Raw genomic sequence first — 72,089 nt, forward strand, 5'->3', positions numbered from 1 at the left:
CAAGGGGAGATTTACGAATTTGGTCACCTCTCCCTCCCTTCATGAGCAGAACGTGACAGCTTTTGAAATTAGAGAGCACTTACTCTAAAACATGTCTTCTGGCTTAGCCTCCTATGACATTACCAGTATGGTAAGCATTTTAATTTGGGACTTTGATAGAAGGAATGACACAAAAGAGTAAAACTGTTTTTGTCATCCTGCCAGCAGGGTATGAAGAAAATACTTTGTCTGAAATCAAATAAGGGAGGATTTGGAAGTGCAAGTAACAAGGCCGGAGATGTGTTATATGTCAAGCTAGTAGGTCATTGACAGAACTTGACATTTCGCTTCCATTTATTTCATTGAAAAAACCCAAAGTTTAATATATCATTACACAAACAAAGCACTACTGCCAATATTGGTATTGATACTAAAGATCTTGTTTTGACATCTAGAATGGTCTTGCTATCAGTGTGATTAACCACCAGCAGTTAGTCAATTTGGTAGTGTTAGCAGTAATTTAACAAAGTTTACCAACTTATCTTTTAACTTGCCTGCATGCCCAATGCAACTCATTAACAAAAATATAGCAAATAATGATATGTTTTCATGCAGTATTTCTTATTCCTTATTATTCTTATTCCTTGACTCTACTTTAAAGCAAATATAACTGTCAATAGATACGCATTTGTGAGAAAGCTGCAGGAAGTCAGGTAGAAAATGACTAAAGGAAGACTTATGACACCAGAAACATTAAAATGTATAATTTCAGAACAACTACTTGATTAAGTTCTGCATTCTACCAGCCACGGTTATGGCTGTAACTTATCATTATGTTTAAGTGTTAAAATGCTGTGTAAAATTCCCTTTGGCTGTAAAATTTTATACTTTTTGCTGCAGAAGTCATTTTAAGTTTTGGGAAGTATATACACCAAATGTAGATGTACATACAATGTAGGTCAGTAGGCAATCTTCAAAGTGATTAGGGTACTCCAAACAAAGGTTTGTAACATTCTAAATTTTTTGTTTGGAAACAGGTAGAAAAAATATGAGATTTAAGTTTCTGTTGAAGGAAAAGGTCCTCCAAGTTCATAGCAAGTTTCTGGGTTGGGGTTATCATAAACTCTCCTTATGGCAGTCATCCATTCTCAATTCTGGGCATTTTTTCTTTATTTTCTCCAGACATTTTTTCTTTTCTTTTTTAAAAACACATATTGGTCCAAAGCAATGATGAACCTTCAGTACTAAACCCATCAAAACTGCAGCATATTTTAATCAAATACACACATCTGGCAACCCCAACTGTTATTTACGGCCTGTTTTGATAAAAGCATAATTAATTCAAATGGGTGATTAAAAAATGTAATTTACAGTCTAGCATCTTGATTTTAAAGCTTTATTTTACTAACAGCCACCAAGACAGTAATCAAATTATTGGTGAGGCAAAGCTAATAATTCCACAGAATTTTTATAATGTCTTCATGCATTAGAGCGAAGTTCTTGCCTATCCCTGTCCTTTATCTGTGTAAAGGGGGATATTTATTCTAACCATACATTTTCTTTTCATTGCATGATTCACTGAATCACAGAAGAAATATGAAGTTGATCAACAAGCAAGCATAATTATAAACTATTAAGTTACTTTCCTATTGCCTTCCATTTTGACTGCAGCCTCTTTTTAAGTCTGCTTCTGAATCTGAAGAACAAATTTCTGCTCTGCATGGTGTTTTCTTCCCTTCCTTTAAGTCCCTTAGTATGCCAGACCTCTCTTTTTCAGTCATATAATTACAATGATTAGACTTTTTTTCTTTCCATTCTGACTCTCAGGAACATAGAACTGTATGTAACCTTTCAGCATTGCTTTTATGAAAACAAAGGCAGTTAATATGTTTTGTAAGGAAAACTACAAATGCAAGAACTTTGTATACCTTAGGCATCAGTTCAAGTTTTCTTTCTAATAGTGTTCAGAATTATATTGACATATTTGGAATCACACACTGCAGAAAACATAGTGGACATCTGAAATGCTCAGTTTCGTTACTAAGGTATGTTGCCATGGATTGTTTACAAACATCCAGATGTTCTTGTGTTTACCATGAGCTTGATTTGAAAGTCCGAGGCCACACATGTACTTTGTTCCTGTTTCTCCCTGTTTTCTATAATACATACACTAATAACAGGCCATAAATTAGCTATAAATAAATAAATGATGCTGCACACAGGTTTAAGTCTAGTTCATGCCATACCTATGCATATTTATGCACAGTGGTCTGGCAGAAAATAAACAAAAACAGAACCAAGACAGAACCAACTAGATTTGGTTAAGAGTTGGCACAGACCAAGCTACTACAAAATGCAACAAGTTGTATGTGTGTTCTACTTGAGACTTCAGCAGAGTGGTTTACCTAGGATTTTTTAAGATATTGGGATAAATGTAGAAAAATGATGGGTCACTTGCAGGATAGAGGAAGAACAGAGAAAAAGAGCATATGTATATGAGAGGTGTATACATACAGGTATATGGAGAGAAGGTTAACTTAAATGGTAGATTTTCCTTTTTCTACACAGCGGAGCTAGTAGGCTCTAAGTACCCTTTTTCCTGGTCCCCCACTCATACTCTCCATACTTATTTACACAGTCATTAAACACCTGAAATATGTAACACTCTGACGGTCAGAAATTTTTAGGAACTTGATTTTCTCTGTGTTTCATAACTGTAGTATGTCATACTTAATCCACCGATAGACTACTGTGTGGCAGATGTGTCTTTTGTAGTGAGTGAAAGCAAGAAATGATCTTCATATTTACATTTTCCATTGGTTTCATTAAAATACTTTAAAATCAGAAAACAGAGTGGACAAGGATTTTCCACTGATTCTCACAGTAAGTTAGTCCAGTAGTAGACATCCTTAAGATTCATTTCATTGCAGTTGACAATAAAGTAACACACAGAAATTAGTGCTGAAATATGATAATAATAAGCAACAGCTCAGTGGTTTCTAAGATCTTCTGGATTGTGAAATATTATTGGTCCAGTCAGTGGATGTTTGTCCCATTAAAGTAGAGTTTCCTTACTCTTTCCTCAATCATTGAAATTCTGTGAAATTTGGTAGTTTTGCCTCAAATTACTGGCTAAGCACAAATCCCCAGGTACTCTGATTTCTGTCACAGTTTATTCTTGTTATCTTCTTTACTATTTCAGACAATTTAATCCTCCTTACCAGCAGCAGCAAGGAATGTAAGGCTTCTAGATGCCTCTAAAATAATATTACTTTCATCCTCTATGCTACTCTCCATATTCAAGACAATTTTATTAAATAACTCCCCAGCACAAGCTCTACAATACATCACGGAACAGATGTTTTGAGTGTCAGTACAACAGTTATTGGGGTATTCTATTTATTTTAATGGGACCCTGGATCCCTGTAAATGCAAGGAACATTCACAAATTTACATAAGATTTTATAATGCATTTCAATGAGAAACCAGCTGAGATTCAGCTCTTCCACACTCACATAATAAAGAAATGTTTAAGCCCAGAATCTAGAGACACAACAGAGTGATTCAGCCATATAAGAAGAGATAAGAGACTTAACTTCTCAAGAGAGCCACACAATTTGATGTGGTTTTAAAACAAACTTTTACTATTAAGAATTCTTGTCAGAAATCATTTACCTCGTTCCCTTCAGAAGGGAAAGATAAAAACAGCTGACCATTCCTATTTTCCTGGAATGGTCCCTATGCTCTCATTTTTGTATTTTCTTTCCCTCCTTTAGCCTCAAAATTGTAACCCATATATACTGAGTTAACAAGATTAAGGGACAGATTTTTAGCAGAAGAGATAAGTGCAATGGTTAAAATACTCAGAGGTATGATGGTAGAAGAAAATACCACTCAGCATGCATTGCACACAGAGATCCTAAGGCCTTACTGAGACAAACTCCATAAAGCTGACAGTGAAATAAATATTTAAGAATACAGTACTTAGATCCAAAGAGAGGCAATGTGAAAAATTCCTACCATGATTCTAACAAGCTGTACTGGTCCTAAAACACCATTTCCTCTTACAGTAACTACTGTTGCCATCAGTGATTTCTGGACTTGTACACACTGTGGTATGTACAAACAGCACTTCCCTCATCTTTGCCTTCATTCAGTAGGAAAAATCTAAACTTCAGATATATCATGTCTACTTTGAAAGAAGTTTACTTACCATTAAAGATGCAGTCCTGCTTCATTCATCTTCTTGTTCCTTCTTCTCAATTCTAACATGTAACTGCTCATGCAGACCTCGACCGGAGTTGATTTTTCTGAAAATAAAAGATATCTTTTATTTGAATCATGATATGGCTGCATTAATTAATTAATTCCAGCAGAAGAAAAGCGCCTGAGAATGAGAAGAATGAGGAAGGAAATTGTTAGATTGTCTCTTTCAGTTGTGGCACAGATTTAAGTCAGACTAAAGCGGCTGTGTAACTATGGAATTGTACAGAAGGTGAAAAGTGGCCATCAGAATGGGTCTTGGGCCTCCACAGGATGGCTCTAACAAGAGGAGCTCACTTGAGTAATTGTTTTCAGTTACTTTTGGTAAAAAAAAATAAATTAAAAAATCAAAAATAATAATAATAAAAAAATCCATGTGGGAGGGACAGAACATTCATTTCACACATTTATCAGCTGTTGATCAGCACCTACATTATTGAAACCCCCTAGTCCTCCTGGTCCTCCAAGTCACAGAAAAACCAAATAGGCTCTTTCCTTCTTCCCTCCTACTTTTTTCTGTTCTCCTCTCCTGCATATCATAGAGACTCTCCTACAATGATCTAACAGGAAGAAACTCAGAGGTAATACTGTCTATATCACATGAGTACTGAAGACAACAAAATGTATTCTCCTGTGTTGCACCTCCATCTTATTTGAGATCAGGAACATTATTAAAATACGTAACATATGAGAATGAATTTTAAACGCACAAAATGTTTCTTGGCACCTTTGCAAAACAAATACCCATTCGCAAGTTTGAAATGAAAGCTTTTTTTTTTTAATTAATTTTATTTCTTTTAACCTAAAGTGCTAATAACACCCAGAGCAGAGCATGAAGAGTAGCACCTCAGAAAATATACATAAGCTGTGAAAAAGAAGAAGGTGTGTGTGTGTGTGGCGGGGGGGGATAGAGAAACTCTGGTGTGGTTCCTTCACCAGCTTTGCAAAATCTTGCATTTGATACATGAAGAGCTCTGTCTGAAATCATTAATAACAGAAACAATCACCAAGTGAAAGAGCAGCCTTGCAAGCAACCATCCATAAAAAGAAAGCAAGTTAATTAAACAAATCACAGTCTATCTCTAGACTGCCTCTCTCGCTTTAAAGTTTTCAGTGCAGAAAAGAAATGAAAAAAAAAAAATAAAAAAAAATCTCATCAAATGGTATAATCATAACAGCCTCAAAATAACCCACACATATTTCCTGATAAATCACTCCTGAAATGCTAAGTGTCTGGAAAAGCTTGGAGGGAAATTGCATTTTTGTAACAATTCCTGCTTCTTGGAAGGGCTTTGGAGGAGGTTGGATCTTATTTCCCTTCACTAAAATATTTATCGCTACCACTTAAATTGTCACTTTTCAAATGTAAAAATTTAATTAATCCCTAGATTCATTTCAGCTGATGTTGCAGGGCTATTTTACTACATCTCAGAAGGCACTTAATTGGAATTGAAGGCTCAGGATTACAAACACAACATTTATCCCTTGCCAAAACCGACAAAGCTTTCTGGATAGGACCAGGAAGCCACAGCTGAACTGGAGAATTGGCTGTGTGAATGTAGCTAAAGGCAGTACTGACCCTATGCACATTACTGCCCTGATGGAAAAGGTAGCAGCGAGTTAATGGAACTGGATGTGCATTAATTTTTCTAAGATTATACACTAGGATGAGATTCTTTCATCAGTTTCTATGGGTCACAGCAGCTGGTAGGAACCTTAACAGTGTCATTCCATTATAAGGCTATTATCGATCCAAAATCTAATTTGAAGATCAATTTGGATTGGAATCAGAACCCAATATGACAATGATTTCAGAGCAGATAAGAGGTAATTTACTCCTCTGGGTGCCAGAAATCAATTTTTGGTTTTCTGAGCTGAACCAGCTGCCAAAAAGAAAAAATAAAAAAAAAAAGAAAAAGAAAAAAGCTGAGGATAATGTGCAAATAAAGGATTATAGTAATCCAATCTGGAGGTGATAAAAGTATAAACTTTGCTGCAAATACATATGAGGTAAACAAACATTTAATCCCACTTAAATATCTCAGATAATGGCAAAAAGGCTTCATGTTATTTTTGATGCAATTGGCTAATACAAAACACAGCTTTGAATTCAAAGCAGCTCCTTGCATTTCTCACATAATTCTTACTGGCAGTCTGCACTTGCAAAGCTTATGTTGGGTCTGAAGGCTGTACTATTTGTACTGGACACACTGGAATGTCTACAATCAAAATCTTAATATTCAGATCTACCTTGGCTGGTAGAAGAGAAAATCCCACTGGCTATGTGTACATTGTGGGGTTCTGTAGCTTATGTTTTTATTCTTGTCCCCACATATTCTGCTTCTTCACAAAGGAAGGAAGGAAGCTCAGAGAACTACTGCGTTCTCTGTTTCTTCCCCATGTCCATCTAAATACACCTTCACCAGGAGCCAGGAGCTCCAGGCATGGGCTGCAGCCCACACCTGCACCAAGGACATGGACTGTGAATCCAGTCCCAAGTTACATCACATACTGAAGCAAAAATATTTTGCACAAATGCAGGTGCTGTGCAGTATCTTCTGCTCACCTCAGCTAAAGGAGATGTAGAGCAATGTATATTAAGACAGGTCCTGCCATGGGTAAGGCTGGACAAACAACAGGCAAAAGGCTGCATGAAGAACTGAAGGGACTTTTGCTCAGTGTGGCTGGCAGTGCTGAGAATTTTCAGCTCTCTACAGGGCTGGCCCTTAAGCCCTTTTCACTTCTATTAAGTGCAGACGTACTGCCGAGATGTGAGACTTAGTTAGCTACATTGAAACTGGAAAGGGCTTTTTCTTTCTTTCTTTCTTTCTTTTTTATTTTATTTTATTTTAATTTTTTCTTTTTTTTCCCTCCAGACAACCACAGTGGAATCAGTTTTATTCAGATTTGGCTGTAATTGGAGCTAGGCTCTCACTGAATCTAATTTCAGCTGGAACTAATTATGGGGGGGAAAAGGTCATAAATGTAAGGCGGCTGCATAACTATGTTGGAAGAATATTGACATCATATAGCATTAACTCTGCTCCTGTAAAGGCCATAAATACTCAGACTAAAAACAGCCATTAAGAGACAGAACAAAATGTACCTATTCTTTTTATTAGAGGGGGAAAATGAGGGAGAAAGAAATATGTAAAGACAGATTTAAAATTGTACTGTAAGGAAATGCTTACAGTATAATCTTAGCAGTGCTAGAAACAAACAGCATTTCTGCATCTGAATTGAGACCTATTCCAAACCTAGTAGAAAAAGTGACCTGCAGTAAGAAAACTGGTCCTATGAAACTGCTAAGACTGATAACCAAGGTAAAACAAGCAGCAGTAATTTCACTTAATCGTACTGCATGAAACTGTTCAACGCACAAAGCCACATCAGCCACAGGGAAGCCTTTAACCACTGATCCACTAAGGCAGCTGGTGAAGGCTTTCACTTTATTTCTACTCACAACCCCCTTCACAGGAGAAGGGAAGTTTAATCTAAGCTCAGCCTTCACCAAAACTGCTTGGATTTGCTTCCAACCAGAGCCTTTCAGTTTCAAATCTGAAGAAAATAACAGTTTTTGGTTTGAACTCAGAGCAACTCCATGTCTACAAGTCTTAGACAGTGGATCAGAAACCAAAGGAGAGATATCTATAGCCTTTGCCATCCTACATATTCAGAGGGATGCTCTACCTGCTCCCCTTTGCCCTCTGTTTGTGACTGATGAGCCTGCTCCCAAACCCACACCGTGTTCCTGTGCCCTCTTCTCAGTGCACCTCCTGCCATGGCAGGCTCTGCACAGCCCTGCACAGCAACACCACTGCGACTTCATTGAGGGATAAAGCTAATGTAAATGAAAAAGAAAGCTAGAAAAAGTCTGTGCCAGTGGAGTACAGTAGCCTGTAAAGCAGTTCAATAGGAACAAAAGGGAGACATTTTTAAAAACGTTTGAGTTGGACAACATTATAAGGAGTAAGGAATAAAAGTCCCACATGAAGTCCCTCATCCACCCAGCCCACGCAGAGCAGCAGCAGCCTCAGGAAGATCCCAGTGAGGAAACACAGAGGCAAACCCAGCCAGAGCTCCTTGTAATGAATCTTGCTAAACATTTCACTGAATTTTCTGACAGATTTGATTAAATGAAGAACTTAGGCATTTTCCTTATACATGTGTTTTCTTGTAATCAACACAACGTGAGTAAAAGCAGAATGACATTACAAATCAGAGCAAATTAGATATGCAGCCTAAATTTTGACCATAATGTGTTTCAATTAGTCAATGAATTGTTATTTATGAGTAGCTGCACACTTTCTCATCTTTTTGAAGTTAAGTGTTGCTTTGGTGTTTAGATTTCTAAAAGCTCTGTACCTAAACCACTTACATGCTTTGCTTTAGCCCTGAGGCTGAACTTAGCAATGAAGCCAAATTAACAAACAAAAACCTGCTAGACATGCGGTGATGAGCTGCATTGCAACAAACATTTGCAGATCCTGTGGGAAGCAAGTGAAAGTCATTTCTGAAACATCAACTAAAATGACAGTAACAAGTTTTTTCTTTAGCAACTTGGGAAATGTGTGACATCATCAGCATTGTCTGTACCACAACTTTTTAGTCAGTGAGTCTTCCCATGGAAGCTGTATGTCAGAAGATCAAACATACTGGAAGCACAGGCTCACACTCAGGCTACGCTTGATGTCAACTCATTCTCCCCTTACGTCAGTGGGAAGCATATTTGTACTGATGCTGCAGGAGGTGTGCAAGGATAAAGCAAATATTCTGCCCTTGACACAGTGCTTTCCAAATGGTGTTTCCTGTTGCATCTATATCAATAGAAACACATCCTTGGTTTTTTATAATATATACTTCTGAGTAGATATCTATTGCCACTAACTGATGTTAGTCACTTATGTTTTCTCTCCACTGTGGCCTAAAGTGAGAGAACACCTTCTGCTTTAAACCGAACATATGTTTAATAAAGAGGAAAGGAACAATTAGTTCCTCAGAAATACTCATCACAGACTGAGGAAAATTTTAGAAAAAGTGGGAAGTCAAAATGAAACGCTTCATCATGGAGAAGAAGAAAATATTTTTTCCTTAATTCTCTCTCAAGACATTATTCTACTTGCTGGAACATTAGTTCTTCAAATTGATTTTAATTACAAGGCCTAAAATTAAATATGCACCACTGTTAGTATGCTCTCAGGCTGAATACAAGGGGATATTCACTTTCATTCTAGTCAAGGCACTATTCCAAGGTGATTTATACCCTCATTATAGGCTGTTGCCTTTTCTATGTAAATTTGCAATCAAATATTCTAAACAGGTGATGACAAATAATTCAGGTAACTGCTGCTAGCAGACAAAATCACAGCCATAGTACCTCAGAAGACTTGCATCTGAATTTCACGCACACATACAAACATGCACACGAACAATCTACACAGGTACTTTTCCATGTTGTTAGATCTCTTAACAACTTCTGAATGCATGAACCTAACCTACATGAAATTGGTGACCAATTTTTTTACTATGCTTAATTTAGCAAACTTCCCTCTCATTATATAAGCTATTAGGACAAAGAAGCATTAATTAACTTACTGAATTTTTGATCAGACGTTGCAATGATAATTCATCATTTTAATAGGCTGTTCCAGACTGGCTTTTTATAAACGTTTCACAGAGTGAAACAACAAATTAATATAACAAATATAATGTGTTCGCATGTCTCAAATATTATGCATCGCTGTGCTGTTGAAACACCCTTTCAAAGCAACAGTGTAACAGACAAGCATCTTTCCTATACACTAAGTCCTTTGTTGATACACTATTGATTAATTAATTCCCACAGGTAGTGTTTCTTTGTAATTTAGATTTATTTTTTTTTTAGCCATATCCCAATGGGACACACATATCTGCCATGCCTGAGCAGAGGCAGAGTATTAATGTCCTTGATCCACACCATACTCTTGCCTCATATGCTTGCTGAAGAAATGTTAGAGATTTAGAGACCCCCCACGCCTCCAGTTTCCCAGTCCCTTTGAGAGCTCCCCTCTCCTCTCCCCTGAGGTCTCCTGCCTCCTTTCAGTGTGTACATGATCTGAAATTCAGGAACTTCAAGTCCCAGAGAGATCACGCAACATCTTTTTCCTTCTGGCTCTTTGCAAAATAGGTTTATGACTTTCTCTCTTTTTAGAGAGACTACCTGGCCCCTCACAGATAGTTTATACCACTGTTGTTCTCACCATTACTTTCTTTTGATACAAACTACATTTCTTTGACATTGCCTCATTCAACAAACATATGGCAGTACATTTATTTACAATAACTAGGAACAAACACAAATCAAACCAAAACTAAGCCATGCTATTTTGAACTAAGTCATACTCTTTCTTTCCCCGGTGGCTACAAAGCAAGACAACACGATTAAGAGATCTTAGCAATGGATCACTCTGACATACACAGGTGTTACAACGAGCAGTGCTATATAAATGGTATATGGAAGAGAAAACTCCAGAGAATCAGGGGAAACTAACTTGTTCTCTCACAGCTAACTGTATTTTTCTACACCAAACTCATCTCAGAGCCGGATAGAATTCAGGAACATTAGGATGCCAAACCACAGTATGCTTGAATTCAGTATATCTAAGTATTATAAGGTCTCACAGAAACAAGAAAAGAAAGAGATTGCCTTTTCCAGATTCAACACTTCTCACTCTTCACTCTCTGCCTCTGCATGTGATTGCTAGTCTTTTAAAATTCCAGCCTTAATGAAATAGGTAAGCTGCAGAAAAGATTAAGCTGGAAAATACAGCAGGAATACAGAATGAGGACAGGTGATTGATCTTTGAGTGGATATCCAACAGTGCAATGAAATTCTCAGGCTGGTTCTTCTTTATTTCAAAATGGTTTTGATTCAGAGGGATTTTATAGCAGCTAAATCATGCAGTTGGCACAGATTGTGCAAGCTTTTCAGCATGTTATACTCTGAAAGATGTCACATTTGGCAGAGGCTGTAAAGCTCCGTGAATTTATTGTTGTTTCCCATTGAACACCAAAATCCAGAGCATCAAAAGATGATACAGCACGCGCTACAACACTGTTGTGTTGAGTCACCTGCAATCCTGTCTAGCACAGACCACTGAAGGGATGCTCTGAAAGGCCAAATGTAAGCCGCCTGTCTATGAGAGAAGAAGAGATTCTAACTGCGCGTAGATGGGTGAGTAACAGTTGCAAACAGTCTGTGGCTCTGCAGACATACTGTGTGTGGGCAATTCCACTTCCTTGCAAATCCACCTCATTCTTTTAAATGAATGCATTTCAAAACATCACCCAGATGTAACTTTACTTAAGGGAGTAGTATCTCTAGAGTCAGGAGGACTTCTCGTGCATGCCAAATTACAGACATGCTTAAGTATTCCCAGAATCAGAACCATAAACTGGGTGTTTAATTGCTTAATCTACGTGTCATGGTCAATTGCATTTCTTATAGTAAACAAGAGACTGCTGTATCAGCAAATTTTGCTGGTGTGAGCATAGAACTAATCAGTTCTGTACCAGAAGCATGCAAAGATATGAGAAATAAGACCAAAATAATTTGGATTCTTTTGTGTTTTCCTGTTTTGAGCTGTCAATAAACAGAACTTAAATTTCATTATATCTTAGTAATCTCTAATAAACTCCGAGTGAAAGTCAGTCCATTTTCAGGCGAAGTGGAGCAGAAAAAAACTGACTAAGAAAAGATGAGAGTGGTTTCTTTAACATCTATTTTACTTTTCTGCTCAGCTTGAGCTAATTGCAACCATTACAGAGCACGCTTGCAAAATATATGATAAATTAAAACAAATCAATACAAAGACACTTCCTCAGTGATGAAGACACACACACATATACAATCAACAGGAAAAACTATTTGAAAAGTTATTAGGAATCCTCAGAAATGGATATAAGGTGCAGCTTCCCTCTCATTATCTCCTACAAATCTACGAACTCAGAAAGAAATTGCTATATTTGAAGATTCTGGAAGTCTCTTCTTCTAGTAAGCTTCTTTGTGAGAAGCTTGTGCTTTTTTTCCCAACGCTGAAAATATATTGGAATGCGATACCCCAGTAACTACATGGCCACCACCTGAGTAGTTCATACTATAAGAAACAAAAGGATGTTCTGACCATCAGTTTGACCTTGCAAAGAGTCTGTTCTCACTTTGGGATATACACGTATAGCATTAATAGAGTTCAGGGTGTGCAACTTCTCTGTGCATTAGGAACATTAGGACGGTTTGACTATGTACATCACAAACAAGAGAACTATATCCAACATCCAAGTTTCTCATTATAGGAGAAATGATATTAGATTGTTATTCATAACAAGAGAATGTCACACTTCTCCGTATGCTCTAGTTCAGCACTTTTCTAATTTCCCAGACCTCAATTTACATTTGTCAGAGTTTGAAGTTAGATGATATTGGTCTGCTCAGGAAATGAGTTAAAGGGGAGAGAGGTCATTCACCTTTTGGGCAGCACCATACTTTGATGATGCATAAATAAAGCAAGCACAGCACAAGTGTGTCAGCAAAAAAATAAAAAAATTAAAAAAAAAAAAAAAAAAAAAAAAAGCACATCCTAAAGCCCTGTGATGCAAAGGATGATGATGTTTGTTAGAAACAGAAGGTTAAATATATAGAAACTGTAAGGCTGAAGTGACGACGTGAAGAGACTCTGGCTAATGTCTTAGCAGAAACTCACCTTGTCATTCACTGTGACTTTAGAGACAGAGAGGTTTCAATGGATGCTGATCAGTGAATTCAGAGAAGTCCCCTATGTTAAACTCCAATAAAGGGGCACTTGTCTTCCCTGTGCTTATACATTCATACATCCTGAAGATCATGTATATGTTATCAACTGTTGCTTCAGGTAGGGAAAATTTAGCAAATATTTTGTATTGAGCATTAAAAATCATATTGTTAAAAGTGAATGGCTTAGCTAAAGGTCACTGGATACATCACTACATTTGCCCAAACATTAACTCAAAAATGTTTCAGAACATTTTCCGGATGTCTGACACAGATTCATTCACATTTTTTGCTCTTGTTTAGAATTAGTTGAAATGATGTGCTATCTTGCCAAAGCACCTCTATGTGAGAACAGAGTTTAATACATTCTTATGTATTGCCACCTTTCTATTCAGACATTTTGTCAATTACCTGTGCACATACTGAGAATTAACATCAGTTTGTCTGTGCAGACAAGACAAGCTACCAACAAGATGCTGAACAGCACATGGCAGACAAACATCAGCACCCAGTTTTAGATGTTCACACACATGCTTTAAGTCTAACAAGTCAAAAAGATGTTTACTTGCACATAACATACTCTCTATTGTATGGCAATAAGCACATAGTGAAAGAAAGCAAAATCTTAAACCAGATACAAAAGTCAGAAGAACAGCGAAGTTTTGAGCTAGAACAATGAATTCATTAAACCAAGACAAACAAACAAATTCCTAAACTGTTAAAACAAGGCATTTGAATAGTAACAACTGTTAAAATGAGCTCTGAAATCTCCATGCGATATAAGATTTTTATTGGCAAACAATTAAATCTCTCTTTAAGTGCACTTCCTCTGTAGAACCTAATTTATAATCTTATCAGGCATGTCTCTCAGAAGAATTTGCCAGTAGTCTAAGTCTTTATCTGCACAAGGCAGAATACTAACAATTGTCTTGTATGTTTGTTTCCAATGTCAAAGACTGAAATTCCAGTTTAAGGTACCGATTGCCTTCAGAATTTGATATTTTTAATGTGCTGTCACTTTTGTTCACATATTGTGCCAGAAAAAGAAAATAAAGGAATAATAAAAGTGTGTTGATGGTAAGAAAGAAGGAAACAGGTGATGTGCACAGGAATCAGTTTGTTATAGCTCATTTGCTCTTTCATCATTTTTTTCTGTTAACCTCCAGGGCCCTATTTTGTTTCAGCCCTGCTCATTAGGATTTAAGTTTTACAATAAGCATTAAAACAAAGGAAGTTAGAAGCAAGGTGGAATTAATAGAGTGCATTTTATGTATATTGCATCCAATTATGAATTTTTGAAACCTGTGGAAGGTATGTCTGCCTACACACAACTCAGGGTATGTGTATATTTTCCACTGGTTAGTTCTCAAATCTATCTATGGTTTCTCTATAAATCTGTAATAACTTAATCTTTCTTCACTATAGATTCCTACCACAGAGCACATTTCTATCTAGAAAGATAGATAATGACTTTAAGCAATCATTTTAACTCTAGAAACTGCTAACCTACACTCAGTTTAGCAGAGCTCACAAGCAAACAAAAAGAAATTATTTAGCAACCAAATCATACATCTCTACAATGTTATTTCCTTCCATTTCTCTCAGTCCAAGTTCCAAAATTCTTTAAGAAACAGAGCCACTGCAGTTACCCACATTATTAGCCTACGGAGTATTTGTTTCAACAAAAAAATTTTATTTCAATGCCACATAAAATCCACCTCCCCCAGTTCTTTCAATGCCAAAAGGACACAGTTCTATTGCAACTGTACCCTCCCTTTTTATTTGGCTTAGAACACCTGATGGCTAATTCCCAGCTGAGATAATTAGTCCTTGGTTATCACCAGTTATATTTTCACCTGTTCAACTTGCAAATGTCTACAAATGTGAGTTTTCCAATTAGAGTCATAAGATCCCTATACCATACAGTTAGGGGGCATTTTTTTTTTCTACAAGGCAAATCACTTTTCACTTACACACTCTGCATATTGAGTCTCATTTGGTAATAGTGCTTTAAAAATTACAGTGTTTTTCACAGAATAGACTTGTCATTGCCCTACCTCCCATCAAGCCCAGATGGCTGCTACTATAAAGGAGAGAAAAAACAGAAAAGGGAATTAAATGAAACCCTCTCCTTAATAAGTATCCAAGTCAATTTAAATAGTTCAATTTCATTTTTACATCAGAGTCATGCCCTAGCATTAAGGCATGAAGAACATTCTCAGTCTGTTAATAAGCCCCATGACATGTTGAACTGATATTTCAGTAAGTAGAATAACTGCAGTTTATTTTTAACTTCAGTGGCATGAAGCTGTAGGTAAACTGCATTAGAGATAGCAGCCCAGTGTATTAGGTTTGAGCTTACTTTCAGCTGAACTTAACGAGGCACCTTGTGTCTAAAGCCATTACAAAATGATACTTTAAATTTGGAGGAGGTACTTCTGGAAGCACTGTTTTAAATCCTCAAAGCACATGGCAGGCATCACCAAATACCTGACTAGTTGTTTTGATCGGTTCTTGGTAATGACCATGCTGGAGTTATGGCCTTTCAAGGGAGATGATTGAGACAACTTGTAATTCCAAATTGAAAATCTTCTCCATTTTTTGTTCACTCAGTATATCAGAGAAGCTCTGAAAACATCACTTAAGCCTCCTCTCTCTGTTACAGTTCTTCTGCAAATATGAGAGGAGTTCCTAGGCATGGAAATGAAAACTGCTGGCCTTCAAACATGGAAGGGACTGGGGAGCCAAGCTCCTCCACTTAAATGCTAAGAATGGGCCAGTGCAAGCATCAAATCCCAAATGGATAAGGCACAAAAGAACTTAAATGCAGAGGTATGTTCAGCTTTTTATTGAAGAAACCTTTTCCCCAATTCACTGGTTCTGACTGGCTCCTTGCACTTTTTTGTTCACACATCCCCCACACTGATGTCTGTGAGGTTTTTTGTACACTGATAGTTAGCTTAGTTTGGTGACAAACACTGGTACTTCTAAACAGAACTGTTTTCAAGATCACTATGTAGCCATATACAGCTGTATGAGTGAGGGCTGCCATGGATCTAGTAGCATTCACAGTGCTACACACAAGACAGACAGGTGCTGTAAGGTAGAAACACTGCCCTCTGAGCCTGAAACTAAATAACCTACAAAACAGTTGAAAACAAGAGAACAAATGGTTTCATTGTGAATAATAGGAAACAAATAGTTTCTTGCTGGTCTGTATTAATTACAAACCCCGATTTGGCTAAAACAGATGTTAACAAACTCAGCTGCATTTTTCTCTTGTTCCCACTTAGACAGCTTGGGGCAGACTGCAGAGCTCAGACTCTCAGATGCATTTGGGCATTAAATTCCCTTTAAAACTGAGTTTTTAGATTCCAAACTGTTTTAGAGAACTTGGGTTTAAATGGGGATACAGCGCCTGCTTATTGCTTTGTGTCTGGGGCCTATGAATCAGATAGACTCACACACAGTGGAATAGGATTATTACTTCATGGCATGGGCTTGCAGTCGCAGTCACGATCTAGCCCTTTGAGATCTAGGCAGCAAGAAATTCATGAAGATTTAAAGTAGTTAAAGGAGTTTATTTTCCAGGTGGGAAATCCAGGTGTCAGAAGGAAAGTAACTATAAATTTTCAACCCAGCTTTCCACATAAAATGTAAAGCCATTTGGAGCACACAGAAAGCTTGGTATGAACTATGGCTGATAGCTGGTGCAAGGTATGGTCAGTGGTTTTAAATGATTGATGGAGCTATCTCTGCACTGAAGTAGTAAGGTTGGAATGGCAGAAAAAAATTGAGATCTCTTATAATGGTACTTTGTACCGTTTTTTCTTCCTTTGATGGTCAAACAGAGTTCAGATGTATGAACAATTGTAACTTTGTCCTAGTAACTGGTGTTACATATGGCAGCCCTCCACACATCCACATTTCAAATCCAATAAACACAAAAATACAGCACATCAAGATAATTTTTAAAATTTCTCCTAAAAACAAAGTATCTTTTTAGAAAGGAAAGAAGATAATGTGTATTCAAATTGTTCTAGGTCTTTTAGTTTATGAGGGAAAAATGTGTATGTGGATAAATATCTGGTGTTGTGCTTTATTCCTATCATAATATTCAAAATTCATCAGTGAGAGATCTTCACTCAATAAATAACTGCCTTGCACTTGCAACAGCTCAGGGCTTCCCCCACAACATCCTATTAAATAGTTTGACGCAGCTAGGAAACTAAGGAGCACATTAAAATAACAGCGTGGTGCAGATATTTGGGGGTAACACTGGACACTCACTCCTTTTCCCTTTCAAATATCAGAAGAACCACATGAGTTTCTGTAAAGTTGAATAATATGAAGATGGTAACAGAGATGATTCAAAAGGTTATTTGTAAAGGGAAACTCATCAGTGTGGATACCTTTGCTGGGAAAAGCTGAGGCAATCTCCACCAGGGGATAATCTCCAAGAAATACTGCCTCAGTGGTGGTCTGCCCTTAAATGAGGTCTAGAGGAGGTGGAGTTGAGCTCCACCCCTTCAGGGAGCACAGCTAAATTACCCTCACCTGTGCTCCCACAGCTGACCCAACACTTGCCTCAGCTGATTAATCAGAGGTTCAGGCTGTGATTACCAATTTCCCATACAGTTTCCAACTAAGTATCAGATATTTTAAAATAACTGTTGAAATCAATGACACTGCTCAGGGACTATTCTACATGAAAAAGACAGATGTACAAATGCTGAAGGAAAAGACTACTGAATACCCTCAAAGAGAGACTATGAGACAGTATTTATACTCAGCTCTGAGATCAGTGTAGCATCTGACTGGCATTTCTCTTGCTGAGAAAAGATCAATGAAGAGAAGATCAGCTGAAGAAAGATCGATGGTGACTAGACAAACCATTAATTCATAAGAAAAGAGATTTTGCTTGGAGAAATAGCACATTACATTGAGGCTCTAGCTCAGACTTGATCATTCCTAAATCTTATGTCCTGACCTGAATTCTCACTGCAGCACACTGCAAGCATTGCCTGAGCTGAGTGAGGCCAAGCTCCACATTACACAGAGGTCCAGACAGGCATAGCAGCAGTGAACTAAAACAAGAAATAATAAGCTGCCACCACATTTAATCACACCACATTTGAAGAGGCAGGCCTCTATTTCTATAAGTGGAAATGTCCTGCATGCCTTTGTATCAAAATTGAGCTATTCCTAATTTTTATTTACAAATAATTTAGATTTTGGTATTCCCTCTATTTTGATGTCTGCAGGTTTTCCTACAAAGATAATATCTGAATGTTACCCACTTTGTCTTTAAATAGCACAAGCAACTTGCTCTTATTCTTCATTCTTTTTGTAGGGAGAGTCATCTTACATTACCCTGGACTGTTGTCCTGTTAGAGAAAGGGTCTGTTTGATTCTTTCTGTTATCTTCCACATGGGGTAATGAAACTGTAGATAGTCACTATTCTAATATTGCCTAGAATATAAAAGCTCTCTTCCAGTGACAAACTCTGCAAAACCCAGGAGGAAGAAAAATATGAAGTCATCCCAAAATGCATATACATACATATATAGAGACGCTCATAAAAAGCATTTCACAGTAATATAAAAATGTGGTGCTCAGTGAAAACTGCTGGGTGCTGAGGAAGATGCTTTGATATTTTTGAGACATAAAAGCTGTTAAAGAGCAGTTCACCTGTGGATATTGCCAAGGAGAGGCAACACTACTGTACTGATCTTACTTTAAAAGCTGTTCTGTGATAAGTGTAAACAACACAACAACTTCAATCAGAGGGTCCTGCTGTTTCAACACTAGAAAACAGTTTGAGATGAGAGCATAAGCTTCACATGCAGCAAAGCTCTGGTTCTCCAGAATACAAAGGAGCTTTCATTTTAAAGCATGAGGGCTGCTCTGAAAGTAATGCCTCCTATTTTATTGTGTTGGCCTATGACATCAGAGGCAAATGCTGGTGCTATGGCAGTAGAGGCTTAACATTCTCATCAATATTTCATACCATTTTGTTGCCATGTGACAGATGGCAGCAGAGGGGCAGTCTGACAAAATGGTGTCTGACATGGAAGCGCCCATGAAACAAAGGTGTGAAATTGTACTCCTTGTGTAGAAAATTTGCCCCACTGATATTAATCGATACTTGCTGAACATTTATAGAGACCAAACAATGGACAAGAGCACAGTTGTGCAGTGGGTAGTGTGTTTCAGCAGTGGTGGCAGCATGTGAAAGACAAGCCACAGTCTGTAAGTCCATGCAGATCTTTATCAGCAAGGCATGCAAGTAAATGGCTGTGACTATGCTGAAGAATGGCATTTTGTAGCTGAGAATTTGCTCCACTCTACCAAACAGTGTTATTGTGCTCCTTGTATCTGTTGTAGTTTCCACAGAAACAAATAGGAGGCATTAATTTCTACATGTTTGTTGGCATGTAGTACTATTTTCTTTTTAAAGTTCCCCGTGAGTTCCCAGGTGCTGACATGCTGTATTGACAGAGGGATGCTAATGGAGCAAGGAGAGAGTAACTATGTGCAATTCGGAGGGTAACTCCAAAAAGGCAGTTGAATCTACACGGCAATGAAAAAGAAAAATAGGTTTTCAAAATAAAACCAAACAACAATAACAAAACCCACATCCAAGTAGCAATGGATGAGAAAATTAGTGGTAAGTAGTAGAAGAGCAGAAAGGGAATTCTAGAACAATCCCTGAATAAGAACATCAGATCAAGTTGTGGTAACACTGAGTTCTGCCTGATGGATTTCATTAAAAAAGACCACCATGGCATGCAAGACATGGTCTACTCTTCCTGGCTAACTCACTATCTCTCCGTGTGCTAGGAAGTAGATAGAAAAGCCTAGACTAATGTTTCTCTAAAGAAGGCATGCTACTAATTTTGATTAAGCAATTTTTGGACACATACCTGGAGCTAATACACACTGCCTTAATGGACTGCCACATACATCCTACAAAACTATCAATTAAATCAAGCCTTATTCAGTGCTGTGGTTAAAAGGAAAATAACCTGGTTTATAAATCTAATCTCCTATCATAGGCAGTAACTGATCAATTTTTTGAATGTTTGCTCTGCTTTTCAAATGAAAACAATAAAGTAGAATTTTATTTTGAGAAAGTATTTTAAGAGTGTTTATAGAATATTTAGTCCTCCCTCACTGCTCCTTTCTTTTGTGAGGATTCATGAGAAAAGCAAAGGGAAATGTTTCAGTATTGTAGAAAGACAAACCAGAAAGCATGTCTCATAATCTGAGGAGTGTTTTCCTTCATTCTCTTTCTATTGTTGACTATTTCCTTGGGAAGGAAACTTATTATGGCAGGAACTTCCTCAACAAAGAAAATATTTTTAAAGATTTATTTTTCTGTGCTGTATATTTTAACACATATTACACAAATACCTCCCTAAGTGAACAATGACGAATTACACAAAAACAATTTGAAGTATTTTTGGATGAAAAGCCAAGAACCACATTTTTCAGAAAACACCATCCCAACCAAGCAAAAGAAACCCACCAACATAAAAATAAAGCCCTATTCACACTCTGAGGCCCAGTATTACAGCTGCACACACAGCTCACCTGCACTTCACTTTCAGGAGGAATTCACAGGGTTCATGGCTGGGTTCTAAACAGGCAGTGAACTTCCTAAGTTTTTGTTACCTGATAAGTGCAGCAGTGTCTCAGATATCCCAGACATACATGGGGAATAACTGAAAAGGGGAACAGGATGGTGGCTATAAGGTAATATGATTACTTCAGCTAACAATGAGTGCTACTAACAGTTTCGGATTTCTTTAATATGTTATCTTTGCAATTTTGGGGCACTGTTCTTTGGTACCCATTATGGGAATGGGTCTTGGCTGGTGAATTTGAAGGCGGAGAATACAGAGCTTCACATCACATGAACTGAGAGAGCCCTTTTTTCTTTTGTTCAGATTTCAGCACAAGTTAGTGGGTGAAATCCAAACCTCTTTCAAGTCGGTGGGAGTTTTGTCATGGATTCAAAGAGGCAGAGTTTCTTTGTGAGGATAAGCTGGAGTTCCATTTTGACAAACTCCACACGACCAAAATGCATTGCTCATTTACAGCTGCCTTGATCATAAATATGTCTCATTTTACTTCATTCTGAGTCACTCCCCTGAAGTTTTATCTTATGCATTTATTGTTGATTTGGAAATATCTAGCTAATGATAGTAGTCTGACATCAGATATTTGTTATTTTTAGTAGAACATTAGGAAAATAAGACTTAAATGAAGTTCATGTGATTTCTGAAAGTTATCCAATCAACTTTCCTACCGTTTTGCCTTTATTGCACAAATTGTTTCCATGCTCACTTGTCAGAGGTTTATCAGCTAACCAGCACAACCCTTTAATTTGGCTGTAGTCTGCATTTACACCAAGTTAGCTAGAGCAGGGAAAACCACACTCTTGTCATTTTGGGGGGAATTTGAGCTCTTCTGACAGTTAGACTCAAAAGCTGAATTTATGTAGGAAACTTCACAGTGCATTTTAATATGGCATTCAGTTTAATTAGCACTTGGGCAATTCCTTTTGTTCTTGGTAAACAAAAGTAAGACTTGACAAGAAAGAGAAGAGAGTGTATTTGTTGCTTTCATATGTCACTCAAACTAGCCCATCACCATTCCCAAACTAATACTTCTTTACATGAACTTCTGCTAAATAGCGTTAGATTTTTAAGTCTAAAACTGGCAGGTTTTCCCAGGGTTGCATCTGATATCAAAATCAAGGTTTATTAACATTACAAAGAGCATTGCTGTCCTGTAGTGCCCCTTTTATCATTCTAAGCAGCTGCCTAGAGGCAATGCATTTAACCTTGGGAAATGTGAGAGGAATTGTGGGAAGTCAGAAATCTTTGACAGCTAAAGCCTTTTACCTCATGCAGAATCTGCTCTACAGCTTTAGCTCCCATACTGAAAAAAGATGAGCCCCTTATTTTCATTTGATGTTTATCTATTCTATTCATTGCACTTAAAATCGAAAGATAGGGCAGCATTTACTTACAAACAGTGATCTTCCATTTATGCTTAGAGCAGACCAGTGATGAAAATATTCCTTTTCTCTACTGAGACTACTATTAGAAAGATAGGGAGATGGAAGGACTCAAACCATTTAGTAGTGTGCTAAATTTTTAAAAACAGTTCTTGCAGGTTATCCCATTCCTATCTCTTTTATGTTTTATGATAAATTTCACATTACATTTTTCTATTTCATCACCTGTTGCCACCATTACAACGGTGAAGGAACTGCCACTGGTTCAGCTGCAGGTCTGTATTTGTCAGGGTTTAAGGCTTTGCCGTAAAAAGAGAGTTCATTTTGATGTTTGATATCAATTCACACTTTATAGAGCATTTTCTTTCAGAAGGTACCACAGTATTTCTTATGTTATACATGAATACAACCTCTGAAATACAGCTAGTATGGTATAGAACAATAGAGTAGTTTGCATAGAAATCAGCCATCTGATTTTAAATAAATGTCTGCAGCTTTAAAGTCTGCTATGGCACCTCTCAAACAAATAAAAAAAACTAATTTTCATTTTTCCCAAAATCTTTGAAGAAAATTAATACTATAAACTATGCATGTCTGGGCCAAACTCAGGGGTGTTAACGGAGATAGGGAATGATGCCGCGACTTATAGGAGTATCAGGCTTCTCTGCTCTTGTTGGGTACATCTGAGTGGCACAGTATAGTGCTGTTCTTACTTTTCAGCAGAATGTATTAGCCTAGACAGACATAAGCTCTAGCATAACGACACCACTTTTGGAGCCATTTGTAGGCTGCCCCTCTGTCTGAAGTTAGACATCTTAGTAACAAAGCAAAAGTCAGCTGACAGATCAAAATTGGTGTGTTAGCCCTCTAAGCCCAGGTGACATGGTCTGTGCTCTCTCTGTTCATAGCCATCTCCACTTAATGAGATTTTGCTCTTATTCAGGTGAATTGCTCAGCTGCTCTGACCGTAAGCAGCTTATTGTTTTACTTCAGCTGTATGAAACTGTTTCATCCAGCCAATTCCACTTTGACACATGTTGTTAGACAGGCAGCATGCCTAGATTCTGACATATCACAGTGTAATTCCAACTGTATAAATATTCTTTTTATTGAAGTATTTCACAGGACAGCTAGTCCATTTCAAAAGCACAAGTAAAATATTATCTTCATAAAAGAAGCAAGTGTGGAACCAATTTGTAAGTTCACATAGAAAACTGGATTTCCTAATCAATGCTCAGCCAAGAAATCAACCTGTGACTCATCTGTAGGTCTCTTCGATAATACTGCTTGTGCCTGCAGTACGAGGATTAACCTACGCTCCTTTCGTGAAACAAACTACTACAAACCATGAAAGCTGCCCTACCTAAAAGCAGCACAAGAGCACATCTTCTCTTGCAACAGTATCATGCATACACCTTTAACCATCATCTATATATTCCCATTTCACTTGAAGTCTACTTGAATGGATGATCAGTGCTGCCTCCCCAACTTATCTCTCCACCTAAGAAGGCAGTGTATCCCATCCACTCAAAAAACTGAGACCATGGTTCGAAACAAAAATTTATTGATGACAAGCTTAGCATTTCTATAGTCTATTAACTGGCAAGGTAACATCTGCAGTAAAACCGAAGTCTCAAGAGGTCCAACATATTAAACACAACTTGAATATTTTTGCAAGCAGCACGTTACTTTCTAGGACCCTGCTAAATCATTTCATGCTCTCTGTGTTCTCAACTAGCTAAGCTATGTTTTTTTCATTACCCCTCTTAAAATCAGGTCTGCTTCATGTTTATACATCAAAAGTGATGTATGTATGCATAAACACTCAACATCCATAATAACTTCTTATCACCGTTGTAAAAGTATATCCCTGATTTATATACCATTGGTGCATTATGATAAATATTTTACCATTTTATATGCATACTCATATAGCATATAAACAAAATATATTTAAGTAAAGCTGGGGCTATGAAATCAAACATTAGAAAGTTGTTACTCTGCTTTTCCTTCAATTGCTCTTTCAACCTTGCTCTAGCTCTTCTCATGTCATAATATAGCTTTTTACTTGCATCATTTTAAAGTACTTATTCCTCATTTACACAAAGGATCTGGAGCACCATTTCAGAATAGATAAGCTTCTTCTATAGTAGACCTGCAAGCAAGAGTTATTGCTGATAGGGGATGGCTGCAGTTTGAATAAGGAGGGAGAGGGTTACATTAATTATCCTGAAGAACATTAATGTTCCTGGTCTTACCTACTGCAATGGCCTCAGCACCCTGCTTTGATACTGAAAAGCACTGCTTTCTCATGCAATTTGAAGCCTTTTGTTCTCAACAGTCATTGTTAGGAGAAAGGCAAGTGATGTAGTTGCCCATGCCAGCCACTTTCACATTAGCATTATCTGACTGTGGGAGCTTCAATTAGGGATGTCCTTTAACTTCTGTAGGATTTAATTTTGTAAGTCTGATGTCTTTCTGCTTAGCTTAGCTCTCATCACCTACTCAAAAATGCTTCTCACATTGCCATCTCAATTGGTGGCACTTGTCTGCTTGGTCAGACACCTAGATGTACTGTTCAATGAAGAACTGAGCTTGAGGGCTGACATTTGACACATCATCAAGATATCTTATTACCACTTCAGGGATGTGACCAGATTAAAATGTGTGCTCTCACATGCAGATGCCAAGACTCTTGTTCATGCTGTCATTATGTCCAGACTTGAGTAGTGCAATTCACTTTTCTCCTTCCTAATGAACAAAGCTTACTATCTAACATCGTTCTAAACCTGTTATTTTTCTGGAGATGTATGGCTATAACCTATTGTATGCCTTGTAAATTTCAGAAATATCAGTTACTTGAGATTTAAATACTCTGAAATAATTTAGCATGTAACATTATAGTTGACACCAACTTGTTTTACCATTCTTTCTTTTATTTCCTCTGTAAGAAAATTACTATATCCCCCCTTAGTCACTCTCTTTCACCAAGCAATGCATATTTAGTATTCAAAATCTGTATTTGTTAATCCACTCACAGCTTCTATTACCCATCCTCAAAGTCTCTCAAGTTTGTTAGCAGGCTCCTAGCATGAGGCAACCGGAATTAAAGCTATTATTTTAAATAGAAGGTTTCTTAGTTTGCGGACAGAGGGTCAGTTTCCAAAACCTGTTTTGTTTCAGCTGGATTCACATTGCATTCCATAAAAGAGGACCTGCAACTATTATAGCCTACAACTATTTACAAGGAAATTACAAAGACAATGGACACAAACCTGCTACCAGTGTTAGATGGTAAAAACAAGGGATAACAGCCGCAAATTGCAATGCAGGAGGATACAACTGGAGATTAATAGAAATTTTCTCACTAAGGGTACTGCAGCTTTGGAACAAGTTATCCAAAAAGTTATCCAGAAAATTATCATCTGTTGAGGCTTTACCATTTGCCCAGAAAATCCTGCAGCTGTCCTGTCCTAGTGATAGCAGCAGCCCCACGCCAAGCAGGAGGCTGGAACAAATAACCTCTACTAGCAAACATTTTTCTGATCTTATGCGTCTGTATTTTGGTTGACATCTAACTTAGACATACAGAGTAGTACCTCTAATGTTTCTTTTCATAGCTTTATATGAAAGATAGCTTAATATCACAGCAAAGGATTTCTTTTGAATTGCTGCAGCAGTTCTGTCTGTGGCCAGATGTGCTCATTTCACACAGAGCTAAGCCCAACCATCATCTCCTGCTGCTTATCTTCTTCATCTATCACCTCTGTTCTTTACTCTTCTGGAAAACAGTGCCCTTCAGACTGGATGATTAACATTAAATGCATTAACTGTTTCCATAACTGTGCAGAAAATAACCAAGCTAAAAACCTTGCTGATTGAGGAGGTAAATTTACTGCCAGCCTCAAAAAAAAAAAAAAAAAAAAAAAAAAAAAAAAAAAAAAAAAAAAAAAAAAAAAAAAAGTAGGAAACTTAAAAACAAGACAGGTCCTGTTTGGGTGATTTTGTTCCATGCAGAATAGGAGCTGCAAGCCTCACTATAGTTCTCCATCAAGTCTGAAATTTTATTCCTTTCATCAGTACTAGCTGCCTCAAGGAGTCTACTGAAGTAAGGCATGAGTCCAAAAGGAAGTTCTGTCTGGAAGATTCCACTGCTCATGCACCACCCCAGGATATGTTTTCACTTGTACAGAAGAGGCTGTAGCACAGTCACAGTATAGTAGAGGTAATAAGACTATTGACGTAAATATCATCATTTTTTTGGTGATGGCACCAACAGAGAAATAAGTTAATATGCTCCATCGACAGAATGAAAATCATGTGCATCCTATTTAGAATAAAAGGAAGATGACACAGAAAGGCAAGAAGTCTTTGTTCACATTCACTACAAATATGGCATCTTCAGTAGCTCAGTCAAAGCTTATTGAAAATACCTAGCCCAAGATGGAGAAGTAGGGGAGCAAAGGGCTTGCAATGGGAATGCTTATCCATGAATACACGACGTAATCTGGACCTTGCCATGACAAGAAAAGCAGCATTAAAACAGAAGGAGCAGGTGGCATCTATGCATCATTAGACAAATAAACATCTGTTCTGGCAATAAACTTCTTGGGGGTAAACTTCTAGATCTTCTAAAAACAGTGTTCTCTGCGGAACTGAAAATCCAGCACGCTTTCTGGATCTGTTTCCTCCTACCAGATGCAGTACAGATTTTTGAAGCAGGGAAATAGAAACATTACAGGGGACATGAGATTGGATTACTTTGTAACTTTTTGGCATATGTGCAAGGTGTCTATGAGGAATAGATACTGAACTTCTCAAAGCAGAAAGAAATCCATGGCATTTAAACCTCTTTCCAGCTCAGACAAACTCAGTTATAATAGATGAGTGCTCCCTTCATGAGAATTTCCCATTGGATTGAGTAGCATTGCCAAGTCTTCTGGTCCCCTGCCAATGAGAATATAGTCAGGGTTTCCATTTTTTTTCTCTTCTAGGAGCTGTAGTACAGCCAATTCAGTCTCTTGTACCGCAGGGGTTACAACACTGGTAGTACACGTACAATTCTTGTAGGTCTCTCAGGAGATGGTAAAGTTTCAGAGATAAATTTCTGGAACTAGGCAGGAATCCAGACTTGAAGAGACAGTAAGAAATTAAAACACTCCAGGGAAGCATATTGCAGGAGAATCCTAAGAGTAAAGACCCAAACAGCCAGGGTATAAAATGAAGCATGTTGTCTTAGTATCCTGTCATACTGACATATGCCACCAAGACATTTCAGAATGAGATTTTAGTGTGTATGGGGGAAGGGGGGCGGGTATGACTATCAACAAAGCAAGGATAGTAGCAGTTAAAATCCTCTCCTTTTGGGCACAGTAGAGGACTCCAAGTTAATGTTGGCTAACTGCAAATATAGTTGGCTCAATGTAGATTGAATATATAAAGAAAACTGAGCTTTTTCTAATACATGATATCAGTAAATGCAGTTAGCATTTGCAAGATTTTCATTCCTCCTTATGGGCCAAAACACATTCCGCTTCATTCTTTCTTATGGCACAGGTTAGATGGCAAGATCCACTTCAGAACAGCAATTTCTGTTTTCCCCTTGCTTTAACTCCAGTGTCTTGAGTCTACGCTTCTGCTGTTTTGTCATGTCCCTGTACCCTTCACTTTGTTCCCTCCACAGCTTGTCTTTTCCACAGCCAATTTTCCCTGCTCACAAATCATAGCCAGGTGTCACTGCATCATGATCACACTGGTGTAACTCACTGTTCCTTTCATTTTACCTGGGGTACTACATTTCACGCTCTTCTCCCTTTCAGATCCAGAAATGTAATTATAATAAAGATCTAGCCTTCTACTACTACAGTATACGGTGTTTAGGAACATAAGGCCATCCCTATGCTCTGCCAGTTCTCCTTAGAATCTATGATACGTGCTAGTTCTTTTAGTATCTCATTATATGTGTCATCAGTATCTTGCCTGGCCTAAAGCCACATGGCAGCCTGACAAGATTGTGCTGCAGTTTGGCAGTTTCTGTACAGGGCACAGCTGTCAGCATCTCTTATCCTCCATTTCAGAAAATCAGCTGGTACTGGCAAGAGATCATAAGCTAGGACTAAGCAGTAACTGTGCATCCTTTTTAGCAAAGCAGAAATGGAAAAATCATTGCATATATCATTTTCTGCCCCGGTCTTTTTGGCAGCCCTTTCTTACTGATGGCAAATCAGATAGTTACTACTTTTGTGTTTCAGCACTTCAAATAATATAGAATGGGTTTTCCCATCCTCCTTTTATTACTTGTTGCAAATGCACAGTGCTGAAGGGAATATAAAAGGAAGGCTGGTCATTACATGCACAAACATATGCTCTGCCTGTTAAGAACATATACTCCAGCTGCTTCTGTAGGTTACTGTCAGGAACACAAGGTATTAGTTTGCTGAAAGAGAAATCGAAGGCTGCAACACCAACTAATGTCCCATGTTATTATTTTATGTCAGAAACAGTTGGGATCATACAATATGAAATATAATAACAAAGACAGAAGACACAAAGGAAAAAAAAAGGAAGAAACAGCAAAGAAAAGAAAAAAAAACAGCAGGAAAGCAAAATAGAAGAAAAAAAGGAAGAAAAGATTTATAGAGAATGCTGACTAATACATCTTAGCTCTTTCCAGATCACCATGCTGATATTAGAGTTTTGTTTTTTTTTTTTTAAGTCCATTGTTTTATACACCTTGTATAATGAGAAGCAAACTGGCAGCAAGGGTAAAGAGGAGATACAAGAGTCATGTCATGCAAGAGAAGGAGATAAAAAATCAGGATAAATAAAGACTGGGGGAAAGGAAGAAACATGGAAGTTGTAAGGCTGGGGTGACAAAGACTGCTATCACACTTTCCTAGAGAAACAGGCACAGTGAAAAGAGTCCAAGATGGTAAGTTAGTACAGGACCACCTGGACAACGGTGTTAATGAGTGTATCTAGAGGTAATAAAGAAGCCTCTGGCAGGTTGAGAATGCAGAAAGGATATGAATCTGTGAAGTCACAGAGGAAGCATGCTGTACTTGGAGATGCAATGTTGGTATGCTTCAGACCCTTAGACAATAGCGTTATTCACACAAGTAATTGCTTATCAGTACAAGTGAGGGAATTGCAACCTGGTTTGTTACTGTGAGACACACATCACACATCCAAGTGTCTCTTACCCTATAAGTGAGCACATGCCTTCCCCCAAGGAAAACCTTTTATGATGAATATTCCTAGAATGTTTACTGACATACATTTTGAGACCTACATCCAAAGCTAAGTATATGTAGTTGGTACATAGCAAACACAAGCAAAGTGCATGTACAGACATTAAAATTGAAAATAAGGGCTCAGACACCAAAGCAAACAAGAGCTGTGCAATCACACCTATACAGACCTGCACATAACATGTGTTAGAACTTTTCATGCAGACAACTAAAAAGCACAGATTACCTATTCCTGTGGGTAGGAATTTTTTCAATTAAGTGCTGACAAATTTATATCCACTTACACATGCCAAATGTAGCAAATTAATGATGATTGCAGATGCACAAATACACAGGGTTTTTCAGCTCTCGTTTTGTGGAAATCAGTGCCAAGAAGTCAGAGCAACAAAGAAGTCAGAGCAAAACCACCACTGTTTACATAGCAGTTGTGTGATCTCCTCAAGGAAAAGGACAAACACCTGAAATCTTCCTGTGCCTCAGTGATAGCCATGCAACATAGGGAAAACCCAAAAGCAAATTTTTAAGAACTCCTATGAACCAACAATATCTTCTGGGAGCTATGGGGCTGCAAGTGGAAGGAGAAAGATCATATATTCAATCTACATCTCAAAAAGCCTATGTTTGCCCAGGTCCCTTTCAAAAAAGATTTATTTTTATCACTCTGATGTCTCACTGGCAATGAGAGAAAAAACTTGAAAATGGTCATAAATATAGTTGGATTTGGAAAAGAACGTTAAAATTTGAGACCATAACTGAGTTTTGTTGTTTTTTTTTAAACTCTTGAGCTGCCTTGAAACCTTAATCCTGCAAGTCACTTAAGCATGTGCTTAATAGTAATCACCAGCTGAAAAAAGTGGGACTGCTAGCATACTTAAAATTAGTCTGCACACTTAAGTATCTTGCCTAAACTGAGACCTGTAACCTGTCAGGAGATGAGTTCCTTGTAGCCTCCAAGTATTCATGCTTCAGAACTATTACAAACAATACTTGCAAGTTCACTCACTGAGAAATATATAAGTAATATATTTTTTAGCTGCAATGAAAACAGAGCTGGAGCTTCACTGTCTGTTGCTTGTCAATATTACTATTGCTTGCCTTAGCATCCAATTGTGTCTTTTTTTTTTTTTTTATTAAGTATATCTGTCTCTTACAATAAAGTTGGGCTCACAGCTTATTGTTTCACAATAGTAAAATATTCACTTCCGTTTTGATGGGAAAGAGTATTCATAAATACGGGAAGCTATTTCTTCAATTAATGGCAAAACCTAGGGATTATTCACTGCTACTGTTATGATATCAGATTGCATGAGGAGCAGATCATCTATCATTTCTATCACTCCTATGAACACTATCTGTCCTGACAGGCAGAACTGTCATGGCTCAATCCTGCCACTGCTCTTACTTGACACCTTTGTAAAACCATCAAGGGATACTCCAGAACTGCCAGAATGTCACTGACATTCCACTTGTTTTTCATTTTCATGTGTTTTTCATCTTTTTCTTATCCAGGTCTGACTGTTCTATCAGAACGAAGACTGAAAATCAGTTCAACTAATAAATAAAAACATCAGGAAAAATGAAATGAATCAAAGACTGGTGGAAATACTGCATTTTCAAGAACTTGTGCACAGTATCACCATTCTCCATCCAGCATGATGCCATTAAAGTAATGATTGATCCTGGTTCATGCTGGGCACCAAACCACCTTCACAGTGTCCAAATCAGAGAAGAAAATTCTTCATCTTCAGCCAGCAGAAAGGCTCTTCTGAATCTTCCCAGATGATGGCCAGGCTTGTCTTTGTTCCAGACAAATACACTCTAAAACAGCCTGTCAGAGTTTAACCCAAAGCTCTTTGGAAGACTGCAGATAAATCAGAGCTCAGTGGTCTATTTCTTCTGTAGTAAGAGTGAAAGGTAGCCCAGCGTACCCCTTCTTCACATCTCCCAACATCTCCCAATTCAGTAGGTTCACTTGAAAGTTCTGACACTGCACTAAAGACAATATCTGAAATGATTGACACTTTTTTGAAGTTGGCTATGTTTGTCAAGAACTGTTCAACTGGAGGAGCACAGCCATGAATGTGCAAATCTGAAGGAGCTGTGCTGACTATTAAGTCTCCCAAACTAAACAAAGCAGGCAATGTATTAGTGAACAAAGACCCATACAGAAAGAGTCTATTTTTCTATGTTTCACACATATTAGCTATAGGCAGTATAGAGACCGCCGCAGATGTATCAGTCTTTTTTGTGTCCATCCTAGACAATGCAGTGTCAAATTTTGGACTGTAAGTGTACAGCATACCTATATTAGTTGATATAATGTGGAATAGCACAGCTGGAGATCCTACTACCACCCAGATAGACTCCTGGCACCTCTGTTCCTTTGTAGTCACCAATCATTGGAGGAGGTAGGGTTGCTTGGGTTTTGAAAGATAATTTAGGAGGAAGGCTGCTCTAGTTTCTTCCATCAGTAAGTCAACAATGAAGTCATTCCATCACCAGAGTTTTTTGGGGTACAACAAGCTTGTAGAGTTTGCTGATATGCACCCTGTGTAACTCCTCCTCTGGGAGGAGTAGTGATCAACAATAGAGAAAGTGTAATGTTAACTCTAATGCTTTTATACAGCACCGCCTATGCAAGAATAATTTTTATCTGGCTACTTAATCACACCAAAAAGAACAGAACAGGACTGAAAGTCTATCCCCTGTTTTAAAGTTAGTAAAGCTTAGGTGAGGAAAAAAGTTGCGTTTCATACTGTGTTTTTGTGTGTGTGTGTTTTTTTTAATTATATGACTCTCTATTCAAAAGCATTGTGAATTTAAATGATTAGAACACAACACATCTTCAGGTATCTCCAGCAAATCCTAGAGCAGGAAAGCATATCCAACTGTTTCTGCTCTGCCAAAGTTAACTATTATTACAGCATGGAGATATAATATTAATTTTGTTCCAATGAAATTGGCTGGCATATGTGTTTCTGCGAGCCAGGCAATAGGTCATTACTGAAATAGCAAAACAAACCTGTTCCCATTCTTGTTCCAGCACAATGCATTTAGATTTTAAGATCATAACTGTTGGATACCTCTCCTGCAATGATGTACTAAGACCACTCTGCCAGAAGCTATATTCTTTCATAAAATGACTTTGCTGTATCTTCCTTTTCCAGACCCATCTCAATATAACAAAATTTAACAGTCCTGCAGCCAATGCCAAATATCCCTCATTCATAATTAAGGTGAAGGCAAGTGGTACAAATCTCTAATTATCTTTTATGTCATATTTATTTTCTAGTAAATTATTAAGTAATGATTTATAACCCAAATTCCATATGTGTACCTGCTAATTCAGGGGGAAAAATATCAGCCCTTCATACTCATTTAGCTAATGGGCATCACTAATTGAAAAAATGTTCTTTGCACATATCACTAACTTTCCAATCATTTATTTGTAGGGAAGCTTGAAAACTTACAAAAAGAAAAAGAATGAGCGAATCAATGAAACTTTGAAAGCTGGGCATGGCACTACATTGAGCTCTCTCTCCTCTGTGCAGGCAGTAGGCAGAGTTCAGTGACAGAAATATCTTGTCTCCTCATATTAGTAGGGGGTTTTCAAGAACAAGTCAAGTTTGACAACAGAGTTTATATCCCATGCATTCTTTTTAATGCTCACTGTACTTCCTGCAGGCAGGATGTTTTCTGCTGGAGCACGTCTTGATAATCTCACACTGAAGTGCACTAATCTCCTAGGACCAGGATTTCAATAAATTTTTTAATCAAGTCTACAAAAATGTGTCTGAACTGAAAACATCTGAGTTCTTTTACTGAATTGAATTTTTCCTGCAAAAGAGGCTTGCTCACAACGAAGGCTGCCTCCTGTGCTGGACAAAAGTCCTTGCAAGAGTCTTTGCTCCATCCTGAGCCATTGCTTTTGTGTAAGGACTGCTCCTTTGATAGTAGCAAAGAAAATTTCTGAGCACCATGAAGCCAGGAAGAGCAGAATCAGAGACTACCTACTGCAAGAGCTGCAGTACTGAACCCCATATCTTTTCTTCTCTACTTGTTTTTTTTTTTTTGTTGTTGTTGTTTGTTTTGTTCCCAGGCCCAAGCAACTTCTCTTCCTAGTCTACATTTTGGAGTGAGGACTGTGAAGTCAGAAAGCTTAGATTTTTCTGAAATGTCTTTTTGTATGCACTTTGGTATGCCCTAAAAATCAATTGTTCAGGTTGAAATTACCACATACTTTGATATGTTGACAAAGTGGAAAACAAAAATCTTTCTTCTTTCTAAATCTCAGGTCTTTGGGGAGCTGATTTATAATTTTTGACCTGCTGTAGCTGGCAATACCAAGAATCAGTTCTAAGCAGCCTGTCTACTTTTAGTTCTCCCTAGAGAATCTGGGTAGACATGAGGCAGAGTAGCTGCTTTGCACACATGCACCCCTTTGTACCTATGCCTGAATATTTATTAGCATCTGACAACAGGTGCTCTTTACAAAGCAGCTGCAAAGAGTTCTGCAAAGGACTGCTGCTCTTTGATTCCCCTAAGGCATTTTGGTCTGCTCTCAGGAAACCTCTTGCAGTTGATATAATTCCACTCCATCCACCTCTGCAGCAGAGAAGGAATGCAGAAATTTGTCCCATAGCACACATATATACCACAACTTCAAATTTAAAGCTGTTAAACAAATTATTTTCTCACTTACACATTTATTTTTCATAATGTGTTTAGCTGCAGTGTCCATGGCTAGCTTTGGACTCGTAGCCACCATAGATTTTGTACTGTATGATGTTATTGTGACATAAACGAAGTCTACAAACACCTAACATTGTAGACTCAAGAGAAAAGAAAATAGAGGAGGTAGTGCTTTGCCAAAAAACAGTGTTAATATTAGAAAAACATAGTACATAACACTTTTTTGACCCGAAACTTAAAAGTCAGCATTTGTTAACACTTTACAAGTAACTCAACCATCCACAGAATGGAAGATAGGAGTATAGTATTTAAATGAACATAAAGATGAGAATAAATCTGTTCATAAAGTACCATACATTAACCCCTCCATCTATTTCAGGAGTCTAACCTCTAAAGTTGATACAAAGGTAACCTGAATTCCCCCTGTGAAAACTATTCATATCCATTAATTGTTGCAATACAAGATATCGTACATTTGAGCTGGTTGCTAGTTCTTCAGGATCTGAAATGTACTCAGCAGAGAGGAGGATACCACTGGGACTCATTTGACTCTGACTTTCACATTAATTTTGCTGTGCAGTGAAGAGCAAAGACAAAATCAATGTCCATCAGTAATTATTCAAGGTAAAATATCTAGTGATATTGAATACCAATGGCAATAGTGAGCATTAAACTTACTTAAGAATTGAGGAGTTGACAATGCCATTTATCCCAGTTCAACTTCTTTTTCGATTAAGTATACAGGTTTAGGGAATTATAACACTTATGAAAACACTGGATTACATTCCTGGAAAGGCAGATTTTAAACAAACAAAAGTTGTCGTGTACACAAACCTCTTGGAATGTACTGTCAAGAAAGGTTTGAATCATGCAGAGACATGCTAAATCTCCGTAAGGAACATTTGTGATTGAGTCAGTTAGTCAGTGTAACAGCTATATTAATTTTGGCAATGGATTAGTTGGTAGTGCCTTCAGCAATGAGAGTGTAGTTATGTGACAATTTGTCTTAAATGGAAGGTGGGCAGCTTTCAGAAAGATATCGATAAAAGAAAAACAAAATTCTTGTTAGAAAAAAAATAAATCTTGATGAAAATGCTTAACTGGGCCTAATTAGCAGAGCCTTTTCTGAACAACATCAAAGCAGGAGAATCAATAAGCCAGTTCTGATTGTCTCTAGGCAAATACTAATGGAGATGCCAGAGATACTGAGAACTGTTCCATTGTTTGGGAAAGCAACACTTTGCAGTGCAGCTCCTGGGCACCACAGAGTACAGCCACAATGCCATACTCTACTCTAGTAGAAAACACACCTTCCTAGCTGTCCAAATTCCAGTCAAGACCAGATCGCTTTCAAAGTATTACAAGGTTTACTATATGAATCTACTTGAAAATGGAGTTTAATAGAAGCTGAGTCAGAGCCTCCAAATACAGCTAGAAAATGACAGAGCCCATGAATGTAAAAGAGAAGAATCACAGTCTGACACTAGGATAATAATTAGCCATACTAAGAGAAAGCTGCATCTATACTGAAATTACTGGATACAGTTATTTGATAGTAATACTTTAACTGCTCATAAAGAACACTGATATTACTGCCTCCAGTTTAGACAAACAAAAACAAAGCTGCTTTCCCAGTGAGGTAGTTAAGTCTCAGAATCAGAACTAAGACCAGCTCACTTGCCTCCAAAAGTCATGCCCAATTAACTAAACCACAGTACCCCACAGGAACAGAATCTGTGCTCATACAAGGAAATCTGTGTGCATGCTACTCAAGGAAATTAAAGTGCAGCTATAAATCTCAGCTAGTAGCTGCTGTTTGGCCAGCTGCCCACATTAAAGCCAGATGTGTCCTCACTGTGCGAGAAAATATTTGTTTCTTGTAGATTGATTTTTGTTCCTTTTTCCAAAGTAAAAGAAAAAAAAAAATCAGCCATGCATCTTCAACCTTCTCAATTTCAAATGTCACACAACACATCCTCACAATCGTTCAGGTGACACTTTGTGTTACCTCATGTGATGCACAAGTTCAAGAGATGTGCCAAGGAGAGTTCAGTGAGATGGTAATTATATCCCCAGCAAGAACATCCTTAAAAAAAAAAAAAAAAAAAAAAAAAAAAAGAGGTAAGTATATGTATCACTTTTGAAAGGTAAGAGATAGAGACTAAGGAGATGGTTCTTTTGTTCTCATTTGAGATGAGCCACTACCACATCTCTCAGTAGCCAAAAAAGGCAACAACAACTGCGGCAATATATGCTTCGTTTAAATTCACTAGCTGAAAAAAATCCTGTAGAGTGTCAATAGAAATATACACACAATGGTTATATTGATGACTGCCTGCTATTTAACTAGGAGGTTTTATAATGAATATTAGTGGCTTAAGATGGTAATGTTCAGATTGTGTCTTTCCAAAAAGTAATTCTGAAAATGAGTGCAATTTGAAGCAGGTTCATTGGTTCCGGTGATTCTGAATTACATGATTTCAAGTGAAGGAACAATTGGACCCAACTTCCCTTCCTATCAGCCAGACCACTTAAGCGTCAGCTGCAGGAGAAAAATTTATAAACTCAGGTTTGCCATCATGGGTGAGAAATCATATGCTTATCAAAAGTTTCTTACTGTATTATTTTTCACTACACATTTTCAGCATCCCATTTTCCGACTGCCATACTTGGCTTTGAATAAAGATGGCCAAACGGATCATGTCAAGTTGTATCTCAATTTATATAAAAATGCCATTTTATCATCACTCTTACTATCATCTGCATGGGTTTCTACAAGCATCTTTGTCAAAAAAGAGGCTTAAAATGGCTCTTTCAAGCATCAAATGGAGAACTAATACTCTCATTTCTGTCCGTTCCAAACTGATGACAGATTTTTAAGTACTGGCCCTTCCAGCAAAGCAATGCAGCAATAAAACAAATTTCTTTCCAGCGCATGATCTCAACTGAAAAAACCTTCCAAGCATATAGCTTCTCTAATGCTTGACAGTCATTCCTGTATCATAACCTAGAGTGAAATGTACTGTAATCTAATATATATACCTGAGACAGTTTTAAACTCGAAAGTCTGGGGGTCAATCATAGTTTAGCAATGGCAGCTCTGAATTCAGCCTGGATTCTGAAACCTTTGTGAGGATCTAGATACATACTTCAAGCAATTTTCTTGTCCTGAGCTCTGCATGGCTGTTTAGGTCACCCACAGAGATCCTAGATCAAATACAAACAGCTCATATACCTACAGAATCATCTTCAGTACCGACAGGCTAAATTCCAGACAAAGAGATAGTATTGCCTTGAACCCCATTATAAAATCTTGTCCAACCACATTTGAAAGCTATTGAAAAGAGATCAGGAGATGCAGTTAGTCAGCATTATTCATTTATTAAACTGTCCCTTTACTGTTAGTCTTTGGCAGAACTGTGATTTGCCAACCAATAAAACATTTATTTTTAGGCTACTCCACCAATACTACTGTACTCTTTGTAATGCACATCTTTAAAAATCCATTTATTTCATTACGCTGTCCCCCAGCGAAAACAGCAATAATACTAAAAGGCTTTTTGTATCAATACTTATCTTAAACTACTACATATTTTGTTGAATGAATGGGTAGAGATTTGGATGTGACTTCGAAAATTAGCTTTAATAAATTGCCAGTCCCTCAATTCATTGAAGTGTTTGCCAGAGATGAATATTTGCTATCATCAGTACTTGCACCGCATCTCAAGGGCAGAATTAAAACATACTTCTAACTCCAACTGACATAAACTGCAAGAAAAATCCTTTCAACAATAAAAGGCTGAAGGCAGTACCATAAAATGCTTCCACCACTTCTTCCCTGTTTTTCATCTTTTTGGCAAGGTGAGACTTCTGACAAATAATCTTTTGAAAGCAGCCAGGAATGCAAGAGATTATTAAAATGGACAGAGTCATCATGACATTACTGTTATTAGGTGTTGCAGTTAAACTGGGTAGATGCCCAGCCTCACACAGGGCTTACGAATAATGGAGCTTCCAGAACACTTTGTCCTTTTCTTACTACAAAAAGCAAATACACACAGCTTTCTGAAACAACAGCTCAAAGTTACCAAATTATGCCATATGCCTGGCTATTTATCTCGTGCTTTTATGTCCAGGTTACGTTACAAGTCAGTAAATTACAATGTTAAAGAGTGTATACAAGATTCTTTCTTTGTAAGACACAAATGGATTCTCATCATCTGTGAGGCTCCAGAAAGCACAGCTTCTAGAAGCTAGAATATATTTTACTTTATTCCTAATTATTTTCAGATAGTTGCTCAAGCCCAGATCATGTGCTTCTAACCATTACAAGAGCCAGCTCCTGTAAGACACTGATTGCAGTAACGCTTACATTTTCTCAGGACATATTTTCAGTTATGACACTTTCTCCTTGTTTCCTGCTTATTGCCCTAATAATTGTAACCCTGGTAGTGCTGCTCCAGCACAGCTGATCCCAGTATAATATTTCAACCAGTTTTATTTCAGTTAATCATATAGCTGGTCCAGTCAACTACCAATGTGAATATATGAGGCTTTTCAATATGTTACAACACCTCCAATACACTTGCATGAATTAAGATAATCCTGAATATACCCCTTACTAGGAATGTTAAATTATGTTGACATTCTGAGATACTGTGTAATACTTGAGTGATAACTTCTTCACACAAGGAGTGAAATTCCAGCCTGAATGAAGACACCAGCAGGTCTTCAGTTGTGTGGGTGAAGCAAGTAACACTCCAGCTTTAGAACTGGTAATACAATACACTGAACAACTTCCCCAAGGAAATGTCGTTGCTGAGATGCAAGAAACACTGATACTTCGTATAGAGATGGCCTCTACTTTCAGACCCAGATAGTCACCACAATGAGCTTCATGCCAGGGTTCAGCCTTTTTGCCAGAAGAACATCTAAAGACCTCTTGGATTTTGTAAACTTCAGTTTGTCCACATTGCAATCTAATTTATTGCTGTGTATGCTGTCCAACAAAATTCTAATTCTTATCATGGATTACAATGTTTATAAGCATTGCTTTTCTTGCAGATATGTATCATGGTTAAGCACTATCTTTACAACTGCCATATGTACAAGGTTAAATTAGCTTCTGCAAGGGTTCTTTCACTCAGGGGAAACCCCTTCCCTTTTCAAGAGGCACTCTCTGTCACCTTCTGTGGAGAGGGAACACAAACCCTTGCCCTCTGCAAGCACGTATGTGACTCACATGGAGCACTAAACTTGACCTGGTCCTTTGCACAAATAGATCCCAGAGAAGGTGCCATACAGCCAGAAGCCATACAAGAACAAAGAACACCCCATTTTACGTATAAATAAGATACGCACTAGCACATCCTATTCCTTAAGCTAGCTTTTCAAAAGGTAAGTTTCTTGTTTGTGCTTAGCAGTATCTATCAGCATTTTATTTTTATTACTGACAGAGTACTTACTTTTACAGGAAAAGAATTTGATACAGAAATCAGATAGGAAAATGGCTTCTAAGACTGAATTATTGTTTGTGAAGCTCCAGCACACAAAGTAACAACAAGGAACTGTTTAAATTTGTAAAGAATTCCTTGAGTGATTACTTTGTTTTCCTGCAATTTAGATCTGCCAGCTTGGAAATGGCTATTTAAGGGTTTGTGGGGGTTGTCAGCATCATTTTAGAACTGCATAGTTTTATATTAGTGGAAGGTGCTTTCACAGTCAGCTTGTATCTTCACTATTTAAATGTTCTACTTTTACTAGGCAACACACATACCTTGGGATATATTTTCCACTTGGCTGAGGCTTGAAATCCTTTTCTGGTGGCATAAGTTGCCCGCTAAAATGTGTGCCTATTAAATAAATTGCACCCGCAGTTCAATGAATGGTGCAAAAATGCATATCCCTGAAGGTTTAAATAATAAAAAAACCCTTTAAATACCAAGCTAGCTTATTGCTTTGGAAATTCATTCAGGTTCCCCAATGGATCACATTTTGATAAAATGGACCTTTTCATGCATATTTTTTAATTTTATTTTGCCAGAGTCACTGACAATATGTAAAGGGAAAATGCTCAAACCAGCTCTAGCTAGAACACTGCAATCGAAATGATAAGGCCAGCAGTCTACTGATATCACCTCCAAGGACTACATTTATTGGGGATGTTAAGGGCTGAATTTAACACCCCAAAAATGTAAGTTGGTATGATTAATATCTGTGGAGAATTGTTGTTTCTCGTAACAGCAAAAGAGCATGCCTGTGTTAGGTGGATTTCATGGATTTCTGACAAACTGGAGGTGTTTATAAAATACCCTCTATGAATATTTCTGCTTTATTGGCTTTTAATGTATGATGAGACACCTTGGAAATCTTTCCATGTATTCTACCTTATAGTGGAATGAAGGCTTATTTACTTACAGATCATCTGAGGATATCTGAAAAAGCCTGAAATGTGTATTGGGCAAGATTCACTTGCAGGGCTCTTTACAGTTTTAAACTCTTAACACTGTCATTATAGACTGTAATATCATCTTTCTCAAACTCTAACCTTATTTAAACATTCACTTTTTTTTTTTTTTTTTATACTATTTCTACACTGTATCCAGCAGCTCACATGAATTTATTACTACTTATATAACAAAATTAAAAATTCTGCATTGCCGGGGAATGTTTTCATAGACTTTGGTTGAAGGAACAGATTCCAAAATAGTTGGAAACAACAGGCATTTGAGCTTTCTGCAGTACTCAAAGAAATGAGATTGCATCAATAAATTCAAGCTCAGGATTTACTGTTGTACTTACTGTTAGACTGGTCCTTGTGGCCAGGACCGGTTCCCAGCATTTCAACTGGTGTATCTCTGAACATTTTTATGTACTGCCTACTTGTTACACAACTCAAAAGCAAAAGGAGTATTAGAAGAGGGAAGCACCCTGGTTGCGCTATAACAACTTTGTTTTTTGTTTTATGTAATTTACTAGCATAAAAATTGTAGTTGCAAAAGTTTTGAGTATGTTATTTTTTTGGAACTAGGTTTAATTAGATTGAGTTTGAATTCGAATGCAAGCACAATATGCAGCACAAAGTTTTCCAAGTAGGAGTACTAGAAGATCAGTACCATATTTACTGTAGCTGCTCTACACACAATCCCTTGTTCAAAGGGATGCTCAAAATATTTTATTCCACTGGGCTGTTAAAAGTGAAAAGCACTAAATAAAACAAGATAGAAAAATAAAAAAGCTAATAATACCCAATCAATGGACAGCTGCAATCTAAGTGCTCTGACACTAGATGCTATTGATGTGTGGCATACACTAAGACAGGGCTATTGAACGCTACATTGCGGAGCACCGTCCAGAGCTAGGCTGGTCATAACATCAAAATATCAGAGCTGACAAAATAAATCCAGGCCACTATGGGGAGGTTAAACACATGATACTAGTTATTTATTTCACTTGCTTGGCAGTGGATTATTGTGATGTCTTACACTGTCATCATCAGATACTGGATTAACATCTGCAGTGAACATAGTAGCGGAATAGGGAAAACGGAGCCTTGCATATCCTTGCACAGTTTTGGACTTGCTACAATGCCAGCCTCAAAGACAAGGTTATCACCTACAGCTCCTAGGAGCACACTGAGGGAGTTCAAAGAAAAGGGACAGACCATGTCCATTAACTCCAATTAATGTAATAAAACTCCCCTGAATCGTGATCAATTTTGAGTTCAAGTTTGTATTATTTTCCCTTACCAGTCTTTCCTTCAAGCCATTAAAAAGAGTCTGTGTCTTTCTTTCCCCACAAATGGAAATTCTACACAAATGTGGTCCCACAGCAGGAAACTATACAGTATAGTATGAAAGAACCTTTTATCAAACTTAAAAGGATTAATGCATTTCTTTCAGCAAAAGCTCTGCATGTCTCCCAACTCAAGCAGTTTATAAAAGGACCAGGATTTTTTGTTTAAAATGCAGGTAGAGTCCAATTATCCAACATGAAATCTTAAGCTGTTTGTTTGGGATCTAAATTTTACAAGGGAGAAGCAACCTTTCCAGTAACGTGCTGGAATGTAGGTGTATGTATTTTGTGGACAATGAAGCCACTGGGAAAAGCGAAAGATTTTTTGCATTTAACATCTTAGGCTTAGTACTGTTTTCAGTTTTGGGGCCAGAGTAGCTTAACTGCAACAAAGCACCATGTCCAACAGAGCCTGTCATGATTTCAATTTTCATGAGGAAAGATTTCAATGGATCTCCTTAGAAATTCTTTTAACAGCCGTTTTTCACTGTACTTTTTAGAGGAGTAAAATGAAAATTAGTATTGACTTCTTGTCATTGTTACAGAACCACAACCCACAAAAGCATTAGGTGCTACAATGGTGGCTATCACAGAGCTGAATGGCTAGACATTCAAGCTCTAACAAATCCTCCCCTAATGGTTTTAGAAGTTACTTCACCAGCTGCACTCTCTGCTCCTCTGCCACCGTTAACCACTCCCACAGCAGGAGGAAATGTATGCTCAGCCTTCATTACAATGCAAAGTGACATTTTAGCATAAATCCATGTTTATGGCTGTACAAATGAAGTACTCTGGCACAGGAGCTTTAGTGTTGATCTACCACTAGTGTTTACTTCACCTTTCAATTTTGAAAGGGTCCCTTATAGCAGAAGCAAATATATACCTTCTCATCAGAGAAACAGTTCCCAAGCCATTACACTAGCTTAAAGGAAAAGTGAAGGTAATATACTGAATAACACATTGATATTTTTTAACTTAGCTCTTAATAAATTGAGCGTTATAGCACAATTGTACTAGAGAATAGTATGGATAAAGAACTGTAACCAGAGAGTTAAAATCTTGCACTGACAATCCTCTTGTACCACTGACTGTATATATTACTTGAATATCACCTCAGTAATTTCATCAGCCCCATAACTTCAGCCTGACTTTCCTCATCACACCCTTTTCCTCTCAAAGCTTGGTCTAGCCACCTCAGCACTCATCACAGAGAAGTTTGGTCAGTTTTCAAAGTGATCGGACTGCTGATGCTAAAGTAGAAATGGGCATGGTTAGCCAAGGGAAGGATCTTGTCCAACTACTATATATCCTAGCCTTGTATCCCTTATCTTCCTATTGGACTCAAGAGCAAATGCAAGATTCGCTGGACATTAGAAGAATGCATTATGGAGCTATAGTGTAATGCCTTTTCACAAAGTCTGTCTGACTATCATTAAGTATGCCTCAAGGTTTTAATGGTGACTGTCTCCTGAACTATTAAAAATATGCTTAAAAATTAAGTTACACATACCAGGTACTCAGATGCTTAGGCAGCCTGCAGAGTAATGATTACATTACAGTGAGCTGTAGGCATTGAGTATCTTTGTGAAAGACACGCAGCACCAAGCATTACTGAGCCTGGACATAATTTCTGATGCTCATCTGCTAGGATTACAGAAGAGGTTAAGAAATGGCTTCCTACCTCCGGTTGCCTTTTCAAAAATCATGAATTTCATAAGCAATGGCACCATCGATCCCACTGAAAAAACACCAGCCAGTCCAACATAACAAGACAAAACTGGGAGATTTTATTCAGCAATGACTGATACATTTATCTTTAAAGTAATTTGGGATCTGAACATGTTGACAGATCATTCTATGTTTAGATATGCTTTCACTTTAATTTTGCCATATGTCATGATCATAAAAGGAAAATGGAGAAAAAAGGATACTAAAAATCATGAAGAGATCTAATTATGGTACCTGGGTATGCTGCATTCATAAAATATAAAAAAAACAAGAACAAGCACACTCAAATTTGAAAACCTTATCAGCAGAGAAAGCTTTTATGCAGAGAGATCCTATTTTAATTAAACCAGCATCCTTTGGTTCTGCACAGTCTGCATTCAAGGCCTCTCGGAAGAAGCATTTAGTCAATTAAGTATTTTATTAACCAATTGATTTTTCCTGTTAGTTCTTAACTTCTTTGTACCTGTTAGGAATCATTATGAAAGCTGAATAAATTGGTTTCTTTCATCTCTAAAAGGCAACAATAAATAATAAAACAGGTTGAACAAGTTTTCAGTGGGGAACCTAAATACGAATAAAAATACCTGCCGAGTATCATATAATATAAAATACTAACTGCTAGGAGCAGCACAGTATTTCAATAAATCACATTGTCACACTGACCTTTATTGATATACTGTTTCTCAACTTAAAGGATTGTCCCTGCTGCTTGAGAAGATCTTTTGTTGTGAAGGGCCTGCAGATTCATCACATAAAAAAAAAAAAAAAAAAGATTATTTGCCCACCACAGGGCTAAGTCTGTATGCTAAACAGAAGAGAAAAGCCAAAGTCTTTTAGGGCCTATTTAAATGTACAGATTTATTTAGAATCAAAGGAGAACAAACAGGCATTCTTGAAATAAGTATAAGATATGACTTACACTATCTTTTAGTATACAGTGGGTTTTTTGTTTGTTTTTAAAAGGAAAGTGAGGAAAAGCAGTGCTCTTTTTTTTTCTCAGATAGATAATAGAGTACTTAATTTTATGGAACATCCCACTGTTATAGTGTTGCAACTACGAAATGACAGTACAGTATTATAAAATGAAATTCACTGCAACTGGCTGAAACTCAACAGATTTATTGTTTGTTTTGTACCAAAGCCTGATATGAAATACCATGGAGGTCTTTAAAGGACACATCTTTCCCACAACAGAAAAGGACTCAAAAAACACCATGATACCGTATAAAAAACTATTCCCTGCTTAAAAAGGATGGCAAAAGCAATCTGATACAAATTCAGAATATAACTCAATTTGGACTGCCTAAGGAAATACCCAAGCTATACTGTATAGATTAACTCAACACATAGTAAAGAGATGTAGAATGTTTTCTGTCATAAGTAGAAGACCTCTGCACAAAGTGATGAAAAGTTCATGAAGCCAAATACTTTTCATGAAAAGTCTTAATGTTAAGGACCTCCCAGGAGCTTTTGTTTCTGTTAATTTCAAGTCTGGGTCATGATGGTTAGAACACCATTCTGACTCAAGATGTAGATGTCCAATGAGGAGGAAAGTTTTGTTGTTTTGTAGAGTAAAACAAAACAAGTATGGTTTGGGAGTCAAACCATGAATTGCTAACATGGCTCTGAATTGAAAAAAGGTGTTGGAGTCTGAAGGAAATGTATTCAAGAAATAGCTGACTGGCATGAATTTAACTGAGCTAAGAACCATATAGATATCTGAGAATCCTATATCTTTCTTGAGCCGTAATTCCTTTGTTTCCTACATTCCTGGTATCTAGCAAAATCTTACCATTCACTACTTTCCTTGCACTTTTTCACCTGAACCTCCTTAGCCCAGTCATTCATACCATACAATTGCCAAGACATTTCATTCAGTACCCAACTAAGACTTCTGTAACTCTCATTGTCTTTCCTATTTCCAGCCTTCTCTTCACCAACCATAATTCTCAAATAGATGCATGGGTGGTGCCAGAAATAACAAGAGTTGCATTTAAACCCAAAATTGAAATGCCACCATATGCAAAAATCAGATTAAAATTAGGCAGCTGGTGCCAGGGTAATGCCTTTTCTTGCCCAGAATGTGCCACAAGTGAGGCAGATATGCCATTCCATTTACTGGCAATGTTTGCATTGGGTAGCAACACAGAAGAGCTGAAGGCAGTAGATTTGTTGAAATTTTTGGCTATACCTGTCATGCACACTGCCTTCCCGGCCCTGAGGCTCTATATAGAGAAACAGGGCATAATAAAGTTGATTGATCTGTGTTTGTCAGTCATCCAAGTCGCTTTCATTTCAGTGTCCCTCAATCTTGCTTTTACATTTTCATTTGGAGCCACTGAAATCTCACCTCCAAGAGAATCCAAACTGTTGGACTTGTCATCTGGTTCAAGATGTCTACACTGCATGAACAAAATTTACTGTCCTCTGAGCAAACTGTTGTGGTGGTTCTAATAGAAAATACAGCAATATCTCTTTTATGCTCTGCTAGGAAACAATCAGCCTTTTTTTTTTTCCTCCATGAGGAGAAAAATTTTTGATAGAGATTCTGTTACAAAAATAATCCTGAAAAAACCAGCACACAGCTAATAGTATATAGAGTGAATTTGGATCAGGTTGTTCTTATATTTTCTCCTTAGATTTAATATCTTGATTAAAACAAAATTTTAGTCTTTTAAATTGTCAAGGTTAAACTTGGCAAAGCAATTACATTACACGACTCACAAAACTCTGTACTCAGTTGAACGTTAATGTCAGCAGTGCTAACTTGTTCTCGTCTTTTCATTGCAAAGTTTCTTGTCCATTGAAATTTATCACTAATGTATCACTTTCTGTCAATTTATGTGACAAACAATCACATTCTTTAACAAATCTTTTATAGTGTGTCTTTTTTTTAAACAACTTGTAAGGGCCCTGAGCTTTCAAGAAAGGAAAAAGTATGTGCTTTCTTCACAGCCAGCCCCCCACGCTTTTTTTCTGTTAGAGTTTTTTATATAAACTATATGGCTTGCTACTGTCAGCTAGAAAGGCCCCAATGGGAGACCCAAGGTCACTAGTATCTAAAGAGAGACACTGCACAAGTAGTTAGGATGAAAGAATATCCCACTGGGGTTTTGGACTTGCAGTTTCTTGGCTCTTGTGACTTGAAATAAATGCATCATCAGTGTCTGGAGCCACCAGCCATATTCTTACTCATGAAGCTAACATTATAGTCTGAGTTAAACAGGAGAAGAGGATGAAAACCTCTATCATTTACTTCACATGTAATAATACTTTGACTCCTCTCTGCTAAGTCAGGATGAAAATTTTCACTAGCTTCAGCAGAGCCTGGAATTATTAGGAAAGCTCACTGCTAAACAATTTGTTGTACAGATTTAGTGATATATAAGAGGATATGCAAAAGGATGCTGACTTACAAATAAATAAATAAATAAATAAATAAATAGATCCTAAATCCTGGTACACATTTAACTAGTGTTATTCAATATGTGATTTACTCTTAATAATACTTGAGGAAATATTTAGTGTCCTTTTGTGATTTCTTTCTTCTTAATTACAGAAGAGATACTAAAGTATGTTTGAGGCCTTCAGACTAAGGTCAAGGTCAGCTTTCAGGCTTTGGTACTGATTTCCCTTGTGTACTTCTGCATGTTGATTAAACCTTTTTGTCCATATCCTTATGACTGGGATTAAAACATGTCTGTGCTTTATTTAGATGCTACAAAACACCATTGATGGATGGCTACTGCAACAGCTTTTTTTAAAAAAAAAGTCACAAGAATACAAACACATAATCAAGAAGAAATATACGGAATGCTTGTCACATGGGAAACTCGCAGACATGTGGGAGCTGACCACAAAACCTCACTCTCTCAGAGTAATTTAATGAACTGTCTAGTCAGCTCAGCTTCCCATAGCTAGGAAAAAACAGACATAAAAACTTCAGAAAAATTTTGAAGTAGAATAAGCCACGCACTAAACTAAAAACCTTCCAACACTGTCCATTTGAGAACCAAACTTGGCTCATTCACTTTGAAATCTAATGACACAAAAAGACAGAAAAGAAAAAAGACTGTAGATAACCTGTACGATTCTCTCACATACAAAATGAAAATGTCCTCTATGCCTTGCTTTAACCTTTTATCTTTAACAGACACCCAACAGGGAATATACTCAATTAAGTCTGACTTTAGCTTATTATTAATGGTATCTTGGATAAAGTGATTTATCAAGCAACCCAAGGATAACCGACTTTTAGCTCTCCAAAGTAATACAGTAGAAAGCCATTACTGAGACACGTTACTGAAACAGAACTGGACTGAAAGTCTAATGTATTGAGCCAACATGTCTTGTCTAGTGGTCCAGTACTGCACAATGGATCTAGCTGGACATGAGATATCACAAGCTATACTGCTGTCCAATACAACATGAATAGGAAGCTTTTCCTATTGCCAAAATGGGGCCCTTGGAAGTTAGCTGTCAAGATAGAAACCCGCAGAAGGTTCCTCCACACCCATACTTAATATTCAGGAACCAACAGTTTCCCAGTCAATTCATTTCTATTCACTCACTGGATCTGGAAGAAAGAATACATCAAGAAATCTGTGTCCTTTGGGCCCTGATGAAAAGTGTGCTTTCTTAACAAAAAAAAAAAAAAAAGAAAAAAAAAGCCTTGAAACTCGACCTGCTTCAAAGAGAAATCGCACAATGTCTGAAAACTCAAGGCAGCAGTCAAAATGAGATCCCAGGGAGAGACAGTGCACGAGGCCAGAATGCTGCAGCTTCAGTATTTTCACAACGGAAATAAACAGAACTTCAAGTTACGGTGTACATGAAAAATGGTAGAATTAAGGGCTACATTATGTTCTTGGCCTTCAGAATTATTCACAATTCATCTTAATATAAGTTGCTTGCACAAAAATAGAAAAGGAGATGTGGCTTGAGAGACTGAATTAAAGGGAAAAAAAAGGCAGGACTTAGTTTCTTACTAGAGCACTAAGTATAAGTGCTGGTAAATTGGGTTGGAATATCTCTGCCCCGTAAAATCATACTATAACTTTTCCATTGGTTTCCTAAAGACCTCAGGGGAGCCTTGAATTGTCCATTTCTGTTTTTCCCTTAAGTGACAAAGAATTGAGGAACATCACACTTCAGGGAATTTGTTACTAATTTCAATTTGGCATTTAGCCACAGCATTTCTCTCTTCTTTACTGTTGCAAAACAGCTGTGTGTTACTCTCATACCTCATTAATTAGACAAAAAATACAGATAACGTGACCTTTGATTTTCCTTCTGTTCCAAGCACCAGTAACACACCCTTCCACGTTTAGATTACAGGAAGATCACTGAGAAGATGAAAAGATTAAAGTACTGCAGTGTAACCACATTCCTTCCTGTCACAAACTCAACTCTGCTGGTAGGCTGGGAATGCCCCAGGAGAGCAGCAGAAAGAATGCTGTCCACTCTCTAGAGGGTAATTCTTTCTGTCAAGTGCTCCCTTGACTAAAGAGCATGGCTGTCATGATAAATCACCTCACTGCAAAAGTCGGTTTATAGGCAAATACTCTGACCTCAGACTACTAGATTAGGCATAGGCTGGAGGTCCTGCTACACTTGTGCATTGTGGAGAAGAATATAAGCATTCATTTAGAGAGCACATCAGCTGGCACAGTTGGTGAGTATCAGACACAGCCCTTTGCAATTTCTATTCTAAGACATATTACACAGAGGTGGAATGTGGGAGAGGAGGTCAGACCACACATCCTTTTCACATGTGTTATCTGAATACACTCACATGTAATTGCAGCCATGTGAATTTTATTTGCTGGTGACAGTGAGTTCCAGTTTGCCTACAGGGTAGCCCCAAGTGAGACACTGATTACCATCCCTGGGTTTTAACACAGAGAAGGTTGTATCTGTATCTGGCTACATCAGTGATAAAACTGATGAAAACTCATCCTCACAGCAAAAAACCTAGACTCTAAAACAGAGTTCTGTGGATACCTACCGAGCACAGCTGAGTATAACACTGCACCTTCAGAGACCATCAGGAAAAACTGTAACAGATCACTACCTAAAGCACCAAGAACACTAGTGTTTTATACCTGGAAAATTTTGTTCAACCACAGTTATTACAATTTTAAAAAGCATAGAAGAATGGAGTTTGGAAGGGACCTCTAGTGCTTGTTCAGCCTAAACCCCCGCTTGAAGCAGCACCAACAAAAGCAGGTGGCTCAGAGCCATTCTGAATAGCCACCCTTGGAGGGCTACTTGGAATACAACCACTCTGTGTAACCTATTGCAGTGTTAGACCACAATTTAACCACACACCACACAGTTCAGAGCAACTAACCTTCTTACTTCATTTTCTGTCCCTACTTTTTCATATTCTGCCAGATCAATATAAACCTTATTTGGGCCTCGTGCATTCAGCTTCTGTTCCTAGAAGTCAAGGAATTGTTCTTCTGTGGTTTCCCTTTGCTTATAAGAGAATACATCTATGGCAAATACTGGATGGACCGCTACATGGAGGCTATCTACTATATCCTTCACTTCACCCAGACCTGAAAATTCGAATATGTGAAGAATATGTTCTGAAATCAAGTACTGGCAGACCACGCTGAAAGTAATTCAGTTGAAGATGCATGCATACGCATACACAGAGGAACAAGAAAAACAAGAAAAATGTTCAATGTGTACATTAACCACACATGTTCAGTCTCACTTATACAAGTCAACCCCAGATCCTCAGAGGATTATTTAGATTCATAAAGTTATACCAAAAATGGATTTGCAGAACTGAAGGCAGAACTTCATAATTATAATGTCAGACCATCAGTCCAAGCTATTTCACACTTTGTTGTGGGGACAGGTTTTCTTTCTTTACTGATATTCACAGTAGCCAAAAGTTAAAAGATTTTCCAGGGATAATGTCTTTATTATCCAGTTTATCCTGTCCCTCTAAGCCAGCTTTTTAACCTAGCTTTGATCATTACTGAGTTAGCCAAACCGTTTAATATCTTCAGAAAAATGCATACAAATTTACTGCAGACAATTACATATGACAAATCAGCAAACCATTTTTGCATTTCTAGACTTCTGAATAGAATTTTATCATACTGTGATTATCTGTCCAAATTCTTTTAATAAGATTTAGGGCTGCAGGAATTCTAGGACCAGTATTCATTTCATGGCTTCAATAGCCATCAGATGGTGGCGATTATTATCTATTCTGTGCTGAACTTGGTTAAAAATTGAGATGATGAATAGGTGCTATAAATCCCTGCACTTTCCTTGACCATTCCATTCATTCAAAAAAATAATAATCAGTTGAGGAACGATGTATGTTGCTCCCATACCCCAGCTATCACACATTTGACTTTGCTCTCAACTGTAGACTGATAACATCTCCTTTTCCTGTCAGCAGCTGAACATGATTCTCATCTCAGTTCTGTTCACAGAAGCCAGCACTGTTTGTTAATTCTCAAAATATGCTCTTATTTTGTGAATTCTGATATTATTAATCTGCATGAAAATACCCTGAAGGATTTCAGAGAATCAAAATTTGACAAAGAACAAAGGTTTGGCAGACATTCAAGCTGAGTTTGGTTTTAAATGACAAACTATAGACCATCAGACTTAACTGTGACTTCAGCCCCTTGGGATGCTGAATGGGTTTCAGATACAAATCCTATTTATGATCTAATCACTGAGTAAATTGTTGCATACAAGTAAACTGCATCACATAAAACTTTCATTTTACAGAGAAATAGACAATGGGACAGAGCATCACAAAAAGTAACTTTCTAGTACCAGAGCTATAAGCATTGATCTTGGGCATAAACATTACCTGTGACTTGTACTTCATACTTTTGCATAGAGCACTTGAGCACTACAAAATAGTACCACATTTTTTTTTATAAAAATAAAAATAATAATAATAATTTAAAAAAATCACATGCAAAGAGCTCACCTGGCTTCTCCTGAGGATTGCTAGATCCCAGGATACAGGAACCATTAGATGTGTCTCTAATCTACGTGAGTAACATTAGTATATATACCTGCTAAGGTTTTGACCTTACATGAACTGTTCCAACCCACAACCAAAATCCTTAGAATCATAAAGATATGCTCTTTTAGTCAATTCAGATAATCTTAGGCTACACAATTAAATAGGTCTACCTCAACGGTTTAATAAAAACTTCAAACAGATAATGTCATTATGGCTTTGATGTTGTTTAAGACCTGAACTGCATTTGTATCAGCAATATTAGCTGAAGCAAAGACTGCCTACCATAACAAGTGGGAAAAAAAAGTAAGAGAGACCATAATAATACCCCCTTGCCCTCAAATGAAAGTGCTTTCTCATTTAGGTAGGAAATTAGTTTCATAAACCTTAGCTAAATATGACCTTATACTTGTGAGTGTCTAACATAATAGACAATTATTGTACAGAAACTAATTTTAGATACAGTTCTTTATAATAAAAGCTGTCTCTTCTTGTATCCACTGCTCATGTGTGTATAGATGTGCTATTATGCATAGCAGTACAAAAAAGGTAAAACAGTGCACCTTCAGTGCAACAATCTACATTAGAAGAAAAATGATTTTCTAGATGCTAATGTCCAATGTAATAATGCCATGTTAATTAGCCAAAACATATAGTCAGGTCAAAGAACTAGTTTAAGTTGTCTGTTACTAAAAGAGAAGATTTGAATATTTCTATAAGAGATTCTTGGCTCCTGCAGCTTCCAGTTCCAGCAGACTATGCAAATAATTTACTGTCTATTATTTCCCAACTGATTGGCAATTACAGTCATATAGGGCACTTTCCCTAAGAAAGTCACATTATGGGAAGATGTACTGCTTGTACAGTCATAACCAGACAGAAATCAGACCTCGGTATTTCCTTTGTAAATTAAAAAGAAAGCCACCAATCATCTTCCTCTTCCTAGAAGTACATTTTAGGCTGAATTTTTATTCTCAGAATGAGACTAGAGCAGGGAAGATATGCTCCTTTAGCCAATGCTCACGGAATCTTTGCTGCCCAGTAGTATCCACGGCTTTCCAAAGAGAGTACAGTGGGACATCATTTGGAGCTGGATATTATACATCTCCACTCCAGCTTGTGACAGACTTTACTTGCATGGAAGGGTAAAGGTTTTTGCTTTAGTTTAGAGAGCTTAATGAAAACAGATGCAAAAGCTCAAAACAATCACCAGAAATATGAAAGATTTCCTCCTCTGTTCTGCCTGTTTTATTTGCCAAGATAAAACGTAGATTGCAGCTGCCTGGGAATACTTTTGCTCTCTCATATATGGCAAAGCAAAGGTAGATTAGGTGCCTAGCAGATACTTCCTGAATCCTTTCATTTGAAAGTGCTCTCTTTCCTGGAAGCCAACTCATCACACAGTAAAACAAACAAACAAAAAACACAAAACAAAACAACAAACAAACCAACCAACTGCTTTAGTGCTTAGCCACAAAACTAGGTCCCAGTTATTCAGTGCAATGGGCACCGTAGAGATGTTTCTACCCACAGCAACAAGAGCAAGCACAGAACTCTAAATTAGAATCTTCCTTTCAACAAGGAAAGATTTAAAATCATATTCCAGTGACAAGCTCTTTGTAAAACTCACATACTTCTCCATATAATTCTAAACAACTTCTTCTACTAGGACAATCTAAAGATTTTTTTTTGCCATTTTGTGAAGAATGATGTATATACTTCTAAACTTCTGTTCCCTTATAATAGTAAAATATAAAGCAAAGTGACTGAAAACTGAGTTTTCAGCCTGCACATAACTCACAAAGAAATTTGTATCAATAGGGAAATACTTGAAGCACTTGAATATTCAGATTATGAAATGCATGTATTACATGTGGTTAGCCAAATGCAAGGCTCAAGTTACAGTTTCAACAGGAATCATTTAATAACCTTTTCTAAGGGATTTCAGATGAATAACAACCTGTCAGTAATCAGTCTCAAGTAGCATAAAGCTTATCTTAAATGTAGTCACACAGTAAGGTATCTCCAAGTATCATCCACGATGGCCCCAAAAGTTGACTGTATTTATAATGACACTTAAGAGACCAAATTAATACAAATTTTTTTCTTCATTGTGAGCTTGTTTAGATGAGGAACATTTGCTAAATTTGTAATGGTACTGGCTTACTCCAATCATATAGATGGAATCAGTTTTTGCAAACCAACAGCAAGTTACTTTAAATAATTAGTTTTCATCCACTATAAGCTAGTTCTCAACATTATTTTAATGGTGACTTAGAACTTAACTGAAAGTTTTATCTTCCAGTACAACAGATATTCATGAATCATGCATATTATACCAGAGCAGTTGAGCATCACTTATAGCATCAAGCAGACACTTAAAATGAATGCTCCAGCCAGCCCTGGGTAAGGAAATCTCAAAGCACATTAAAGGACCTAAACAGAACAGCTTTCTTCTTCCATTGTGCACTGAGAGATTTTGATTCATGCCAGCTTAGTGTTGTACAGCAGCTTTCCTGAAGCTTCTCCTGAATCTGTCAGGAGAAACACAGCAGAAGAAAACTCTCTAGAAATAATTAGAACACAGAATAGATCAGGTACAAAGGACCAACACCAAACAACACAGGCATTTTTAATAAAGCCCTGCAGGACTATCATGATGCACTGGACAGCTGCACAGTAGTTGTTTCAATCATTTATAGTATTGTCACACCTTGCTTACAACATGGGGTCAGAGCTCACATAGGCCAAAATCAGGAGCTGTAAGACTCTGATACCTCAGAATTTTCCAACATCATGTACTCCTAGAAAGAGCAGCAAGCATGAGATGGGTACAGCTGTAACATGCACCTGCCACAAGAGCTTCATAAATCAACATTTTTTTCACAGCTTTTATAAATACTTCACAGCACACTCACATAAATATATATAGAGAAAGGTAACATCAGATCTAAATTATCTAAAAAGGGTGATGATCACAAACCACTTAAAGAAAGAAAAAATTGCTTACCTGTCGCAAACATCTGGGCCCACCAAATACTCCAAGAGGAGAATTCTTCAAGTAGAAAACTGTCTCTTGTGGCAGTCAGCCCTTAAATGAGGCTTAGGGAGGGGTAGAACCCGGTTCCAACCCCGTTCTATTCACAAAGGTGAATTGCTTTCACTTATGCTCCCAGGGCAATCATTAGTTTGGGCCAGGACTTAGCAATTCCCATACCGTATATACACACACATAAAAGCTTAAAATATATATATCTGGTAGCCTTCACTAGCTAACAACCTAGATGTATTCTTACTAAGCCAAGAACTATATTTATGCTTAAACACAAACTCCAATAAGGATTTTTTTTCTATATAGTGCGTCAACCTGTTTGGTAGGTATTGCTATTTCTGACATGCTGACTTCTTTATGAGAAAGAACACTACTCTGAGTAGTCAGTTCCATCAAAATTTATGAAACTGCGTTGAATAAGTTACATTGTCAGATTTGTTACTCTTTTTTTTTTTTTTCCTCATGAGAAAAAGCTGAAGTTTAAATAACAGTGCACTAAATTTTCTCAGGAAACCTGAGTTCTAAGGAGTGAGGTCAAAACTGCTGACACACACCAAAACAAAAAGAAACAAAAATTATTTCCAGTCCCATCCAGGGACATTTAGAAACTGATAATGAATGCAGACATTAAATAACACTGCCTTCTTCTTCTTTTTTTTTTTTTTTAAACTCATTAGGTTGTCTCTGGATGATGAATGAATTATTTGCCAGACTGAAACCTGCGTTACAACTCACTAGGACAAGGAGTTCACCTTTTGTTTTGTTTTCAGGACTGTGTAGAGAGGTGTCTTTGTTATTCGTTTTAAGGTGACCAGTGTTTAGCGTGATGAAATTACAAGGGTATCTAAATATAAAGTCTTTTGGGTGGCTTGGCAATGACCTCAGTGATAAAGCATGCTAAAAGTGACAAGTACGTGAGTAGGACTTTTGGTTTACCTCTAAGATGACACAGTCATTCATAGCCCAAAGAAGCTCCTCTGATGATAATACTATAACTCTGTGTCGTATTTAATCTATGCATCAAAAAGGCGTAAAGTACTGAACAAAGACCTTCTTGGGGAACACAACAAACTATACCTCATTCAAAGGGTAGCCAAGAAGGAATGCAGCCACTGACAGTGAAGAGACAGTAATAGGTTTCCTGTTATCTGTCATAAAGCTGTTTAGTTGCTATGTATTTTAAACTCCAATAAAGCGTAAACTAGATCATAGGGGACATCTGAACCCAGATTTTATTACCACCGCTGAACAGAACCCAGAATAGAGGTATCAGCCTTACAGAGCTGGCAGGGAATGCAACTACTTAGGAAGTACTACTCAATCAAGGCTATTTAATCAGCATATCTAGAAGCATTCGGAAGAAAAACGTAGTTTCTGAAGTGATAGAGTGGCTGAGGTGTCAATTCCTTGTTCTCTCACCATTTTTTTCACTTCCATTTGCAACACCACTAAAAGAGAATTTTTACTGTTTTGAATGTTTACCAATTTAAACAGGAATGCACCACTATTGCAACATGGCAGCACAGCACTGCCCTACCATTGAAAATCTGCTTTGCAAGTAGGTGGGAAAGGCACCTGTAAGCTACCTACATGTGCAGAAGTTCCAAAATTTACCTTTCTTTGAGATGAAGTAAATTAGACCAAATACTATTATTTGTTCTTCAATTTCCATCTCAAAACCAAACTGATAATAACCAAAAGTATTCAGGAAGCTGCAGTTTTATTTCCTGTAATGTTAGTTTTTTTGGCATAATAATTTTACACTTATCTTTTTCTCTGAAACCCTGCGGAAATGAAATTAACATTTTTAACTGTCTGCTTTAACTTTGCCATAATAAAAGAGAAGAGTTATGGCTAAGCTTTGGAGCATCAAATTCAAATGTAATATCAGTAAAGCGATTCCTCTGAAATTTGTAAACAATATATTGCCTGGGAGAGCCTGCTGCTGTTAGTAATTTTGGACTGAGTTCTTTATAGCTGCTTATTCTAACATGGCGTTTCCATCCTGTTAAAATGTCATAAGGATAAAGGAGTAAATTTTGACAGCTGTGACAGGATTATCATTGCTAAGGAAATCACATCCTTGGTACTCATATGTTTCAGTACATCTATTCTACTTTGTCTTTGGCCTTGACTGAACTAAAAATTACCTTCTCAGACAAGAACAGAAATATAAGAAAAGACAGAAAACATTATTATTCTCTTAAACAACTTGATGCTTGATGTTGCAGCAATAAAAAACAATCTCACTGGATTGTTTTTAATAGCATTGTTCAGATTTGGAGGGAATACGAGGCTTCTTTCTTCAAGGACAAAGTCAATACACTTCTTATCTGGGCACATTTAGTAACAGGAAGGGTTTTCTTATATGTATATTAGATGAGAAACAGGAGGGAAGATTCCACTAGCATTAGCTACTCAATCTGTTCTGCTACATGCAGAATGGGTATGAAAAACAGCAAATGATATATGCAACACCCTGAACTTTCAGACCATTGGAATTACCACACTGAATCCACTCAATTTCAAAATCCTCTCTGTGACAAAGTACACAAAACCATATGAACTGCAAATATCCTGCAGTGGACAAGTGTAGCTTTATGCACTGGTTCTTCTCTTCAAATAGTAAAATAAATAAATAAAATAGCAAAGAAACAAAGCATGGCTATATCTACTATTACTGTTGGTGCTGACATACTCTTTCTCAGGCTTCTCTCCTGAAGATTATTTGATACTAAGGGCATGTAAGTTCCACTGATTGAAATGCTGATTCATGGGCTCTGAAAATCTACACCCAGAAATACAATCTCCCAGTAAGCATCAGTTATTGCAGCAGCAGTAATATGAAGGGATTCCTCCAAGCAACTGGGACAGGGGGTAAAGAGGGAGTCAAATGCTATGAAATACTTGAATCAAAGCAACCAAGTACATTTCTGCATTTATTTCAATTTGATAAGGCTGCATTTAGAAATAGAGGCATGACTATGGAATTTGTCATTGCAAATTTCTATGCTTATACCCAGGCTGAATTGACTAAACTGATTTTTTACAAGTTTATTTTATTTATTTGTTTCCCTATGGCTTCCAAAGCTGCCACATACAGCTATTCACAAGCACTGCAAGTCATGATTAGTTTCCTCTTATTTTGTCTTCACACAGAACTGTATTACTTTATCTTTTCTTAAATACTGTAATTCATACAGTAGCAGTACTGGATACAGCTCATTACTCCACCACTGGATCTCATCCACTTATCTTTATTCCCAAGTGGGAGATTAATGAATGGTATAAGGACCTTCCTGTCCAATATCATTGTTGGGATCTGTTTGTAGAGGCAAAAGATACTTGTGTCACTAAAAATTCTGTCAGTGCAAAGACAGTGGCTACCATGTTCTCTTTGTCCAGCCAGAGAAAACACCGAAGCATTTACACCGTGCAGACATACTGCTGTCTTTTACTTATAAATCCTATGTTTCAGTGCATCATTTACAATCATTTAAATATTAACCTTAACATAATTTTTTACACTCATTATATTCTTCTTCCAGGGCTTGAGAAAACTGTTATTCCATCTGAAATGGCATTCCTGTTGGTTTGTTGAGGCACTCAATACTCTGTTCTCACCTTCACCCTTTACTGCTCCCACAAAATACTAAAACAAACTTGATGCTAACATTCTACCATTTCCCAAACAAGCCCTAGAGGATGACCTGCCACAACAAAAAGGCCACAGATAACAGCCCACTAGTGAAATAAATGTTCTTCTCAAGTGGAGGCAAGATTTCCCTACACTTTTTTTATGAGAACAGCAGTTTGGTCAGCTAGCTAATGGAAATGTTACGTTTGACAGTCAGAACTCACATGAAAAATGACAAAGGCCTTCAGGTAACGTTTGCTACAGAAGTTCGTTAACATATGAACTGACCGAGGGTCAAAGCTGCCAAGCTGTTTAGGCACCTAAAGCTAGATGGTGTGGTAGGCATTTGAACTACCTGAGTGCTTTTGTACAAGCCACTCATTCATATGTTCAGTACATGAAATACCTAGTCCTTGAGAGCAGCATCATGAATCAACCTGATTGTACAGCACATATAATACATGTTGCTGTATCATGACTTAAATTATCAGTATCTCTTTAACTGCACACGAAGCCCTGCAAATGTTTGCAGCACATCTTTCGCACTTACAGTCTTCACACTTTTGCTGCTTGTGTGAACATCATGCTCAGTTAATTTGCATTTGTGAACTGTAGGGTTTTGCATGTGCAACCAGGTGCACTCAACATCAATTATCTTTTACAAGGCTGAGGCCAAATGCCAATGTTCTTAGATTTAAAAAACCCAAACAAACAAGAAAAAAAAAGCAAGCATACACTGCTTTCTCCTTTACATTGCACTATAAGGAAGGTGTGGCAAACAGTACATTGTAACCTATCTTAAAAGCCTTGAAGAATGAAATTACTCTCACAAATACTAGTGGACTCATAGCAAGCCCACAGAATTGCAGGTTATGTTTAAGACTGTTGATCTTTCCTCTTCAGTATTTGTTCCCTTTGATTTTTGACATTGTTTGCATCATGTAAAAGTGATACTCACTGAATAGTGAAAATAGTATGTACTACCTGTTGTTTGAAAGATTTTTATACCTTTAAACATTGACGATATCCTGCCAACAGTCCTTTAGTTGCTTCAGTGAAATATAAGGAAGAAATATGCAGAGTTTAAAGTCCTTCAGAAAACCATAATTATACATACATTCATCATCTGTGTGTTTCTTTGGAGATTTTATTAGCCATAAATGTCTACTTAATCCTGAAGTTTTCACAACAGAAAAGTTCATAAGATTGCAGCTAAGGCTTTGTCAGCACTTTCATTATTAACTTATTTCTACCAAATCTACAAAGCATGTTGTTTGTCTGAAACTTGACACAGAGGCCTCACTCTTTTTTAATGTTGTTGTTAGTACCTTAGGATTTCACTGTCAGAAAAAGTGGCAAGCCAGTATCATTGAGCTCTCTTTCCCAAGTGATAATACTTTTGGTTTAAAAAACAGGGTTTAATGTACTGCTGTGGCATTTAAACTCCTTTTTCTTGTCCTCTCTTGTTGGCTAATTATTCCTTTGTGGTTAAATGAGTTAATTATGCCTGTATCATAGCTCTCTGTGAGGCAGGAATCTCCTTCTGATGCTGATAATTAAATGAATTGAGATTGATTTTTCATTTGAGAAACAGTTCTATAGCATTTTTCTTTATTTTACATGGTATGAAGTGATAAAAATAATTGCAAGTGATATTTTGTTGATCACAGAATGGAGACAGCTTTTCTGCATGGTGCAAAAGGTTTTGTGAACCAGATTTCTTCTGGCTAGTGACTGCATAAGTAAAGTAAATAGCTGCTGAGACTGAAGGCTCTGGTTGCCTCTGTGGGTGACCCATCTCCTGCATTGCTTACTGTTAGTTTCCTATGCTTGAACACTTCCAAATCTGAAGAAGCCAGTTCAAAGATCTTGATACATTTTGTTTCTCTTTAAGTATTAATGTCCCTTTGCAAGGATAATTTAACTATTTTCAAGATCGTTTTAAATTATTAAATCATTCATTTCCTCTTTTCAAAAACAAATCTGAATAGAGAAACAATGAAGATATATATAAAATCACATAACTAACACATAATTGATACTTGGCTAGAAGAAGCCATGCTTGCTCAGTATTTAAAGACTGAAATGGACGTCTGAAGAAATTAACCTCTAGCACTCTGGCAACCTAAATTTGCAAGGAATTGACTTTCTCAAACTTTCATTAAAAAAAAAAGTAAAGTCTCACAAACAAAATAAAGACCTGACAGCAAAATAATTTTCCATTCTTATATTGCCAAGAAATCATTTAATATCCAACTTACTACACCACTGTAAGATACCCATTATATCCAGGATGCTCTAGTTTTTGACTATTTCTAGTTGCTGTATAAGTGGTTCCACATTCTGTACTTATAGTATTCTAGAATATATCCCATTTTGACTTCTCCAAGCAATAAGATTCTCTTTAACACCTACCACCAACATTAAGGCAACTTTAATGCTTCAATTGCAGTTCCTCCTCCTCTATTTTCAGTTATCATCTGTAGAATTACTGAGAAATATGCTTCTCTCAGTTCTAGATGTGTCAATTAGGACAGCTTTAAACAACAGAAAAAGACTACAAAACTTTCACTCCAGTATGCTACCACACTGCTGTTTGTTGCTCTACAAGAAGCAATGGGTGTTGAGCATACAGACATTTATGTTAGCAAACAATGTTACTGAAATGACTCTGGAAGAAATCTGAGCCTCTGAAATGGTGATTTATAAGAAAGGATTCCTCATAGCCCTAAAAATAGTGGCTTATGGAATATAAGAGAAAATAAATATTTCCTTTGCATGCTGATATCTACATTTGCAGATAGTCTCTTTATAATACTTATATTGCCATCCTTATTAAAGGAAATCAAAGTCATTTACATGACTGAAATATATTTTTCCTCCACTACATTATTCCAATAGGATTTGGTAGAGCTAAAAGTAAACTGTTAAAATATTTTCCACAGCTAAGTCTATTGTCTGCAAGTGTTATTCATTCACTAAGATAACATATTTAGGTTTTGGTACCTCGCTTCTTGAGGGTGAAAATAAGCCTTTATTTGTCCTTCAGGATTATTAACAGTAAGTGATTTCCACATTAACATCAATAGTAATAATGAAGATGTCCTTTTCAATTCATCCTGAGGAACTCTGAGTGAGAACTGTTATTTGGTGAAGCTTCGTTCTTTAATAGAGTCCAAAGATAATTGGGTATTGAAAATTCCATCTAAATCAACCAAATAAATCTTTCAGTTACCAAATTAATAATTTCAGTGATGCCATCAGCATTCAATTTTCACTCCATTAAATTTCTAAATTCATGTGAGAATGGCACAGCAAACAAATTAAAATGAGTTTCTTATAAAAATGAGAATGATAAGATTACGCCTTCTAAAAAAGCAATTTAACTCAAATAAATTATTTTTAAATTATTAAATGAGGCATTGCATTAACTATGAAAGAGAAGCATAAAAGGGCGCTGGCCTATGGAAAATAGGACATCTATAGATATAATTGTCCAAGGTTATAAAGGTCTAATACTTTATGGTAACTTGTACAATATTCTTCTTCCTTAGGATAGTATTCTGATTAGCAGAATGATAAGACGGGGAAGAACACACTTTTTATTTTTTTTCCTCAGGAGCACATGGATAAATGTTTCCAAATAGGCTCCTATTGCTTTGCTGAACACAGAGTATTAGAGCAAAATGTTACTTGCTCTGTGTGGAATATTAAATCACTTTTGAACTACATCATGTTACAGTAAGGCAGCTTAGTGTCAAGAAGTTCTGCAGGAAGAATTCAGGATACAAAACAAGAAAATTCTGTAATTCCTTTCTTTAGACTATGTGCTCAGTACATTGAAGGCTTGAACCTGTAAATGTCAGGTTTGATACATTCTCTCCTTTTCAGTTCTTGTTCTGTCAACTTCACAAAAAGCCAAAATTCCAAAGAATGAACGCAAACAAAATAGAAAGAGACTGCAGTAATAGCTTGATAGCAAAGCAGTGTGAATAACTTAAGATTTTCATATGCTTCCTGTAAAAGGAATATATGCTACCTCCTGTTTATGGTGGAATCCTATCAATAATATACAAAAAGCAATAGGTGGAGCTTAAGAAATGTTCTGCAAATGTACTAGGATAAGCAGTCTGCAAAGGTAAAACAGAGGTCTGCGAAACAAAAACAAATTCTGTCTTCCTATTTCCATAGCTGTTTTTGAAGATAATTCCTCCTCAATTTCATACATACATCCTTATACCCGTGCCTTGTTTTCTCTATATTCTGTCCACTTCTTGAAAGGAACAGAAATAGAAACACTATATACCACTGTTAGGTAAGCATTTTATGCTCTATTTAAAAATAAATCTGCAGTAAAACATATGCAAGTTGTTTCACAAGCTTCAGTGCAGTTTCACATCTTAGATAAGAGAATTACTGTGAAGTTAGATCTCCCTGTTTTTAGGCATTAACAGGCATTTATAGCCACCACAGCTTCCTAGGGAAAGCCTTGTAGTCAAGTTCTTCTCAAGAATTCTCTACTAGCCTCCTACCAGAACAGTGAGCCAGCATGAATTAAGATACCCTGATGATTCCAGCAATTCATACTCCTATAAGCTGAATTCTTTTATGATTTCTCTTCACTTTCCATTCCAACTAATTTTAACATGAAACAAGTACCAAACTAGAAAATATTAAAGAATCAGATATATGAACTCTATCCTACAATGTGAGTGCTGTTTGAATTAAAGCACTACAGGGTTTAGATAGCCCTGATTTCTTCACCTTTGATTTCCCAGTGATGTCCAGAATAAATAATTGCCTTATTAAAGGGCTTCTGAAGCCAATAGAGCAAGGTAGAAAACACTGAAGTCACCAATTCAGCCTTTGATTCTCCCTGACAGAAAATTAAAAATGAATGAGAAGAAAATTAATAATAAATGTATTCATGGCCTTATTGGAATTCATGACTCTCTTGCCAACATTAAACAAGTTCAACCAATTGTTCCTCTTAAAGTGAAACAGCAGCTGAGTTGCAAACTGTCCAAGTACTATATTTTTTACTTAGATACACTAAATAAAAAGAAAAATCCAACTAAATACTGCCTCAGTTGCAAAATCCTTAAGCACAGGCTTTTGGCAAAGTCTTTAAAGAAAATTATACTTCTTAGTATGTGTGAAAATAAAGCTTATGGCCTTTAAGCCAAGCAACAATTTGAATACATGCTCTCGCACCCTTCCTTGCATGAAACAGTAACTTCGTATCAGCACAGTTCTCAAGACTTATTTCTTCTCAAAAGCCAAAGGACACAGGGCATCTTACTAGAAGTACAAAAATACATTTGCACCTCAACTCCATTTCTTAGGGAAGCAAGAGTTAATTCACAGAGGCAATGTCATACTTATTAGGAAAAGAATCTTAGTATTGAAATGGTAAAACCATCAAACAAGCTCAAGAGCTAAAAATTACAGATGTACTCTTCTCCCTTGTGTACTCTCATCCATGTATTAAAACTCTGACCTATGACAGAATTCAGGCAGCACAAGACAGCCAGTCCAGAATGTGTTGGGAGTTTGGGGAATGATATGAAGTCAAAAGTGATAACTGAGCAGATAAAAGCAGTCAAGGATCTGAAATTCCTTTGAGCCCAGCATTCTCTTAGTGGCTGTGACCAGCATCAGATGCTTAGACAAGAGTAAGTACAGCTATTTTAGATACTCCTGCTGCACGTTTATCCAGCAGACAGATGGAGCTGTTCAGTTCTAGCTACGGGTTTTTTTGCCTCTTTTATGATCAGTCTTGCCCAAAATTACACATGCAAACTCCAACCAAGCTGCCTTGTATGTCTGTGAGTGAAAGACAATAACCCTTACATTGCCAAAAAGTCTGAAGAAGGTTTTACCATTTTCAAAGCATATTTCATAAAATGAAACACCATGAGACTGAGAGCTTGGCCTGTAAAAGATAACAGACTGAAAAATAATTGGCCACAGATTTCATTTTATTTAGGGAAAAAACTGGGAGATTGTTCACTACTGTCAGTCTACTGTGGGTCAGTATGGTAGGTGACTGCATGAAAGAATAGTCCCCATTTTAAAAGAATGGACAAGTTATTTTGTTAAGAACAATGTTTAGCTTTACATCTGCACTAATCATAGTACACAGTTCTACATCAACGGATTCCATACATTAACCACCTCTACTGCAGCTGAGTATTTCCAGAGGCATCTGCTCTGTCTCTGCCCAGGGTTGTGGCACAGAAGTGTTTATCCAGTAATTCTTCCCACAGGACACAAGAGTAAAGCATTTGAGCTGCCTTAAGAATGGGTTGGTATTCTACATCCCAGAGTAAGCATGATTCGTGAGGCTTTAATCAGTAAACTTAAATGACAATCAGTCAGTACTGGGAAGGAGTGTCTAATATAGCAATTAGACATATAGACATCTTCTAATGCCACAGATGTTTGCTCATTTCTTAAATTCATAAATGACATTATTTACTACTAGCCTTTCAGTGCACTTGCTTGGTTGATCTTTTATATGACTGTATATACTGATTAGATTTAGAGTCAAAGGAGAACAAATACAAATTGTTTTCTTCAAAGTACTGCAAGGCTACTATAAATGGACAGTCGATTTCACATTTCTGTGGCTGATTCTCTGGAAATCAACTTGCAAAACACAAGACTATAATAACTCTGAATCTTTGGCTGTGGGGAACAAAAAAAGATAGAGAGAAAGGAAACAATTTTTCCTGGCAAAGTCTGTGTCTGTACAGCAGGTGAGAAAAATTACCATCCAGACTCCAGCACTGAGTCCTACATACTACATTACAGGATATCCAGATCAAGTACCCCATTAAGTTACAAGAGCCTGCTGTAACCTCACTCATTCAGGAAAATCAAGGAAGATCTGTCCTGATGCCAAAGCAAATTATGCTGCCATAAACAAACGTATTGCTAAATTGGTAGCAAAGAAATAAATTGAGAAAAGGTATCTATTTTTGAAAAACAGCTCAGCATAACAATAAATACACATCTGTATATAAATAGTTAGGAAAAAATCTTTGCTGAGGTTAGTAGATTTCTCATCTTTATGAGTTTGGAAAGTGGGTTTTCTATATTTTATTTTGAGAATTTATTTAGTATTTGGCTTTTGGATCAAATTCGTTAATAAGATAACTTGTATAACTTCAGTAACTTTTAACAGGGATAAATGTAAATCTAATGTAAATGCATCTCTGTTTCAATCAGTTTTGGATCAGAACTTCTACACACATTTGCAAAGTGATACAGAATGCAGCTCATTGGGGCACATTAGCCTAAATATTCTTGTCAAAACCATGCACCATTTCCAATCCATAACATTAAACAGTAACTCATAAACTTATGAATATGTTTATTAGCTTTTCAGAGACAGGCACAGACTAGTAAACATTTCGAAGTCTGCATCTCACTGGCCCCTAGGGTGTATTCTTTAAAGAAGTCATTGATTTTTGTCATCAAAAAACAAGTATTCAAGTAACAGTCTCAAACACAAGATGATGGTAAAGTACCCAGGATTCCCAAAGGTGCGATCTGTAAAAGGATCATTGATTTTGACCTTTTGGGTGGATTTGTCTTTTTTCCTAGTGTTTTATTATGTGCATCAATAACAGGGAAGGCAAAGAAGACAAAATGAGAGAGAGAAAATATAACTTTTTAGAGATGCATGTTTGGACTACTGCCAGGAAAATGTTTTTTTGCATTCAACTAAAGCAGTCTAATCAAGAACAAAAAATAACCCAAGGCCAAAATATTCCTGCAAAAGCGTAATTGTAAAGACCAGTAATTGGCTAAAAAAAAAAATTTAAAGGATCTGTTTTTCTCATATTCCTTAAGACTCAACATTTTTCATTCATGGCTTTTGTAAACATATCTGTATCCATTACCTCCACGTATGAAAGTATAGATCTTGATTTAAGAGAAGGACAGATTCAGATCAGATTCAGTTGTCAGATATTGTTAAAAAGAATCTTGAGAGGTACCAGTAAAACCAGTACATAAGCCCCATAGAAATAGCAGGCTGAATTTGCTGTACGCTATCTTGTATAATTTTTTTTCTCTTTATTCCAATTAGAGTGTGAAGTTAAAATACAGACTTGTCTGGTTTCTCTATATATCATAGAAGGCCCTGAAAATGCAGATATTCAAGATTTGCACCAGAAGAAACACTATGTTATATCTAGACCATAGGAAGAAGGGCAGCAAGATGAGAAAAGAAAATCTGTTTATTCTCCAGCAGGAGCATGACTTCAGCAAAAATGAGCACACCAGGATATCTGAAGAGTTTTTCGTATGGAAAATGATGAAAATAGCAGGAATTATGTCCAGTACAGTTGCTTAGTCGATTATCAATGGGGTAAAATCCTGCATGTAGTACAACAGGATTGACTTTACCTTTCCCCAGTGATTCAGCCAGTGGAAGAAGCACTTTTACTGGTACCAGATCAAGTTTTTCAGGGGATCAGACCATTGGATAATGCCGTGGCCTGCAGCTCTGGTAGATAATAGCAGAATTCCTTCAGTTGCCAAGCCTTCCCCCTGCATTAGCAGTCCAAGCCCAGTCAAAACGCTTAAAGCTGCATTTTTGCCACCTGTACATAACACAGTGCTCATCTTAGTGAACTTCAAACAGGAAGGCCATGTAACCTTTATTTTCTAGTTTCCACTAAGCCATGTCAATATTCTGCCACTGCTTTTTACATGTATCAGGGGTCATATTAAGCACAGGTAAAGAGGGAGTGCACTGTCCAAATGTGGAGTTAAGAACATAAAATTTGTGTGATTTGTTCCATTAAGCAAGTTGCATCTGTTCTTCACTCTCCAAGCATATGCTGCATGTGAAAAATGAGAAGTGCAAGCTACATCCCCAGAATCTATCTGCACTCCAGCTGTGAAGGTTTATACTTGTATTTCTTTTCAGCTCCTACAATGGATTTAACTAATGGTAATTTTGCACATTACTAAGAATTCTAAACAAAACAATCCTTTCAGTGAAAATGAAGAGGCTATGAAAATGATTGCAAAGTGGATTAGTGATCACTTACAGTAGATAGCTGTTGACAAGATACTGCTTATTATTACCATGAACATACATTTATAGGTGCCAGAAAAAAGCTCATCATTGAAATGATACAGACATTTTAACGTATGCTCTTACAGAACAAGCTATATCAAAGAATTCTTATCATTTCAGCAGGAAATTTCCCGTGGCTATCTACCAGAAGACATTCAAAGCAGCACAAGAGTCCGTTATCCCTGTAGTTCTAATCCACCTTAGGAAGCAATAAGTACTCTTCTCCTAAGGCTAACTGTATCCGAACACTAAGTGACACAGTCACTTGTGTAACAGATGCTCAGTGATAAAACATTTTGGTAAATATGCTGAATATTAAGCAATCTCTTTTATTCTCTGCTTTATTCCTCTTTATATGTGGGTATTAGATTACAGGATTACCACTCTATCCTGTGGTAATCAGGCTAGTATTTAGCCAACACTAAAGACTGAGCAAGTGCTAGCCCAAAAACCCCAGATGAAAAAGTACACAGGGAGAATTCATCCTGCAGACTAATCTGCCCTAATCTGTTCTCCAGTTTTTCTTTCCTCTCCCTGGCCTCAACCCCATGTTAGCTCTATCACACACGTATGTTTGTACTCATTTCTATCTTTATCCAGTTGACCCTCAAGCTTTTCCTTCTGTGGGCTGTGGGGGTTTGTAGGAGCAAACGATCTATGCATTTGCCTACTCAACTTCTACCATATGCTGCCATGGTCTGTAAGACACAAATAACAAAGTAACTGTCCCTAGACTTGTGTCTGATTCCAAAATACAATGATGCAATGTGAGCAACATGTAAAAGTAAACATAGCTTGGATCAACAGCAGAACCTGGATTCCAGACAGTCAGCAGAAACATGGAGTGCTTAAACAGCTCTTTATAGTCTCAGGCCCACAACCATTATTATTTTGCATGAACATGAAACACAATGCCAGAAAATCACTGGGGTAAGCCATCAGAGTTTGTTTCATCCTGGCACAAACACCCCTCCTTTTGGGATGTTGTTATTTTGTCTGTCAACGGGTGGTCAGAAACTAGGGGGGACTGAACAATTAGTGGAGTTCTCATCTGGTGAAGTGTCATGCTGTGTGTTTGTCCTACACACTACTGCATCTGACACTGGAAATGCGATTCATGTGGTGCCCTGGCAGCAGCTCTGCCTGAGGAGCCAAAAGGGAGCCTCCCTCTGGGTAAGCCAGCAGGTGTTAAGTGTATGCTAAACTGGTCTCAGCTGGAAGCCACTCTTTCAATGTTAGAGGATTGTCTTGCATATCCGGCATAGTTTGCTGAGTGTTTAACTAGAAGCATAGAAAAAAATAATGCTTCTTTTATCTGTTTTAGCCTATCATTAATAATAAAATTAGTATGTCACCTTTTAAGGCATGTTCAGTAATAGATTGCAAATTCAGAGTAAGCTCTAACTGGAGCAATTAAATCCATTCAACTTCCTGATTATAATAATAATAGCATAGAAATGACATGCAGAAAGTGAATTCAACATGCAATTTGGGATGATGAAAGACTCTGATAACATAGTAGTAATGTTAATAACATGCTTATTCCTGAAAGGTCTGTGTTTTGAGATACAGGGGGTCAGCCTTTTTATTTCCCTTACAGGTACCTCATTGACTGAATAACACCTTTACTATCTATACATACTTACAATAGTATGCATTTTAGAAATAACAGCAAAGGTATTCCTCAGTGGACAAAAATATCAAACTTAGTACCATGCTCCATTTGTGCTTTATGTTTAGTTAAAAAAGAAGTTAGTGAGTAATGGGTTCATTAAATATCTATCCATGTGAACTGCCAAATATATGCACAGCATTACATTTCACTGACTTACGGACAGACAATTTAATAGTTTTGTGGTGTTTTGTTGTTTGTTTGTTTTTTTTTTGTTTTTTTTTTTTTTTTTTAACTCAGAGGCCTCTAAAGCAACACAAAGATGGAAATAACCTTTAAACAAACTCCTGGATGGTTCCCACATAGTTTAACAGTGCTTTCGATAATGCTTGGAAATATCCTGTTCTGTTCTAACAGTACTCAGGGATGTTATAAAAAGTTGAGGCAGATGTAAATGCTTGTTTTCCATTACAGGAGGGCCAACAAGATGATTAGATGATCCACCCAAGATACATTACACCTAATAAATTTCATATCACAAGCAGAAGAAGCTTCAGGAAGAGGTGCAGACAGAGACTCTGTCGTCTTTCCAGGTGAAAGTGAATGTTTAGGAGCATTAGGCATTTACTCTTAGAGCTGAGTCAGCTCCAGCCCCAACACTTTTATTGTCACGGTTCTAAAGAAACATATTAGGATGTACATTATCTGTGTCTGTTTATGAAGCTGCGGGGGTGCCACAAATTCATATACATGTACTGCTCAGCCTGCTCTAGTGAGAAGGAGAAAAATGTTTATATTTAATCTGAAGCCTCTTTTTCTGAAGCTTGAGCTAATAATGTGTTTCACGTCTTGAGTAGGAGAGGATAAAAGCATGCACACACTCCATGAAGAAAGAAATACTTTCAGATGTTGTGGTGGGTCAAATTATTGATGTCATAGATTAAAAATTCATTCTCTCAATATATTTCCAATTAGTACACTTTTAATGGCCAGAAGATATTATTATCTTGTTGAATATGAACCTGTAGTGAGTTTAAAATTAAACAGTCAAGCCTTTGTTCACTCTACCAAGCACAGTTTGAACTATACTGTCTCCTCTTAGCTCTTCTCTTAATGAAAAAGCTCCGTCTCCCATCATTTTAGACGGATGACAATAGAAATGGGAAGCTGAAAACAAAGACGGACAAAATGCATTAGCAAGAATGTCTACAAAACAGTAGTTAAAATGAAAAGCTATTCCCATAATTGAAGAGTCCTGGCTGGTATCTCGATGCAATGAAATAAAAGAGAGGGCAAGTTCAGAGACAAAAGAAGATCTTCATTAGGAGCATTGTCTACCACATGGTTCCTCTAAACAAGAACTTTCTATAAGACTGACATTTTCATTAAAAGGGCAGGCAGTTTGCTATGAAATGCCATTCTGTTTTAAAGGTTCAACTTAGAAGCAATTCAGAATGTGAACAACAGTTTCCAATGCCATCTTTTGATTGCTTGTTCAGCTCTTTACATGATATCACAGTTGCCACATGAACAGTAATGGAATTTCATTACCATCCATAAAATGCTGGATATATGCACCAAGGTTTGTTATTCACCCCACAGGCCCTTTATACTGCTTAGGAAATTAGAATATGTGTGTGTGACATTAATACCCACTTTCAGCTTTTATACACTGACAAAGCAGATGAAAAAGTCTTTTGATGGCAGGACTCTGGGCCAATGGATTGAAAACACTAAATAAATAAATAAATACATAAACTTTCAACAGCAGATAGTAAAATATCCTTCATCTCTCACGTTTCCATTAGAGGAAATGCATTGGCATGGACTCCAAAGGTAGCCAATTCTTCTAACTTTGTGTTTCCCTGTTCCTACTTCATGTCTACACTCAGTGCCACTCTGAATCTGTTAGCACCAGCAAGAGACTTTTAAGGGTTTTCATCATACTTAACAGGCAGAACAGGGGAGCTCTAAATTAGCTCCCCAATCAACTTTTTAAGTAAGACTTAATAAGCCTACTGACTTTTCAGAAGTCGTTTAGTGCCACTTCCCTTCCCAGTCTTGCTGTGACACTCAGCAGCACTCAAGAAGTGACTGTGCTTGCTTAAATGCTGAATTGGAAGCTGATTTTTGGTCTCTTCTCCTTCAGAAATTCATGCTCAAAAGACTAAGGACAGTTTCAAAAAGAAAAACAAAACAAAAAAGTAACCAGAAGAGGCAAAAAAGACACTCTCCTAAATTTATGAAAAGTAGCTTTTTGTCAGTTGTACATATCTTCTCTTACTTAATCTTCCAAACAATTGAATCTCTGCTAAGGAAATAGTCATATACAAGCATCACTAATTTTGTATTTTATCTTAAGCCGAATGGGAAAATGACTGGAGTTCTGTGATCTTTTCTAAGTTTCTTGAATTATCTTGTGAGCAGCTTGCTGCAGTTCTTTTTATTAACCTTCAGACCTTAATATTTAACCACAAATAGATTTAGGTCATGTATACTGAATTGTTTTCACGACAGTCGAGTGTTTAATAATAAACTCCACTCCAGAAAATTAAACAGTTCCAATGCTGTGCTCTACAAGTGTGGTTTTGGAAAGAGCACCATATGACAGCTCAGATGGGCAAAGAAACCAAAGGACATTATTAATGCTCAGAGCAAAGTCTAAGTTGAATAATTACTTAGGAATGATTATGAAAGAGATTGTAGGATATAATAGAGAGTAACAAAATAAACTATCAAACATCCAACATCAGCCAGCTGGCTATTAAAAAGGCTATCACCAAATAAAATCAATAATTGAATTACAAGTTGTCTAGGACCCTGAGAGTTATCTTTATCCATCTCTAGAAAGCTTTCCTCATAACTTTGATAATCTGATGTCCTTTATGGCACTTTATTGTGTAAAGGTGATGTAATATTTATTCGTTTACAAATCAGTCCATCACAGATTTGTTTTGCTTCCTTTCTGTTTACCACAACATTTTTCAAATTTATGTATCTATCTACTGAAATATTTATGCAAGTTGGGTCCAGAGGGAAGCAATCTTGTTTATGCAGATTGTAGTTGGTGCTTTGAGACAACTCCGTGGAGTAAGTAAACACAGAATAAGTGAATTGGTTTTGTGCGTGCTTTCTGCAGGCACATGCTCCCCACTCACTGTTT

The sequence above is a fragment of the Excalfactoria chinensis genome, chromosome 11 (genome assembly GCF_039878825.1).
Source record: "Excalfactoria chinensis isolate bCotChi1 chromosome 11, bCotChi1.hap2, whole genome shotgun sequence".
Classification (NCBI taxonomy): Eukaryota; Metazoa; Chordata; class Aves; order Galliformes; family Phasianidae; genus Excalfactoria; species Excalfactoria chinensis.